The 72,089-nt window shown below is 37.8% G+C and overlaps 2 protein-coding genes and 1 long non-coding RNA gene across 3 annotated transcripts; 2 read left to right on the forward strand and 1 right to left on the reverse strand.

Annotated features, from left to right (window-relative positions):
- Positions 1-4,608: 4,608 nt before the first annotated feature.
- On the reverse strand, positions 4,609-27,187 carry LOC103486163 (uncharacterized). The gene is made up of 8 exons (XM_008444032.3): positions 26,556-27,187; positions 25,785-26,153; positions 25,439-25,698; positions 21,630-21,771; positions 21,082-21,453; positions 20,729-20,860; positions 7,431-7,559; positions 4,609-7,341 (listed from the first exon to the last, which is right to left on the reverse strand). Exons 1-8 carry the CDS (start codon positions 26,676-26,678, stop codon positions 5,029-5,031), a joined length of 3,840 nt encoding a protein of 1,279 aa, XP_008442254.1. The 5' UTR covers positions 26,679-27,187; the 3' UTR covers positions 4,609-5,028.
- An 8,357-nt stretch (positions 27,188-35,544) lies between these two features.
- LOC127150573 (uncharacterized) lies at positions 35,545-42,149 on the forward strand. The gene is made up of 3 exons (XR_007822975.1): positions 35,545-35,922; positions 39,675-39,755; positions 41,897-42,149. It is a non-coding gene; the product is annotated as an uncharacterized LOC127150573 (long non-coding RNA).
- A 1,032-nt stretch (positions 42,150-43,181) lies between these two features.
- LOC127150670 (uncharacterized) lies at positions 43,182-47,266 on the forward strand. Its single transcript, XM_051089173.1, has 3 exons — positions 43,182-43,274; positions 43,356-43,566; positions 46,815-47,266. Exons 1-3 carry the CDS (start codon positions 43,182-43,184, stop codon positions 47,264-47,266), a joined length of 756 nt encoding a protein of 251 aa, XP_050945130.1.
- The last annotated feature ends 24,823 nt before the right edge of the window (positions 47,267-72,089 follow it).

The raw sequence follows: 72,089 nt of genomic DNA on the forward strand, positions 1-72,089 counted from the left end.
CAAATGTCTGAATGGACCAGCTATCCGATCTGAATGGACCAAACTCTATAAAGCTCTATTGGAGCTAGCAAAAGGGACTAGCCTTTTCGCCCTATGTAAAAGTTCATCTTCCTCTCTGGTCAATCTTGTAAGTGAGATCTTCGAGAGAAAACTAGAGAAAGGTCCACCATTGCATTTCCCCTAACTTTTAATATCTTTCATTTCTTTACTTTCCATTTTTGTATTTTATTGTATGATGTTCATATTGTACATTGGCCTAAGGCATACATTCTTTAATATATTGCATATTTATCCCATTTCAATCCATCATTCCTTTATTGTTCATTTGTCAAAATGTTATAAGTAGCTTAGACTTGTGATAAGTTCTTGATAAGAAGCCTAGCTTATAAGGGTTATCGCATTAGCTAAGTTTTACTCCATCACTTGGCCAGCCTTTATTGTCAACTACTCGAGAGAGTAAGTAGCAAGGATATAGTCAGTGCGCACAAGGAGGAATATAAGTCTTATAAGTAACAACTTCTAGATAGATATCGCTTAACCAAGCTTTATCATTTGCATCCCAAAGGGTGAGCAAGTGTGGCTTTAAGGCATCGAGAGGTGCTTGCCTTAATTAGAAGCTAATTAATTGATTTTTATCGCATCATGGTTTCCACATGCTTAATTTGTCTAACAATGCGGAGACATTCCTTTACTTCCCCCTTCATACATGTTAGTTCACTCCTCATCTTGTCACCATTTTTACCACCTTTTATAGAAGCTCTACTTTAAATATTAGGATCAGTACTTAGACACACATTTACTTTATACTGTATAGATATTTTATACCGCCTAGATGAAGAAGTCAGCTTTATAACTAAGATTTGATATCAATTCTCTGTATTCGACCCTGGCTTACCCAAGAAACCTATCATTTTGCTTAGACTTGGGCAAGCGGTAGGAAAACTTGTACTCAACAAAGATTTAGTAACTACGTGAGGACAAGAGCTTGTACCTTTTATTGCATAGCTCTGACCTAGAGACATAGTGAGCATCTCGCATACAATAACCATGACTCGTTGCGTATAAAGGTTTGCGATATGAACTTAACTTACACAGCTCAATTGTGCAAACCCATATAATAAGATTATAAAGGAAACACAACACTAAATCCCTGAATCCAACCTTAGATCCCCTCCAACCAACAAGCATCTACGTAGAATTAACGTCTAGTACCACAAAATTGGTTGATCATTCATAAATTATGCTTAACCAAATTGATTAGGACCCTAACCAACAATCTTAAATATCGAATTAACTAATCATGCTAAGTTGAACCCGCACTCAACATATTCAATTCAATATAGTTTTCAAACAAGATTGATTAAAACACTATTTTGTGTGATGAAGATCACATTTAAGCAAGTTAATCTAATCTAGCACCTCTATAAGTTCATAGCCTTCACCAAGTTAGACATGAGCAAAAAATCACATAAACATGTATTAATCATCAGTTAACACAAGATTTATTCAAGTCACAATCAATTGTTCAAGATTGAAAACTCACAACACGTGTTAAGCTCAAATTCTCAGAAACAATCAAACGAAAAGGAGAAATCTACATTAATCCAAGCTAGAATAGTACCTTAGCCCATAATAAGTTCATAATCCATAGAAGAGCCCTCCTAAGCATAGTTGCAACCCAAAATGGGAAACAAGGAAAAGAGATGGTTCAGAAGATAAACGGTCATCGGATCCTCTAACCTAATATAGCAATCCATTATTTATAAAAATTATGGATGCACTGCGGCGCTTGGCAATCCTTGTAAAAGCATAGCGCTATGCATCGAGATTGTACGCTTGCTACAGGACATGGACTTCAAAGCACCATTGCACTTCAGCTTATACAACCTCTAGGAAAAAAGCACCTACCAAGCCTACTACACTTATCTGTTGCACTTCCTCGGGGTATTCTAGTTATTTTAAATTTCTGATGCAATTATGCTTCATAATGACCCATTTTAGCTTCATTTTGGCTCAAATTCTCTATTCTACCTCTTAGGCATTGAATACATATAAATAATACATTTGAGCGCATTAAACATGGGAACAACCAAGAATTAAGAGAATGATATCATATTTTAGGTGCTATCAATGACTTAATGAAATAATTAAGGAATTCAATACTATGGATCACCTCCTCTCTTGAGTTTTGAATATATCTTTATCTGCTTAGTCCAACCTTTACATAAAACCAACACAATTCTTAAATAGCAAAGTTTAATCAAATCTTTTAATCCACATAGGACAATACTTATTGTTTTACTATAACTTGACTCATGCACTTGCGATAACACCACCATTTTTAATCAATATTCGCTTGATTGGTTATTTACGGCTCGTTCACCATTATTCACGTTATGATTCTTGTGCACTCCATGCATTTCATTTCCACGCTGTACATTTAATTTTTGAGTACAAATTGCAACTTGAACTCTTAGAAATACTTTATTTAGAATAAATAGGAAAATTGAAAGCAAGTTATTATATCCATTTATTTAAATAATTAGAAAACTTGGGCAAGAGAAAGCTTGAACCGGGAATAAGTTCATAGAGAAAAAAAATTATGCAGATTACATGCTTACAAAAACCGAAGTCCTATTTATTATAAATTTTCCATGTATTTGAACACAGGAAATGACAAGTAAAAATCAAGCAACGAAAACACAAAACGACAAGTGTGGTTGATAGCCATCAAATCAACAAGTTTGTAGCCAACTTCAACTAAAGTGTCAGAACAATGAATCTGTCGCACGATAAGCCAACACAACAAGGTACAAAAATTAATACAAAGTATCAAGCTAACGGAAGAGAGATACTCAAAATATTATTTTTTTACATATATAAATAACCCTGGAGAGCTCAACATAAGACTTCTTATCAAGAATTGGCTGAAGTTATGTTGCTCCACAACTTCAATAACCTTCCTTTCTAGTTTCATTTAAGTACTAGGTGAGATCTCAATTCTATGAAATGAGAGAGAGAATCCACATTCCATTCCCCTAGCAATCAATTTAGAAGTAGATAACAACGGAGCCAAAAGAGACAAGATTTTTCCATGCAACTCCGACGCATTTCTCTACCTCTCCATTTTTATTCTCTACTTCATTTGTATTTGTATTACGAATTTGAGGTCCGAGTGATTAAGATTTTTTATAAGAATATGGATACCTATCAATTTCATTTATCCATATCTATTATCTTCACCTTTTAAGCAATCAATGTGTTAAATGAATTGCAAAGATAAATTTACAGTTCTTTGAAAAGCATTTATGAGTAGGAAGTTCATCTTGTTTAATTCATGATTATTTCAACACCTAAAGCAATGAGCATTGTTGGTCAATTGTTCGACAGAGTAAATGACTTGGACAACATTAAACAATGAAAGAGTTAGCTTTAAAGACAAAGTTAAATCTTAAGTTAATCCTTATCTTGTATGTCTGAAAATACGAAGATATGTGACATTTAAGTGCCAAGAGATAATCTATGTTAATTAAAGGTTGAAACATTAATACCTATACAATGATTAGAGAAAAGTGAAATTCCTTGAATTTTGACATGTATGTCTAGAGATAGAAAATATGCGCCATTAACGCACCTAGAGGTAGCTTGTCTTGCTTAGTAGTTGGAAGCATGACATTTAAGAGTTTTAAAGGATTGTTAGCTTAGTTCTGCAATCATTAAGCGAAAGTTTTTCATTGATTCACTGTTGTCTATTATAAAACGATTCTCTAGTTCATTTTATCCACACTCACCCACCATCCATGTCATATTGCATACCACACAAACCTGTATATATTAGTTTGTATTTATTAGATTTATGCGGTAAAAGCATATTTCACATACATCCCTAATGAATAGATACACACTACAAATGAGAAAGCTAGGCATCCAAATTCGTAGTCCATTTAAGTCTCTATGTTCGATCTTGGTTTGCCTAAAAAACCTCTATTAATGCTTACACTTGAATATAAGAGGATAAAACTTCTATGCAACATAACATATCAAATTGTTTAACACAAGAATTTAAGCTATCAACACATCAAAAATTCAACACACATTATAGATAGCTCATCGCCTAATTGAATTGTGCATTTAGAGGTATAACAAAACACATTCATGAACTGCCACCTTGTCTTCTTAACATACTGTAAGTCCTTTCAATTGAGAAATCGGAGTGTCTTTCTTCGTTCAGTCCACTACTTAGTTGTATAAGCATGGTATTTAAAGGTACAAGACCCTCTCAACCGGGTATTCACCACATGCTGATAATACTTTGGTATAATAATCAGAAAGACAAAGAAAACATATTTTTTTAAAAAGTAGATCAAATGGTTTATCCGTACAAATAAGTTCCCTTGACCCTTATAAAAGAGGTCATCTGTAAACCCAAAATTTTCAGATTTTTTACATTGTAGATTTTAAGATAGGTGGCAGTGATAAAGAACAAAAGCGCTTTAACTATAAATGTATATTATACTGATATGCCATGAGATTCTTTCCCTAAACAGAATACATGGAACGCCAACAATAAGGGTCACAAAGATGTGTATACACACAAATTCCAAGTCAAACCACAAAAACAAATCAGATAATTGCTCAAAACTGAAAGAAAACGTTCAAGATGAATCACAGTTTCAAGCAAATAATAGGCAGCAAAATTTTCATATCAACAAATTTTCTGTTGATAGAAAAAACTCGAACTCGTTTTGGAAACCTTCAAACACATAGCACTCTTTTCTTTTCTTTTCTTTTCTTTTCTTTTCTTTTTTTCTTTTTTCTTTTCTCCTTTTGTTTTTGTGTTCTCTACATCTGGAAATATAGTGAGACAAATTTTGAGAGCAATGAACTACTGAGAAACTTATAAGTAAAATTGAGATTTCAAGAAAACTTATTATGTAGCAAGGTTCTGTAAAATTTCATTTAAAAAAAATATATGAAGATAGGGACTCGTAAATCGAAAACAGTCCCCTCATATCTTCTTGTTCTCATTCAGAAGAATGAGAACCTCATGCCATTGCTTGCTGCAAACAAGTTGTATTCTTCAATGGCAGTTTCCTTCATATTGAAAGCGTGACCATTGTCAACAACTTCCACCTCATTATTTCTTGAAAAATCCCCAACATCATCTTCCTTAGAAGGCGTGAGATTTAATTTACCTCCTGTTGAAAGTGCAACAGGCCCTCCGAAATGAAACAATGAAAAGCTTGAGCTATCCTGTTGCAATTTGGAAGTATCATTTTGCTTAAGATCTCCACTCGGTGGCGAACTGAGTGCATATTGATGTCCAGTGGTAACGGCGACGTCTGAATTCGCTACAGAGCTTTCTGATATTGCACCTGATTTGGAGACCTGAGTTCTATCTTCGGCATAGATACCATTGCTGGCTTTCGAAGCTGGATGATAAATAGGAACTGGGCTAGGGTTGAAAACCGGATTAGAAAGATGATGCAAATGGCCATATTGCATGCAGAAGCGTGGGTTACCATTTAAACCATACCCGAGAGGATTGGCATATAGACAGTGATTTGAATAGGAGAAAGGCATTATTCCATTTGCATGGGCAGCTGCTGGCCATGAAACTGAGTTTTGATGATAATAATTCATTGATGGAGGAACCTGAAACACTGGGAAGTGAATATTTTGGTTCTGAATCGAAGGAAGAGTCACTTGACATGGGGAATCCAGACTAACGGCAGAGAATCCTGCTTCGAAGTTATGAGGAACATTTTTGGGTGCATTCACTTGAACATTACATCCCTCATTATCTTGAGGAAGACCGGAATAGCTCCTGCTCCCCCTGGCTTCACCTCCAATTCCCTTATCTATCCTTATCTCATGATGCTCAGAGAAGCCATTCTGAATGGATGCTGAAGATTCTTTTCCTTCTGATTGATGGCTAGCATATTCTGAGTCGGATGTGGAGGAGGATTCTAAATTTCCATGGTTCGAGCCAATAGTATTACTGTCTCCTTCACTCAGGCACGATGAGCAGTTATCAGAATTTAATGAGCTAGTCCCTACTTGGTTACTGGTCCCACTAGATGTCAATGTTGTGTCTATGGCTGAATTTGCAGAACACTGTTTTACCTCACACACGTCTTCTTCTACGTTTTTATGATCCTTCGATTCTATAGAATTTTCATTTTGGGAGACATCATCTGATTCAATACCAGAAGTTGATTCAGTAGAATTACTCTCCTCTTGATCAACTGCACCAGAAGTTACACTAACTTCACCACTGCAAAATCCATCCCTTGACTTGACAACACCATCCCTCGACTTCACAACATCATAATCAGGTTCCGCGTCAAACTTGAAAGTTGAAGACTTCAATGCAACATTTGAATCTGAGTTACTTCTAGGATATTTCTTCTGTGATTCCATGGGCTCCCAAACTTTCTTTGAATATACAAAATCTTTACCAGGAGAATTGTTTAATAAAGCAGCTTTGGTTTTCAGTCTCCCGTTATCACGAGAATGATCTCCATAACTGTACTTGTTAGAACGATAACTTTGCTTGGACATATCAAATGAAGATTCTGACTTACTCACAGATTTGACATCTCGGTTAACTCTAACTGAAGAAACAAATGGCTCGGCCTTTTTGTTAAATTCATTAGTTTGGTTACAGATGCAGGAACGGTAGTCGTAAGACACCCGGTTGTTGGAAGAGTGCAACTTTTCATTAAACTTAGAGACATGTCGACCATAGGCCTTTAATGAATTTGTTCTTAACTTCCTGTTTGATCCATTCATACTCCTGGAAGGATTTTCCGAACTATCGGGATGATATCTTTGCTCAGATTTGTTAACCAGCATCCCATTTTCTGAAACAACCATAAATCGGCGCCTCTCAGACCACTTGAAAGGATGATCTTGAACTTCCTTAGGAAATTTTAATCTCCATCGAGAAACCTTAGATTGATCACTTATGAAAGACTCATTTCCATCATTTCCATCGGTAAATTTTCCATCTAAGCTATCATCAAACGAATTTTGCCCTTCTGAAATGATGGATTCATTTAAAAACAGCTCATCCAGAATGTCAGAAGATTCAGGCACGCTGGTATCACATACTTCACCGACTGCATTGGAAGTTGGCTCCAAAACACATGGAGACAAGTCCTCCAAGACATCAGAACGAGCACACACTTCAGCTGATTCAGAACTCAACTTATCTTTATCCTTTCCTTTTAATCTTTCTTTTCTCCGGAGCTTCTTCTCTCTTTCTTTAGTCCTTTTCCGCTCTTTGCGTTCTTGTTCTTCACGCTTTTCCTTCTCTTCTTCTTCAAGAAGTTTCATCTGCAGCAAATTCTCAAACATTAACAGTAAATCGAGATCTTATTTCTTGTAAATAAGCTTCTGAGTAATAATATAGATTGCAGTGAAACCTGCTTTTCCAGAGTAATGATTTCTTTGCATGCTATGTGAACTCGTTCTTCCAGTAATTTTAGTGCAAGACACACAAAGATGCTATGCGCATTTTGGCGTGCTGTTCCTTCTCTGAAGGCTTTTTCAACCTGGAAAAGACCATAAGGTATAAGAATAAAAGTGACCTATAATTCCTAGGCAAAAGTTAGATCAGTGCCATTTCCAGTCAAAGAAGCTAGAAGAAGAGATCACATTAGAAAATTTCCTAGATTAATTGGAAACTGGTGAGCAACAGAAAGTCACTATGACTTTGAAGTTTCAATTGGATTAAGCGGACAAGCAATTCCAACAAGTAAAACCTTCAAGAGGAATTTCCTTAAAACAAGTATCAATTAGACCATCATAATGATATGATGGGTATTAAGGGATTATTAGGGGTATATTAATAATTTGACAGGGAGTTTGTAAGGGAAGTTGGTTATAAGTAAAGGGTGAGTGAATTAAGGCTTGAGAGTAATCTCAAGAAGGGAGGGTCGAGGGTCCAAGTATCATGTATTTTTGTTTTCTTTTATATTCAATACATCCAGGCTCTATCACATTATGGAAACGAAAGGATAATCTTTTACTGACATCCATGCCAAGTCAAACAATTGGATGTAATTTTCCACTCAAGATAAAGAAATTGTAATCTGATATAAATAAATTTTAAGTCGAACATCTTTCAAACTTTCATTAAGAATCAAGGGTATACAGAAAATGGAAGATGAGATATCCCAACGAGCCAAGATGACCCATTAGATTTAGATGGATGACGCTAATGGTCATTAACAACCCAATAATCCATCTAGAACGAGAGAGAAACCAGTTCCTCCCAGATTGAGAACCTTTATGAATAATGTCCAACTACTAGCGTTGCCTTCTTTTAAATGGGAACAAGACCTTTTTATTTGATTAATGAAATGAGTCTAGTGCTCGAAGTACAAGAAAACAAAGGTAGGATAAAAGGAAAAAACAGTGAAAACTGTCCCACTCCCTATAGGGAAAGAAAGCCAAACTTGGCCCATCATAGCCCTATTATAGTCCTTTTTTCATGCCAAACAAACTCCAAAAACACCCCAAGAAGGCGACTAAATTGAAAGGACAAATAGGATTTCCAAATAACATTGTACAGGTCTTCCACCGCTCTTCAAGAAGGGAAACCACTAACACCCCCTCAAAGGGAAAATGTCTTTGCATGAGCATGCAATCTCAAGTATTAACGCTCTCATGTCAGACTGGCTAGGCAATAAACTTTAACAATTTAGGGATTTTGACTTTCCAAGCCAAGGGAAAAAAGGGGTGTCAAGGGAATCAATGGGTTACTACTCAAGAAGATGAAAAAGAGAACCAGAAGGAAAACTCTAAGAAGGATGGATCCAGAAACAAAGATCCCTCCCCAACCCAAGTCAAGGGAAGTCCTTGGCAACCAGCAACAAATCTAGGCTGGAAATAAGACGCTTCTGGCTAAATGGTTTTGGCGATTTCATCATGATTCTTACATCCTATGGTACAAAGTTATTGTTAGCAAGTGTTGGAAATAAGATGTTTTGTTGATTGTTCGTAGCCCGGAGAGTATTTTAGTATTTTACTTTACCCTAAGTTTATTTCCTTTTTTGTATTTCCTTTTTTGTACTAAGGCTTGCTAGAGCCTATAAAATCGTCTTCTTTGAAACTCACTATGTGAAAATAATAAAACTCTCTATTGTGCTTTTTCCTCCTTGTTCTAGGGTTTTCCACTTAAACCTTGTGTTATATTTTCTACCTTTGAAAATGGTAACACAGAGTGGTGACGAAACCCTAGCCGTCATTGGCGAATGCAAGATAACTTTAGTTCTATACCAGTCTTGCTTCAGCTATAGCCGCTGCCAACAACCGCCAGAAGCGCCACCAATTTTTCCACTGTCATCACTACCAGTAATATCCAAACCGCTGTTGATCGTTATCTTCAGTCCTTGCATATCTATCCATCCAATTCTAGCACTGCCACAATCCTTTACCGAAAACCTTAGCTGGAACATACACCAGGAAACCGAGATTAGTGAGTCGTTCGCCAACCACCGAGGCAAATTCCCTACAATGGCAACAAGTTTCTCACAGCAATCGAATCATCCTCATCATGCATCGCCTAGTTATGAACATCAAGGTTCAGTTGGTTTATCCCCGATAAGAGTACAACAACAATTGGCTAATCTTTTTTTCTTTTTTTAAACGAAGACAAACTTCTTTATCAATAAATAGGAACTCGTACTTTGAGAGTTATACAAAAAGAGCAATAAAGAAGTTGTAATCGAGGGAATCCTAGGGGGATCGGGAGGCACATCCAAACATCTCAAGTAGGTTGACACCCCCTTTACCGCCAAGCATCATATCCCTAAAACATAAAGGCAAAAAGCCGACGGAGGAACAATAAAAATAAACGTCCAAGCCTATTATAAAGGTCCAGAAAAACAGAAAAAAACGTGACCAGAAAAAACAGAAAAGGACCCAAAATAAACGATCTCAAAGTTAAAAACTCAAGAAAGGCTGATCCTTCAAAACTTCAAGGCTTCAAACTGAGAAATCTGCAATTCTATGGATCTGGTGCAACAACGGTTAGTCTTGATTAAGAAAAACATTCCAATTGAGGCAAATATCTTGAATGGAATAATTAACAAACTCCTTTCTTAAGGAACACCAAGCTGCAGCATTAAGATCTGCTGCATGCATAATTTCTGCCCTTTGCCTTGCTTTATCATGGAAGATACGTTGATTTCGCTCGATCCATATTTCTATGAGTAAAGCTTTAGACAAAATTTCCCATATGATACGAGGTGTTTTGGGTAAATTCGAACCCGACAGCAGTTGAATCACACTAGCGCTTAGTGAACTATCAAAGTTCCAAACTAAATTGAATAAGGAGAAAATCCTTTCCCAGCCAAAGGAAGAGACGGGACAGTACAAGAAAATGTGAGGAAGGTTTTTGCTAGCCTTCAAGCAAAGAGGACAAATCGAAGGAGAGACATTTATTGGGGATTTCTTTTGCAAAATTTCTGAACTAATGACGAACCTGAAGACCATAATCCAAATCAAAATGTTAATTCTCCGAGGGCTGCCTGATTGCAATATTGCTGAAAAAAGACGCTTATCCATCGGGGAGGCAGTTTTTAGGTGAGTCGAAAGAGACTTATCGGAAAACCGTCCATGGGACTCAATGGACCATGATCTAAAGTCATCAGAGTTAACCACTTTTTCAGTTGAGAGGAGGAATAGAAGTGATTGAAATTCCGTAATTTCTTCATCTTCCAAACTTCTTCTAAAGGCCAATGGCCAAGAAAAAAACAGAAAAGAGCATCTGGGCCAAAGAGCAATTCTAAAGAGCCTAGAAAATTGCTCCTTGATAGGGGTGTTACCAACCCAAGGATCTATTCGAAAACCGATTCTAAGACCGTTACCAAGATTAAATGAGGCTAATGAGTCAACCAACCTCCAAAATCTAGCAATGTTAACCCAAGGGCTTCTTAGGCTGTTACCGGACTTCCCCTTAGTGAACCAATCAAAAGCCTCCTTACCGTGAATGCTTCTAATTACTTGCCTCCAAAGAGCTGACTCTTCTTTCGAGTATCTCCAACCCCATTTAGCAAGCAAAGCAGTGTTATGAATTTTAATTCCTCCTAGGCCAAGACCCCCATCTTTTGGAGGAGATGAAACCTTGTTCCAATTAACAAGCTGGTTAATTTTACTATCGGCATGACCTTCCCGAAAGAAGTTTCGCATGATTCTCTCTAAAGAGGCAGCCACACTTTCAGGTATGGAAAATAAGAATAGGTAACATGTGGGAAGACTAGCCAGAACTGAGTTGCACAAAGTATGTCTTCCACCTCTAGAGATGTTATATCTTTTGCACCTATCTAGTTTCTTGTGAATTTGATCAATGACTAATTACCAAAACACATTTTGTCAAGGGTAGCCTCCCAAAGGGAGACCTAAATTTAAGATCTATAACTTTTCTGCCTTGCTCCTTAGCAGATTTGCTGTTTGAATCAAATCATTCTCTCCCACATTAACACCTAAGGGCAGATTTCTCCCAGTTTACTTTCTACCCCGAACACCATTCAAATAATTTGATGGCTTCCTTAAGCTTAAAAAGCAACAAGGAAACCTTCAAATTGGCCACTGCTAGGAAGCTTGCTTATGATTTCTCCTAGAACTTCACTCACTAAGAGAAATAAGAAGGGGGAGAGGGGGTCCCCTTGGCGGATACCTCGAGATGCTGAGATTCGGCCTCTTGGCTTACCATTAATAAATACTGAAAATTTTGTACTTCTTAGGCAACCCATTATCCGTGGATTGTGGAGCTGAATCTTTTAAGAGATAATATCTTTTCCAAACAAGTTTTCAGTAACAAATCGCTGCTCTTGAGGCAGCCTTAGGTGCTTCAACAAACCTAAATTCTAATATAGTGAATTACGATCCATTCTCATTTACCAATGTATCCAAAGAATCTAGTAACCTCTTTCTGTACTTTAACTACTATAAACTATTTGTTTGACTCTGTGGAAAATTCCACAGGGTTAATTGCAGGAGAAAATTTGAATGGTCAAAATTGTTTCTCTTGGTCTTAGTCTAGTAAAATGGTCCTTGAAGGGCATCACAAGTTTAGATATCTTACTGGTGAAATAGCAAGACCTAGACCAAGGGATCCTCAAGAGTGCATTTGGAAAGGAGAAGACTCCCTACTTCAATCACAACTGATTAGTAGTAAGGAACCTCAAATAGAGAAATCATTGTTGTATACTACGACTGCTCGAGGTATCTAGGATGCAATTCAAAAATTATATTCTAAAAGACAATTCGCCTCGTCTTTACACTTTGTGTAAACAGGCTCACGGGTGCAAATAAAGGCAATGGATGTCACTTCATACTTAAACAAATTGTTCCCGATCTATCTGGATTATCCGTGTGGAGGTGTCCAATATTCCAAGATTGAGGAAGTTGATCGTGTTATGATTTCCCACCTGCTTTGAACTCCAAGTTCAATGTAGTGCAAGGTCATATATTGGAACAAAGACCTATAGCTCATCTTATGGAAGTGTGTTCTGAGGTACATCTAGAGGAAGACAGAGTCAGTGCTATGAACATCAAGACTGTATTTGCTATTGATTCTACTGCTTTTAGTACGAAATTATCTGGTTCTGATAACGACAAGCACAATTGGAAACACACCTTGGTGTGTGAACATTGCAAGAAACCTTGGCATACAAAAGTACGGTGTTGGAAGTCACATGGTAGACCACCAAATAGCAGAGAAGACATCCTCCAAATGACAAGTCCAACCCTAGTCAAGTTCTTATGAGAGAATCGAAGAGTGCCCCTAGCCACAACCTCAGGTGAATTGTCAAAGTGACTCTGGTGTCTCTTACCTAGGGGTCATTGTTCAATCAGGTACCTCTCAATCCTTAAGTCTCCTCATCATAAATGGTACAAAATAATGGATACTTGATTCAGAAGCTACAAATCATTTGAAATGGAGTCTTCTCAGCATAAATGGTATAGAATCGTGGATACTTGATTTAGAAGCTACAAATCATTTGAATGGATCCTATCATAATTTTCTATTGTATCTTCCAGGTGCTGGTAATGAAAAGATTTGGATTGCATATGAGTCCTTTCTCCTATTGCGAGCAAGGTCATATTACTTATTGCTTGCAACCCCGTTACTCTCTGGAGATCTGAATAACTTTACAAAATGTGTTGCATGTACCGAAAATATCTTACAATTTACTATCTATTAGTGAGATAACGAAAGATCTAAATTGTCAAGTTGCCTTTTCCCTGGCATTGCCCAGCATGATAGGGGACTCTATCTCCTTAACGATGATGCTCCCTATAGGAATTGATATAGGACTATTTGTTGTCTTCATATTTTTCAACTTCAGAAAAGATTGTATGTTGTGACATTTTCTCCCTGGTCACCCAAATTTCCGGTATATGAAATATTTATTTCCTCCTTTATTTAATAAAGTTGATGTCTCTTCTCTGTCTTGTGACGTATGCATTCAAAACAGCAGAGACCTTTCCGTCTCAACCTTAAACTTTTTCAACCATTCACCCTATTCATAGTGATGTTTGTGCTTCAATCTTCAATATAAAATTAATTACTCCATAACTTCTTATTGGTTTAATTAAGGATAACCCTTTGCAGGCAGCAAATGTTTCAAGATGGTTCGATTTTTAACCTAATGCATGAAGAGAAAAATTCTATTCTCCTCATTTTAAATAAGTTCTCCTTGTTCAAAGGTGTAGTAATTTCTTTGAGGAGCAAAGCATTAATTCCAAAGTGTTCAAGGTGTTTCTCATCCATAGAAGAATTTTGGTTTTCTTCTTTCAAGTGTAATTGTTTCTTCACTTAGTTCTTGAATGGCACAATTAAATTTGAAGCTGACTTTCATTCTCAAAGTAGCCCTAAGTTCAAGATTCGATCAACTTTCAACATTGTGCATGAAGTTGAGGCTTCTCTTCTTTTTTTAAAGGAAATAAGAATTTTTTTAAAAAAAAAGGAGACAGCCTCTTTATCAATGTATTAATGAGACAAAAGCTCATAGTACAAGAGAATTACACAATGAGCATGTAAACCATGGAACAAGAGGTGCACCTGGACATCTCAACTAGATTGACACACCCATAGCACCATCATCATATCCAACCAAGCTAAAAACCAAAACAAATGAGTAATGTCCAAAAGCAAAACAAAACCAAAAGAACTACAAAAAAATACAAATCAAAGGACTAAAAAGACTAAAACAAACTAAACATCCATCTAAAGAAGAGGCGACCGATTAGGCTTATATCTCGCACTGAGTTAAACTCGAGATCCTTGGAGAAGGAACACCACGAGGAGGCTAAAATTTTGCTGACTCCATCGAGGTCTTACACTGAGAAGCTAGCTCTGAAAAAATCTCTAGAATCTTCCCAAACACAATTCTGACAACAATGCAAACAAGTTGTGAATGAGCAATCAAAAACAGGTACAAGGGAAGGTATGAATAGGCTTTCAATCCCACTCCACGGCAGCATTGAGACCAAAAAGGCTAGACCAAAGGAAGAGAGTCATCTATCTAAGTCCTCGAAGTCTTGGTCTCAAAGCTTGGAAGTGGTCATGTACCCGAGTCAGAAACTAGGTATAGCAGTTCTCTGAAGAAAGAAGGAGATTGGAACTATCTCTTAAGAAGAAAGCATTATTATGAAGGATAATACCACAATTCACTCAATCAAATATATCAAATCACTCAATTCGAATAGAATATAGATTCGATGTTCTTCTATAATTGATTGTAGTTGGTCCAAACTTCCTAGCGGCCGACCCTTGAGTCACTAGCAGCAGAGCATGAAGTGTAGATTGAAGGAGACAAGCTGTGATTAAACATCTTCCTTTTTAACAACCCTAAATTCCAAAAGCCATTTTCCAAATTAGGTTATTGATTTGACGTGGACTATTGGATTCCCATTGTGATTTTTCCAGCTTCTTATTCAAAGCAATGAATTAACTCAAAAATTTTCCAATAGGAGCCAACAGCCACTATCTTTGGTCGAATATAACCCGTACTTTCTTGTGTGACTAAAACCCATAAGAATCTGAAAATCACTCACTTCTTCAACCTTCAAGTTATCTTGAAACAATAGTTCCCAGCAAACTACTTTCTGCTGTATAACTAAACATCTTCTTCTTCCTCGTGTCAAACTGCCTGCTGGAATTCATCTTGTCATACTAAATTACCTCCAAAAGATCAAGGCTCCAGAATCAACTCTGCTAAAGAAATAAGTTCCAACCAAATACATAATCTCTCTATGATCATACAGTCCATATTCATTTGTGATCCAAAAATCTTTTTACAAACAATTCATAAGCATCAAAAGTACAAGGGAGCTCCAGAAGGATTTGAAAAATCTGGATCAAAACTTAACTTTTTGTCACTTGTAGCAAAACCAAAACCGGGGCTATCTTCTTTATCTGCTTCCTAACTACCAATCTTTTTTAGTAACTCCTAGCTCCCTTGAGTTCCCAAAAATACTTTCAATGCACTAGCACATCCAAGACTACTTTCAATGCTGGAAATAAAGTTTATAGAACTCAAAGGAAAGATATACCACAAGCTTCAATGATGTCATGCCAGTGTTATGGGATTTCTTCTCTGAATTTCTGGAGAGAAGGTTATTCTTCTTCTATACCTTCCTCCACAAACAACTTGCGGACATCGCTGATTAGTATAATGAAAAGAGACTAATGCTAAAAAATACAAAAGACAAGTAATACAAATAATGATAAACAACACTTCAACAGAGAAAAAAAGCATGCCAATTCAAGCAAATGTCCTAAATGGAAAAAATAGAAAAAAAAAATCAAACTCCAAAGATTGAACTGTGATCTTAATGTATCCTCTGTAATGCAGCATAAACTTCCTAACAGCTCATTTGCCCTTTATGTCATCGGAATGGAGAAGATCCTTTACATCTCTTCTTCGTCTGTCCGTACACAGCACTATGTTGGGAGAAGTTGTTCTCTTTCTTTAATCTTTCTTGGGTGTTTGGTGCTGACCTCCAAGGAAATACCAGCAACTTTTAGTTGGGGTGCACTTCAAAAAAATCCATCAAACATTTTAGATACATGCGGTAAAGTCGGTTTTGGCAGAATTATGGTCTGAGAGAAATCAAAGGGTTTTCCACGATAAGTCCTTTGTTTGGTTGGATCACTTTGAAGCTGCATGTAAGAATGCTTCCTCGTGGTGTTCCTTCTCCAAGCCTTTTATCTTTCCATCTTAATCTTTGTCTTGAGAATAAATCTCTTATTGAACTTTTGGCTTTTGTTGAATCCCTAGTCAGGCTAGTGATCAATAGTCTTTTTGTCCTATCTGTAATGCCTGAATTTATAAGCCTTGACCGATTTTTTATGTTATGTTTTAAGGATATGATGAGAGAGCTAAGGGGGTGTCAATCTAGTTGAGATGTTTGGGTGTGCCTGCTTCATACGCCAAAAACTATGAAGAAAAGAGGTTTATTTGAGACCTGGTTCAGTGTTTTAAATCAAACCGGTTTGGTTCAGTCTTCACTGGTCTGGTCCAGTTTTGGTTGGTTTAGTCATTAAGTCTGGTTCAGTTAGCCCAATTGCTATTTCTATTTTCTGTTTCGTTTTCAAATCAGTCATTCATGGGTTTTGTTATAGATCTCTCGATGAGAATCTTTATTTTGGCCCAAAAGTTCTTTGGTTTGTTCTTCGTAGGTTTTGTTATCCATCTCTTTATGATGATCTATGTTTCTAGCCCAAAAGGTTTTGGTTTCGTTCTTCGCGAGTTTCGATTTTCAGCCTAGAAGTACTTTGTGTGTTTGGTTCTTCTTGGATTTCTGATTCTATCAAATATCTGCTGATTTGGTTCGGATGTTTTCTTCACAAACTCAAGTTGTTCGCAATTCTACCACCTTGAGTTTGAGAGTGTTAAAGGAAATTAGGGTTAATTGGGTTTATTTTTATTTAATGCTTTCCATATCTGTATTTTTCCTTCATTAATACTTTGGTCTCTATTTATTCACCAAAGTAATAGGTCATTATGTACTTTGGTTTATTCAATATATTATAGAAAATTATCACTTAGGAATCTTAATCCTCCAAAGCACATCAAAGACTGACTCGCTAACCGGAGAAGGATCCAATAACATCCCAAAAACAACAGATTCACAAGAAAAAACCCTCAACAGGATTAGGACACCAAACTTGTACATCCCTTCTCCCCAACCTAAAATTAAAATCACAAGTAAGGACAACAAAGAGAAAACCTTTGCCACTTCCCTATCTAATTTATACCAAATGAGAGAATTTTATTAATGTTTAAAAGTTGTGAATATAAAAAGATAAATACTCTATTTATAATTGAAAAAAAAACTAATCATAATCCTAATTAATAAAAGAAACTAATCCTAATCCTAATTAATAAAAGAAACTAATCCTAATTCTAACTAACCAAATAAACTAATCCTAAACTTTTGTCACTTCCCTATCCGATTTTTGTTCATCGTTTTCTCCTCGTAGTGAATTTATTGAATTACATTGTTTTTAGGTTATTGCAAATGTTCTAAAAATTGCTCCATGTTTTGAGTTATCTCTCTCAACAAATATTGGATTTTCTTGACATCCTTCTCCAGTTTTTCAAAAACTTCATATTCGGTGTACAAATTGGGTATTCTTGAATAACCTTCTACATCATATTTTTTGAAAAGGAGCTGAGCTTCTTTATTCATATAATAAGCTTCTTCATCATAATTGTTGTAAGGCTGATTCTTGAATTCTCTTGCATATTTTCTCCGTCTTTCTTGGTTGTTCTCTATAATAATTTGTCCCAAATTGTAGTACTATAAAATTCCATTCTTGCAAAATCTTGATAAATCTTTGGTTTTTTCTTTTTGGAATTTTAAGGGTTCCCCTTTTATTATATGTGTTGTTCAGCAATGAGCACAACTCACAAAGCTTCCTCTTGTGATCAACGTCACGAAGAGTTTCTCAGTTTTCCACATATGGCAGACAACGATGGTCCAAACGGCTTCTCTGATACCAAATTGATGTATACCAAATGAGAGAATTTTATTAATGTTTAAAAGTTGTGAATATAACAAGACAAGTACTCTATTTATAATTGAAAAGCAAACTAATCCTAATCCTAATTAATAAAAGAAACTAATTTAAATTTTAATAGATTAAAGTTTTGACCATAATACCCTATTCCTACTACATCACTATCAGCAAAGTACAAAGGAAACCAAAGAAAAAAGACACCAAGTTCCCTAACCAAACCAAGAAGTCTAACTTAGTTGTCCACTAAGCCAACAAGCCACGAAATCAAAAACATGATTTTTATAGGAAAAAGGTTGATATAAATAAGAAAATGAAAAGCAGAGTGATCAATCCCCACTCACTGATCTTACAAGAATAAGTACCCTTACCTTCCCCATGACACATAGAACATGAAGGGAGAATGAAGGGAGCTGACGAGAAATATCTTTCCACAAATTATGAAATGTACCTTTAACCCCATTGGACAACCACTTGAAGGGATGGGGTCATGCTTACTAACAATAATCCTACACTCACATTTCGGCATAACATTTTCCAAGTTCTGGTTGGCCTATCGCTGAAAATTTGGCCCTAAATTACTTATGGAACAATACAAAGCATTATTAGCGGATTTAGGGTTTGAAAGAAACCAAAGAGACTTCCATGATAAATCAAATCCTTGGTTGGATCGTTTTGAGACGAGAAGACTTAATTTTTCCCCTTGGTGCGCCCTATCCAAATTCTTTGCAAACTCTAGGTACATGATATAAGCCTAAATTGGAGAGTAATCACACAGCCAGCCTTTTATTTTATGTTCTTTTCAGTGATTCAATTTGTATTAGTTGGAAATTGTTTTTTCTTTTCTTTTTTCTTTTTCTTTTTTTTTCTTTTTTTTTTTTTTTTTTTTTTTTTTTTTTTTTTTTTTTTTGCTTTTTGCCCCTTTGGTTGTTGTTTTATGATGTATCATTCACTAGTACCATGTTGTACTTGGATGCTTTGCTTTTTTTTTGTTGGGTTGTTCTCTATTTTTAGTCTACTTGGATAGTTTATATGGATATGATGACGGTGCTAAGGGGGCATCAACCTAGTTGAGGTGCCTGAGTATACCTCCTAATCCCTAGGCCTTGTTTCTCTTGGTATTTTTCTATTTTACTTTGATTAATGGTCTCACAACGAAGAGGCTTGTTTCCATTTAAAAGAAAAATAACAATAAGAATGTACCACAAAGATTCAGACTCAAAGAAAAAGCCGTTTGGCCAACAGAGCTCTGTTGCAATAGAAACCTCTTTGCATTCCATTATGGATAATGTCACAAGGGATATATATAGGAGCAAACGTTTCTATCTTTTCTCTTATTATAGTGATGAGACTTTTGGCCAAGTGGAAATCTTTTTTGTAAATCCATTTAATTGACCTATTAGTAAACTGCAGTAACTAAACTTCAACGTTGAAACGTTTAAATGTTTTGAGAAGTTTTCCTATATTTCTTCTCCCTAGTCATCACCAATTTTCCTTTATTATCTTGTATTGTCTCATTTCTAGCATAGTAGCATCTACTTTATCCTCAGTCACTCGCCTAAATGGGTAAACTAGAATTATGTCCACTGGCATAACCTTTCACTATTGAGTTTTTTTGAAACAGAAACAGATCTCTTGAGTCTTGGGAGAAATTAAAGGGAAGATGTAGCCGACTTGGCTGGATATTAGACCTTCTTTCTACATCTCATTAAATGATACTTAAAGATAAAGGAAGCATAAATATACATATCTGAACCAACAATCGCAACTGAGAATATGCTGCATTTTCAACCGACTCCATAAATGTGTAATTTAACTTTTAATTTAAAGTTCAAAATTGTAATTCTCTTGTGTCTGTTTTCTTTTTCTTTTTTTTCCTTTTTTTTTTCTTTTGTCATTTTTTTTTTCTTTTTGTGTGGTGTGGTTACGAAGTCTTTTTCCTTATTATTAATAAAGAGGTTGTTTCCTTTTCAAAAAGAATTAAGATTTAACCGGGGATTTGGGATACAATTTTAAGTTGTTATGTTAATCTTCTTCAGTTTTTTGTCATCAAAAGTTCTTTCAGTTGAAGCTTACTTTGAAGCCTTTTTGTGAGTCTTTCAGTGGGTACAATATTTTTGGGTGTTGGTTTACTTTCTTCAATTTTAGCAGATTTTGGACAGCTCGCCTAAAGACCTAAGGTCAATGTTTTCCAATTTGGTTGGGTATTTTAGAAGACATTTGTTAGTTCTTTTGTTCACTTTCGGGGTTATAGTTTTCCTTGAGAAGTTTCACTTTGAAAGAATTCTTCGAGCCTTTCAAGATTAATTGCTTTCTTGGTTTTGTAGTTTGAGTTTGCCTAAAGTTCTGCCTTCTCCTGACTTGTTTGGTTTGCTTCAGTTCTAGGTGTAGACCTTACGCTTGGTTGTAAAAGGATTTATCATCTTGTTTATATATTTTTGTATCTTGAGCATTTGTCTCTTTTTCATCATCTCAATGAAAAACCCTGTTTTCTTCTCAAAAAAATAAAAATAAAATAAATGTTTTTCTTCGTAAGCATGTGCCTAACTGCTAATTATATCCCTGGTGCTTAAAAAATGTCTCAAAACAAGAGACTTTAACATTTGATTTGTCTTCGAGAGAGAATAATGCCATAAATGCCAATTGGCAAGAAAGCACAAGCCAAGAAGATTGCAGATAACATGCCTGTTCTTTAAAGATGACAGTTGCAGCATCCAAAAGAAACTCCCGAGCAAGTTCAGGACTCTTCGCATGCTTTTGTGGACGAGAACAATCTCCATCCAAATCGTTTGAATCTTTATCAATGGAATCGTCCTCCTAAAAGACACAATTCAGCAAAGCAATTAGAGTTGCCATGATTTAGAAGAAAAACCATTTGTCACCCACGAGAATTTCACGTTCATGAAACATGTCATGTTTCAGATAGTTCTTTCATAGCAAAAACAAGAAACCCAGTCATTATTGAAACTATGAATGATATCAAAAAGTTTTCAGCAGGTAAAATCCTAGAGAGACAAAATTACAAGAAAGTGAACAACCTCCTCTTCCTCGGCCTCTTCAGCATGCTCAAAAAACCTCCTGATATTTTCCCCTCTCGTGATTGTAACAAATCCATCTCCAACTGTAAGTCTGCGATGAACACATTGTTGACCTTTCAATGCATGAGCTTTTACTGAGAGCTCAGTGCAACGTCCATCCAATTTCCAAGCTCTGAGGGTGATAAAACATGAATTCAAACCACCAAGATCTAGGCCATTTATTTTAACACTTCCATTCATGCCAACATTTTCAAATTCCAGAATGTCAGATTTTCCTTCTCCTGTTCCAACGGACCATTCAAAATAATGATATGTCTCCACAGAGTCAGCAAAAGTTTGATGCCAATCGGCCTGGATTGTGTCATCCGAGACCTGAGACAATAGAAATTATAAATTCTTTCATGCTGATTGCAGAACGAACACAATCTAGAGAAATCTTACATGATTATGTAGTCATTATAATTATCATTCATATTAATTGTAAAGTTTACTTTATAATTATGATGGTAGAAGAACACTTAAAGTTGAAGCAAAGTGCAAGGATCCACCTCATAATTAAAGGCCATATCTGCAACGCAAAACCAACTAGTGCAGCAAGGCTCTCTCCTTATGCGTTTCAGCTCCTTTAATTCCTTGAACTCACGGATAACATTTCTTCTGCAATCTCTACAAAACCTCTTGCTGTCAAACCTGTGAGATAATCAACATTTTGTAAGGCGCACAAAAGAACGAGGCAAGAAAAATGCAGACAAGTAAACATACACATTATCAGAATAAACAAGGCTTGCTTTCTATCTTCCTCACTAACTATAACAATCTTAAATACTATTTGAATTTGTGCAGATAAGTCTCAGCAGACTATGCAAACACATAGCACACAGAACGAATTAGATAGAATAAGTTGGTTTTCCTTTTTTTTTTTTTTCCTTTTTTTTAAGGATAGAAACTGAGCTTTCATTGGAAGAGAGAGACAGAGAGAGAGAAATCACAAAAAGAAATAACAAGGTTTAAAATAAATGCTCCAATTCGAAATAACAAGACAGAGGTTAGTTAGAAAAGTCTCTTAAAGCAGACACCCAAAGAGAGGTATTAAACTTGGCAAGGATCCACGCCTGTTTCCATGACCTCTCAACCCCTCTAAACATTCTATCATCCATCCCTCTCTAGCTAAATGGTCTATAAATAATAATATTAATAACAACAAAAAAAATAAATAAGAAAGGAAAACTACTTCATTGATATGGTGAAATTGTACAAAATAACCTATCAAGAGATAACTACATGAAACTAGTCCAATAATCTTTTCTTTTTTTGAAACAAAAACAAGTCTCTATCATTGATATAATGAAGTGAGACTAATGTAAAAAAATAGAGAACAAAATCAAAAGAAACAAAAAGGATCAGAAGTTGCACCTTGGAGTCTCAACTAGTAGGTTGAGATCCCCTTAGCAACCTCTCATATCCATAAGCAAATATTCTAAAATTATTCAAGGAACAATCGGTAATACAACAATACATGAAACGAACTCAAGATCAAGACAAGTCCTTTTACAAAAGTAGGAAGGAAAATAAAATCACGTCAATTTAAACAAAAATCTTGGATGAAAAAGTATTCAAACAGCTTGGATAATGTGCATCAAGATGAGGCAATCAACAAGCCACTTCATGCCGTTCCAACCACCCAACCTGGTCCAATACTGAGGAGAGTAGATAAACTATAATTTCAGAAGGGTTAATTTAACCTCCACCAAGACAAAGGTAGGAAAGAAATAGATTCAATAATATCTTTTTCTCCTTTTCAAAAGGAAAAGTTATAATCCCACGTTCCTTATCATTAAAGATGCGGCAATTACGTTCCATCTTAGCGCTCCAAAAAAGGGCTCTCATGAAGCTTAACCAAAGGGTCTTTTTCTTATTTGTAAGGGGATGACCCATTAATAGACATTATAGATGGGAGAAAAGCTCTCTTGAGCAAGTCTATATTCCAGTTCAATCCAAATTTTAGAGAGAATAAAGATCCAAAATTTATTTGCAAACCAGCAATTGCAGTAAATATTGATTTGTCATTTGTGATTCCAGATTCTTCATACAGGACAGCAGTTTGGAGACTAGTATATCCATGGGAATTTCTTCAGTAAGAAACATAGGGAATCTTGAGTGTTTATGCTATAATTGAGCTCCTGAGGAAAAACTTTTCAGCAATTTCTAGATAGGTACCCCTCGAAACGTGTGTATAAAAACCGTCAAAAATCCTCTAATCAGCTGAAGCCAATTTTCTTGTGAGGGACTTGCAGAGAAAACCCATCATTTTCTGAAAGCCAGCACCATTTTCATCACAACCATACGGTGTAAAAGCCTCAATAGGATTTGATAAAGACGTTCACTCCACAATAACATCATCCATAAGATGACACATGAGGTTCCAAGATTGAGAAGTTAAAGTTCAGCGATGGATGCATTTTTCTTGAGAGATAATGCCACAAGGTAAGACCCTCATCTCAAAATAGGGATGGAACAAGATATTTTTAATCATGAAACTATAATCGTGGATACAATCCACATGCACACCAAAAATTTCCAGTAAAACAATGAGCAAACTTGCATCTCTCGAGAATATGACCAAGATCTTGAACCTCTTCCTCTACAAGAAGTGCCTCACACGTAATCAGAAAAAAAGAGTTCCCTGAATGCAGTCCAGGGTGTCGAATCTTCAATATAAAACTGTTCACGCAGTGAGCTTAACCTTCTTGGAAACCTTTTATCTTCCTCAACGAGGAAAATAAACTTTTCTATAAGAATGTTGTGGGCACTCAAACGAAGGAAAGCTGAGTGACAAGAAAACCCTTTGGAGAGATAGAAGACCACCAAGATATAACTCTATTACGTAGATGAAGATGGACCTCTCCCAAAAGAGCAAAGAGAGTCAACACATCCAACGCTTCCGAGACAGAGCACGTTAGACACCGAAGTTAAACACATGCCAATTACTTGAATAAGAAATGACTAGAAGCAAGAGAGGAGGCTAGTACAACTAAGAAATGTGTTACAAATGGGAGTATCATGCAACTATCAGCCTTTCTGGATATAAATGTTTCGACCATCTCAAATAGAATTGTAAACGAAATTAGAGAATAAAGAACCACTAGAAATGACAAAACTTCCAAGAGTTTCTTAATGTGTCTTTCAAGATCATAGCCACAATCCATTCGAAAAAGTGAGGCTCATACTTGCTCACGTCACAATAATGTTGTGCCACAAAGTCTTTTTTGGAAATACGTGTTTCAACCATCTCAAATAGAGTTGTAAACAAAATCAGAGAATAAAGAACCATTAAGAGCAATATACTTCCAAGAGTTCCTAAATGTGCCTTTCAAGACCAAGCCACAATCCATTCAAAAGGTGAGGATCATACTTGCTCACTATAATCTCGTGCCACAGAGTTCTTGGCTTATTTAGAACAAACGGCACCAGAATCCCCTCCAAACAACACAATGTCTGCCAACAGAAACCAGAAAATCCTACAATTTAATCCAAAAAATCCTCTTTAATATTAGGCCAGAGAGCATGATCTCCCCACGAATATTTCATAATACTTACCATAGATCAACTCACAATAATTGAAAGATCAAAACCAACTTCCAATTCTTCCAGTTTATTTATATCAACTCATCTCACTTTTTGCCAAAGAGTATGAGCCCTTCAAAAACATTTCATAATACTTCCTATAAGTCAACTTCGCAATTATTGAAAGAGAAAAAGGCACCTTGCGATGCATTTATTATCTACTCGTCTCATAGGATTAGAAGCTGTACCATTTGTTCTTTTAATCTGATTGAATATTGCACAAATTTTTAGACCTAGAAAGGGCATACATACCATCTTAAATATATACCATCCAAAGAACGTAATGACAGAAGAATGGCTTGTAAACTACAACCAACTTAAGTTACAAGTTCATTAACTAAATACTATATCTATACAATCAATCAAGACAGCTGTAATTCTAGATTTCTTTGTTTTCTTTATAAGAAATCACGCTTCCAAGCAGAAAAGTGAATACACAAACACACACACACACTAGGGCAACATTCTACACTAGCTTAAATCTTCAAAATCCATAAAAAGAAATCAGTATCGGTTAAAAAAACCTATGATAAAAATAAGCAGATTTATTCTTTAATAAGAAGTCAAGCTTCTATTTGTTCATGTTAGTATTACTCAAAATGTGGTCATGACACTTTGTATCCCTAAAGGTTATATTATCTAATCATATCTCCACCAAGCATCAACTATCCCATTTTCCTTTCATTAGTTTAAATGCAATATATGAAAAAGAGGATGGGCATCGGCTAGACACCTGTACATTAGCCTCTCAATAAAATCTTCTTCTTTCATCCTTAGAAGAGATTGTCGAGTCTCTTCTCCTAATGCTGACCAGAAATCAACCAATGTATCACAAGAAAGCCTAGCAGTATGCAAGGCACATGTTTCTCTTGTTCCATGTCCCCTGCCATAACTTGCTGTTCCCTGACTTATCCAACCTCGACCTCCCCCACCACAAGCATCTGGATAAAGCAACTCTCGTTCTCGCTCCCTAGCACGTGCGCTATCAAAGACCTGCTTCAAGGAAAACCTTCGCCATTAAAAAGGATAAGCTAACATGGAGTGCCCAATAGCAAAGAAAACCAAAAACAAGTACTTACATTTTGGAGACCCAGGAAAGACTTGGAATGCAAATAACAATCCAAAAGTGTCAGCACCCCGTCACGTGTTGTGGTCAAACCACCCCAAGGATGTACAGAAGGATCTTGAATTTCATCTTGAAACCCATTAACCGATAATGAACCATCACATGCTTGATTTTTTGAAACCCCTAATCTGTTGCAGGAATGATTCACACATGTTTTTCCTTGTTGTAAAGACTTCCCATATATGACAATTTGCAAAAATCCTTCAAGCAGCAAACCATTACATCTAGAGCAGTACATGTTCTTACGAGCTTGCTCAAAGAGGGTTTGCTTGTCAATTCTCAGGAGTTTCTGCCTGGCTTGGGGCAGCAGGTCACTCCAAAACTATATATAGAATAAACAAAACTTAATTAATTAATGGCCAGTTCACCACATTAGTTCCAAGTAATTTTGGAATTAGATCACGCATATCCCAACTAATGGTTTAAGGTAATTAATTAAACAATTATATACTTTAGTTTCCCAAAGAAGATTTGTTGTTCATAGAGCAACATGTTGAAGAAATAGGAAAAACCAGTAACTATATTCTAGGTAAAGAGAAAAACGAGAGGTCTACAGTGTCAAGCTCACACATCTAAAATGCTAGACACTCCTTCCGTAGATTACATTGGCGGCAGTATTAAATCCAGACTTTTATTCAGTATAAGTCAGGCATAAATGCAGAGCAGAAAAGTGATCTATAATAGTGGAAACTATTCCAAAATAAGCAACGAAAGATATGAATACCTTCTGGAGCTGATTGTAGCTAACGTCGTCGCGATGCTGGGACCAAAATCCATGGGCGGAGAGCGAGTATATAGCCGATGACCCACCATTTAAATGGTCATTTTTTTGTGTTAACCCAGGCATCTTTCAAGTTCTCATAGTTGCATTTCTCAATCCCTCCATTACCTCACAACCCAAATCTACCCAATCTGATCGACAACCAAAAAGAAAAAAAGAAAGAAAAAATACAAGCCAAAATGGATAGTAGCTTAAGAATTACAATCGCAATACGTAATTAGAACAAAATATCAGATCGTCGGCGGATCAAAATAACTCCGTCCAGAAGCAAATCTGATCGAGACTATGTGACAATGGATTATATGGAATTTGATTGGATGCGATTGGAGTAGATTGGAATAATAGCATAATATAAATGAAATTGAAGGGGCATCAAATTGAAGATTCAAAAAGAGAGAAAACGGATGTAGGGGTTTCGGATTGATGACGATGACGATGACGGTGAGATTCGGCTGCTACGTTTATTGCTCGCTAGAGAGAGAAAGAGAGAGAGGAGGAGGAGGAGAAGAAAGAAATGAGGCTGGGTGAAGAGAGAGGAGACAGGAACTGTTATATCACTAATTAACCGAATCATCAATTTCCTTCTTCTTAACTTATATTTTGGTTAAATTACAAAGTTTATCCCTCAACTTTTCAAAATTGTATATTTAGTTTATTCACTTTAGTAATTTTTTTTTTTTAATGTAATTAGAATTACTCTTATATTAGAATGCATAAAGAATCGAAGCTAGAATGGAAACAAGATCGTGTTGCATGAAAACGATGGAAAAGTTGGTTGGATTTGTGAGTAAACAGATTGAGTTTGATATTTATAAATCGTAAGAATGTAAAAACTCAAACTAAACTGGTGGACTGAATCGGTAACAATTTTGTCATAAAATGAGATAGAATCGAACTAAACCCGATGGTCAATCCGATTTTTTATGTACTTGAACCAAATTAAAAAATTCGGACTTCCTTTCTTTTCTTTTACCTAGTCGCCCACTACCATCTCTCTCGTCTCCCTGCCTTTCACTGACTCTCTCTCTTAAACACTTCATCTCTCACTCACAAAATATTTCTTCTTTCCCTTCCTCTCTCTCTTTAATATCCATCTCCTAAACCCTCCTATCTCTTGCTCAATGAAGATTTCTCTTCTAAAGAAGAAGAAAAGGAAGGAGGAGAAGAATAAGGGTTGTACATAACGAAAATTTGAGAATTTTTTTTTCCATCAATACATAATTTTCTTTCAAAATATGATGTATTTAGAGAACAATCTGATCTGACCCGACCCGAAGGAAACTGAGTTGAGTTAGATCAGGTATTGTTTGTACACAACCAAGTCGGGTTGAGTGGAAAACCGACCCAATTGAACTTGTATACAGTCCTAATAAATCGTTTCCAAAACATTCAATTTAACATAGGTTTTTTATTACATTACATTATACTATCATTCCATTATGGATCCCAAAACAAACCATCAGACATGTTTAGCTAGGGTTATTATTAGGGCTTTTAACTACTATAGCCAAAATAGGGGTGTTTTATTACAAGTTGGACCTAATGTTAGTCAAAATTTTCATAAATGTACTAATGTGCTCTAATTTTACACAAATGTAGTGTCCAAAACACTAAACTACTCATCTTTATTATTAAAAAAATTTAAAAAACGAAATAAGAAAAGTGGATTATTTGTATGTGATTAAGATTTGCATTTATTAGATATCCTATGCAAATAGGGTATGTGATTAATTCTATTATGGTAATATTATAATCAAAATTACCCTTTAATTATTTTTCTTTTGGTGATTGTATTTAAAAGTTCTCCCATCCGTCCGATCTCTCACTTTTTGATCTCTCTCTCAGTCCATTTTTTCTTATTTCGTTCATCTCCTTCAAATTTTTCCCATGAGTGCATATTCATTTCATATTATTAATTGTGTATGAAATTGTGAAATATAGTATGCAGGTGAAATTTTTCGATAAATTTTTTCGATAAAGAAAATTTAACGTGAATAGAGTATATATGTCACGTAATTTACAGTATATACCCTTATTTACATTCAATCAAGTATATATATCACGTCATTTTCTTTTGTTTTACATTGTTTTCCATATATTTCATGTACTTTATTATGGATAGCATACAATCGCAGCGGAAACAGGATCAAAAAAATTACTCTATATGCAGCTAAACACTTTAGAGATTAACATGCTTAAAACTACCATAATTACATTAATTAAGGTTAAAAGAAAATCTTTACCTTCGAAGCTCCCGATGCTCCAAATCTTTTCACAATCACGAACCCGGGACTACCACAAGAGTTGATCCACTATACTCTGGACTAAGAACCGGGTTGTAGGACTCGTTAATTGAAGGAATTGGAGAAAGAGATGGAAATAGGAGGTGAAAAATAAAGTCAAATTGAGATTTGAGAGCATAAGTTTATTTATAATTCAAAATTACAAAATTGTAAAAATCTTTTCTCAAGTTGAAAAAATACCCTTTAAATAGACTAGTTACATGCAATTTAGTTTTTTAAAACTCAATGACTAACATTCCACTAATAATTAGTGGATTTAATCACCATTCCATTATCTTTTAGTGGGCTTGGTCACCATATGTTTCCACATAGCCCACTAAGAGTTAGTGGGATTATCCAACAAACTTTGGTCAATGGGCAAAATGGTCATTTGACCATTAAAGTCAAAGTCAAACTTTGACTTTTTCAAGTCAAAAGTCAACTTTTTGACTTTTTTACCATTTTGTCCGTCTTAACTAAATTCGACCTCCCGAGCATGAATCCGCATTCATGTTCTAAAATTCAAATTACATTTGAATATAAAGTCGGTCAAAATTTAACTTAAGTCAAAAGTCAACACTTTGACTTTTTACAACTTTAACATTTTCCATCAATTCCGAGCTTCCAAATATGAATTCATATTTATATTTTTTAATATTTAAATCACATTTAAACTATAAAGCTCTATAATCGACGGCTATATCATATATATTCGTCGTTTTCTCTCTTTCTACTTAATTCTAATAATGCGAATTATTCCAACAAGTTGTTCTAAGTTAATTCAATATGAGCTAGCAGGGGAACCTAATGGACCTATAGATCATAGGCTCCAACGATCCGAGATTAACTGGCTAAACCCTTTTAGACCAAGTTAATCAACATTCGTTAACTAATAAGTCATTCCATTAAAGTCTCGTAGCTGCACTCCCCTCACCATAGATATATTTTTGTCCATTTGATATAACCATGATCAATAAGTTAATCCTTCACAGGTTCTTTGTAACCTCGGCTGGGTCAAAATACTGTTTTACCCCCGAGACTACTTCTTGTTCCTTAAGTCCCACTGATCCACTATTGAACATTTAGTTGAAGGTCCAACCTATAAACCGAATCCCTCTCAGGCCAATGAGAGGGCGGGATCCCTTGTTCAAGACTTGGATTCAATCCTTAAGGGAACAACCTATCTACTAACTATAAAGCGGGTAGGTGTGACTTTCATCTTGCACCCTATGTTCCTGGCCATCTACTTGGTCTTACCCTTGAAATGAGAGGCTTATTGGGTCAGCACCATTGAGTTGCCCTCACCTATGCAGATCTAAGGATAATACCGGTTGAACAGAAGTTCATAGTTAGCTCATGATTAAGATTAATTTACCTAGGTCATCATAATCGAAATAGTCAGTTTACATAGTTAATGGTGTTACAACTGAAAAGTGACTATTTCATAGTTCCAGTCTTATGCAAACTCATAACATAGGATGCCCCCACTCCCATGTCTCTACATGAACGATTCAGGATCACTTCGTATGTACTAACTACAGAGCGAGCCGCATCCATAGTGTTCCTGAAAATAAGGTGTCCAACCTTTTCATACACTGTAGACCGTTTGGGCTATAAACTCGAACTTGATCCACATTTATGTCTATACATAAAATTCAAGTCTACACTAGATAGCATCGAGACATTAGTTATTTGATTCAAGATTATAGTATTCTATTTTCACTAATAAGTTCTCAATAACTACTTTATTGAATAGAATATAATTTTAACTACAAACTACGAGTTTTAGGACATAAATTCCAACACTTTAATAATTTCTGGTATATACATTTTATATTTCATCAAATTTGCATTAATTTTCATATATTGGAAGTTAATTTGTAAAATCTTAGCATGATTGAAACTGTTTTCGATTTAAATGGATTGTTATATACCCTTGTATATTTAACATAATATTATATAACAATGTATGTCTGCATACCTAACAAGAAATAATACAAATATATTAGTCATTGTTTTTTTTTTTAAAGGAAACAGAGAGGTATAGTGAGCATGCACTATACCACAATTCATTAATAAAAGGCAAAGTTACAGATGTTTATATTGGTGAGGGACCATATTACAAACATTACTTTAACAAAGCCTTATAGTTTAGAGATATGGTTGTTTGGTTGTAGTCTTTGAACATTGAGTTTTTGCTAGACCACATACCAATTAGAGAACCTATATCTTCCCACATTTTTTTCACATCTCTGAAAACCCTCCCATTTCTTTCCAGCCATATTGTCCACAAAAGAGCCACCCCCGCATTTAGACAGATAACATTTTTTCTGCTTGTTTGCTTCATTTCTCCCAGCGCAAGACAAAGGGTTTTTATGTTTCTTGTGTCAAATTAAACATCAATATGCCGACTTAGCTTGCCCAAAGGTTTTTTGTTAAAATGGCAAGATGTGAAGATATGGTTTATACCTTCGACATCCGATTTGCAGAGGACGCATCTACTGGGTTGAAGGTATGTGTTCGGAAGCCTTTTCTGAAGCACATCCGCCGTATTTATGCTTTCATGGAACAGAGACCACATAAAAAATTTTCCTTTTTTCGGCAATTTTGGTTTCCATAGAGTTTCAAAAAAATTCCCCTCATTTAGATTTGAAGTTGGTCTTTCTGAGAGTAGTTGTCTCTTTGCTGATGTGGTTGTGTAGGTCCCTTTATCGTTTGAGGACCAGATCATGTTGTTTTTGCCACCATTCGTAGTAGGAATTTTTAGATTTCCCTTTAAATTTGTCCATTTCTCTGTCTCCCTATCGTTTAGAGGGCATCTGAGGTGTAAATTCCAGTCGTTTATGGTGGGATCCCACAACTCTTCAATTGTTGCGTTTTAAGCCTTGGATAAGTCGTATAGCCTCGGATAATTGCTTGAGAGAGAGCCAGAAGCAGTCCAATTTCTGTGCCAAAATGATAGATTTTTCCCATCGTTAATTTCCCATCTGCTGTGATTTTCAAACCATCTAATCTCTTTAATGATTTGTCTCTAAGGGGCTTTCATACTGCTGAATTTTCCTTTTGTTGGAATATCCCCTATGTGATGTCCTTTATATTTTGCAGAGATGATTTTCACCCAGAGGGAATCTTTCTCCTCTTGGAAGCGCCAAAGCCACTTGCAAAGGAGGGCTATATTGGTGTCTTTAACATTTGTAATGCCCAGACCTCCGTTGCATTTTGGAGTGGTAATCGTGGACCATCGAACCAGGTTGTGCAATTGGACTCATTTTTGTTTTTCCAAAGGAAATTTCTCCAGCATTTTTCAATTGTTTTGCCTACTCCATTCGAAGCTTTGAAGATTGATAGATGGTATGTAGGAAGACTGGATAGGGATGCCTGGATTAATGTTAATTTTCCCCCTTTAGAAATTTGCGAGTACTTCCACCCGTTTAACTTCTTTTGTATTTTGTCGATAATGTTTGTCCAAAAGCCTTTGGAGTTTGGTTTTCCCCCCAAAGGAACTCCAAGGTATTCTATAGGAAGAGGCCTAGTAGGGAAGTTCCAGAGATTTGCTACTTCAGCTGATCTGTTAGTTGGGATATTGACATGAGTAATCGAAGATTTGCTTCTGTTGATTGTTAAACAAGATGTGGCTTCAAAGAGGAAAATAACTTTCTGTAAGCTTTTGATAGCTCTATTGTCATCATCTATGAAAACTAGGATATCATCTGCAAACAAAAGGTGATTTAGCTCACAATTTTTGTCGAAAACCACTCCTTTGATGACTCCATTTTTCTGCAGTTTTGTTAGGAGTCGACTTAGGTAATCCATGGCTATGACGAATATGAAAGGTGATATCGAGTCTCCTTGTCTTAGGCCCCTGTTCGGGGGAATTCTGCCTTTTGGTCTTCCATTTATCAAAATGGAATATTGGACGCTACTGATACATGTTTTAATCCAGCTTCTCCATTTTAAAGGGTAGTTTTTTACCCTTAGCATGTAGTCAATGAAATCTCATCTAACTTTGTCGAAAGCTTTTTCAATGTCGAGTTTTAGGACGTACCCTTTTGTTTTACTTGTAAGCCAGTAATCCGCAACTTCATTTGCCATAAGGATAGTGTCCGTTATTTGCCTCCCTTTGACAAAGGCAAGTTGGTTGGGGGAGATAGTTGTTGGGAGCATGGATTTCAATCTATTTGCAATTGCCTTCGCCATGATTTTGTATAGTGACGTTGTAAGGCTAATGGGTCTGTAGTCCTTTGGATTCGCACAATTTGACTTTTTAGCAATGAGAGCAATGAAAGTATTGTTAACACTCTTGTTAATAATACTTTTTCCGTGAAAATCTTTAAAAACTTCCATTACGTCCCCTTTGAGGTATGTCCAATACTTTTTAAAGAACTCCATTGTATATCCATCGGGCCTGGGTGCTTTGTTGCCAGTGAAAGAGAATAAAGCATCTTTTAACTCAATTTCTTTGAATTCAGTACATAAGGCAACATGTAGGGATGAGTCAATTGGACTCGGGTCCAGATTTTCTATAAGAATCGGCTCCTTTTTTCCCCGACGTAAATAGTCTTGAAATGTTTGATTATTGACTCTGTTATTTTTTCCTCTGTATCATGGACCACTCCTTTGTCATCTTCAATTTAAGTGATGAGACTTTTTTCTGTTTTGCTGTGCAAACTTTGTGAAAATAGGAAGTGTTTTCGTCCACTTCATTGATCCATTTGCTTTTTGCTCTTTGAGCCCAAAGTTGGGCCTCTTTGAATTCAATATTACAGAGGTCGGTCTTTATTGCTGTTCTTCTTTCACTGTCTTCAGGGCTCAACTGGTTTTGAAGTTCCTTTTTGTCAATGGTATCAATTTCCGTTGTGAGGTCCTTTTTTTGGGAGGCAAACTTGTTTAGTTTGTTTTTTTGCCATATGAGTCATTGTTTACGTGTTATTGCAATATATGAGTCATTGTTTACGTGTTATTGCAAATATGCATGACAATATTTGAAAGATGCACTAGTATATAATAAATATGTTTTGCTGCTTATGTATTCTTATAAAAATGAAAGTGTACAGGGATAAGAAGTTCATTATATATTGTATCTATATTTAAAAAAGAAGTTCATTAACCGCACACTAGTATTTAAATAAGAAAGAGAAAAAATGTTCATTACTATATTTCACAATTCAAGAAAGAAAATTAATAACATAAAACTAATAATTGAAGGAGATGATCAAAAAGTTCACGATGGAATTTTTTTATTGGAAATTTAAACAAATAAACTAATATGATATATGCACTCATCGAATAAGTTGACAATGGTGAAAGACGTACAAATAAGAGATGAACGAAAAAATAAATATTGATCAGAATTTGAATCAAATCAGATGGAATTGGGTAAAAGACAATATAAAGTGGACGAAAAAATGGTGAAAGACGTCGGAATTAGTAAATTGTAGATAGAAAACATTTGTTCAATGTGCAATTAAGACAAAAACATTATTTTTGTGAAAAATATTCAATATATTATTACCAAATTTGACTAAAATATATACCTCAATTAATTGTGGTCTTTTAAAAAATATAACAAAGCGGCAAAATATTTAAACGAATAATTACGAAAATGGAAAAAGCCCACAGGCCCACAATGAAAAATAAAAAAATGTCTTGTCAACAACGTACGTAATATATTTGATACACAATCGTTTAGATTTGGCTATTGTTTGAAATCCAACCAAATCTAAACTATTTATTTTTTCAATTTTTTGTATATGATTGTTTAATTTAGTTACACGATCGTTTAAATTTAGTTACACAATTGTTTATATTTGATCGTTTAGATTTGGGTAGTTAAATCTAAATGATTTTTTTTTTTCAAGATTTGGTACAATATTGTTTAGATTTGGTTAAACAATTTTTTTCATGATTTTTTTTATACCCATTTAGATTCTTTTGGATCATTTAGATTTGTATCGTTTATTTTTTTACACGATCTAAACGATATTTTTAGGATTTTTTGTACATAATTGTTTAGATTTGACTATTTTTTTTTGTATATGATCGTTTATATTTGGCTTTCAAAATCTAAACGCCGTTATTTTAAGTCTTTTATATTTAGTACACGACCTTTAACAACCAAATAAAAGTTTTAAAAAAATAGATATTTTATATTTGATACATAATTTTGAACCAAATAACAGTTTGAAAAAAAAGAGGAAAATAAGAAATACAACATAAAGAAAAAAAATCCTAGAGGAAGAGGAGAAGAAAGACAGAGAAGAAAGAAAGGGAAGGAAAACCTGTAATATTTAAAAAATGGCCAATTTTATGAGCTTTATTAGACGGATCTAAATATTTTATCAATTTGTTATATTTATAAAAAAATTTCTAATTAATTTAGTATAATATAATACAAGTTAAATTAAATTATTATATATTTAATTTAGTAAGTTTTAAGATTCATAATAAATATAATAATAAATATAATATAAGTTATTTAGGGTACATATTATTATATTATTTCGAAAATATATATTATTTATAATTAATGTAAGTGATAAAAGGTTAATTAGGAATCCTAAATTTAAAAATTTAATAAAATTTTAAATGTAAAATTATCATCGTCTTTTCCTAATCTTTTTTATAATCTAAAACACTTTTCACTCCTCTCAACTCTACGCCCTACTCTCAAAACACTATTCCATTGCTCCTCAACTCCATGTACTCCACCTATCTCCTTCGTACTCCACCTAGGTGTGCATCAAACCAAGTCCACCTCTCTCCTTCAGACTCCACCTCTTTGTGCCGTACTCCACCTCTCGCCTTCGTACTCCACGTCGTCCTCCGCGGCACCCGATCCCGGTAAGTTCGGAACTCCCGACCTGCGCAACCGTCTCCTTGTCGAGCATTAAACCAAGTCGTTCAGCGGTAGAATGGAAAAACCCTACCGATTTGAATTCAACAGTCTTGGCCACTGCTAGGACCGTCAAGGACGTCTCTCCTCAGGAGTTTGTTAAAGCTATGCCGCTCATCTCAAGTGATTCGGAAAGGTATCCTTTTTCTTTCTCTCAATTCGCCTCTATCTCTTTTGTTGGATGAGACAGTTGAGTTTTGGTTCACAGGAGAGTGTTCTAGGATATTGGTTTCGAAAACAGAGTGAGCGAGTGCTAAATTTGAAGTTGCAATGTTTTCGGCTTTGTTTGAGAGTGTGCTCTATTCTTCGTTGTTTCACATCTTTATTTCTTTACCTTGGCTTGTGTTTTAGCTAGTCTTTTTTACTTAAACAAGAAGTTTCAAGTTTTAAGATGTATATTTTTCTATTGATATGCTACTAATTATTGTTATTTTTTTAGCCTTAATGGTTTATAAAATTATTTGCTCGTGCTTTGAGTATGCCTCGTCTGTTGATTAAGTTTGTGGATTCGGTGCAATTTATCAGTTTGTTCTGCTCGTCGCACTTCATCTGAGAAATTGTGATTGTTTACTGAGTCTATACTTGCCATTGAATGTTACTGGGTTCTTGTACATTTTGTGGATGTGTTTATCGATCGTAATTTTTTTTAACAATCCACAGATCCCTTATGTTTCTGGAATTTAAATGGTCTTAAAGGGTTTTTTTGGCCAAATGTAAGAATTTCATGTACTTCTCCATTGGTCGGGATTTGGCCTTTCCCCACTGCTGTAATATTTCATACATCAATGGACATTTCTTCCAAAGGAAAGGAACACTTTAGAAGGCTTTTGCCTATCTCTCTGGTTTGGATTATCTGATTTTTAGTATTGTTTTTAGTAGACATGTTATTGGATTTTGATTGGTTAGAACTCCCTACATTATCACCAGTACAAATTTGTGTTTTGAAAAATAAAAAAAGGATGGGATGGAAATAAAATGTGTTAAAATAACAAATGCACAATTATTCTAGCAATTTTTTTATCTAATGGAACGGTAATCTTCTAAGAGGTAGGAGGACAATGGATATTCAATTTGTTTGAGAGTTTATTCCTTTATTTTTACTTTTTGTTTGTGAATTAAATTTGCATCTAAAAAACATCTTTTGATTCTTGTTACAAATTATCTTAATATTCACTACATATTCTTTTATGTTTTATTTTTTCTACTAACCACTTCCCATTCAAAATTCATCAATCAAACTCCAATTTTACTAAAATACTCTCTAAATTTCATTTTGGCAAAACTCCTCTCTCCATTCTGCCATTTTTCTCCTAAAAAACTCTAGCAATCTTCTTTTCTCTTCCCTATCCATTTTGCCATTTTTCTTCCAAAAACTCCAGCAATCTTTTTTGATCTAATTGAGAGGCAATAGATATAACATTTTATACTTTATTATTTATTTATTTATTTATTTATTTATTTATTTTATTTATCTACTTTATTTTACTTTATCTTTTATTTTATTTTGAACCATTTGCTTTTTTTTAAAAAAATGAAAATCACATCTCATTCTTACTTATTTTTTCCAACTCGCCTAATTTTCTCTCCTAAGATTTTTTCCCTCTCCCTTTTCAGACTCTTCCACCTTCTCCACTCTTAAACACGATCTTGGTTTCTCTGTTATATAAAAACATATAAAAACAAAGGAGAATTAAAAACATATAAAAACAAAGGAGAATTTCTTTTCGAGAGGGTATGTTAGATTGAGATCAATTGTAAGGGGTGAAAAAAAAGTTGAAAACTATTATGTCAAATTAGTCTTCGAAGGTAACTCTTTTTTTTCCTCTCTTTCTTTTCCTTTTTAAGACTGTGATCAATTATAAATTTATTTTTGTTGGAATTTCGTTAATTAATTTTACTGTGACTTCAATTTTTTTAGGATTAGGTATGTTAGGTTTAGGCCAATTGAGTTTAATGTGATTTTATTATTGCTTCAAATTTAGCACCAATTGATTTCAATATAATTAAATTTGTTAGATTTAGGTCATTTGAGTTTACTCCGCTTTACTAGGCCAATTAAATTAATTGTTGCATCAAATTTAGCATTTAGGCCAATTGATTTCAATGAATTTGTTATATTTAGGTCATTTGAGTTTACTGGCTGCTTTACTTATTTTAATTTTATTAGGTTTTGGCTAATTAAATTTATTGTTGCATCAAATTCAAATTTAGTAGATTTAGGCCAATTGATTTCAATGAATTTGTTATATTTAGGTCATTTGAGTTTATTGTCTTAGAAGATTTATGCAGTGCTTCTAAATTAGTTAAATTTAGGTCATTTGAGTTTATTATATTATTCTTTAATTTTTTTTAAGCTAATTGATTTAAAGTGGTTAGGTTTAGGGTTTAATTTGATTGTTATTAATTTTTTTGTTTACTGTTTATTAAATATATTGCATGTTTGAAATTAATTGATTAGAGCTGTGAAAGACATAATAGTTTGCTTGGTCTGATATTTATTTTACAACCTACATATTACACCTTGTATTTATTTCCCAAACTTGTATTATTTCTCAACCGGTATATTATTCTCAATATATTATTTTCCAACTTGTACATTGTCTCCAATTTGTATTATTTGTCAAATGTATTTATTACTTCTTTAGATACATGAAATGTCTCACTAAACTTCTATGATGGAGATCAAAATATCAAAATTTGACATTTTAGTATTCTTGAGGTGAATAAAAAAAATCATGTTTTGAAATAAAAAAATAAATTCTATTTTTCTAATGGCTCTCATGTCACCCACTAACTATCAATTCATGTTCATCTTTTTTCTAAGATGTGAATCGATAACCATAAGACATTTAAAAAAATCAAATAAAAACCTTTGTCTTGTGAAGTTCTCTAATTTAGTTTAAAAGATAAATTTTGGTAACCATTTTTAAGGGTGTGGTAGGGTGCTAACACCTTCTTTACACATAACTGACTTCTGAATTGTAAATCTGAATTTACGTAGATCTAATAGCTTGTTTGTTTATACTTTTTGTTTAGGATTAAATTTGCATATAAAAAACAACTTGTTTTGATTTTGTTACAAATTTTCTTGATATTCCCTACTTATTATTTTATGTTTTCCTTTTTCTACTAACCACTTTCCTTTCAAAAATCATCAATCCAACTCCAATTTTCACCAAAATTCTCTCTAAATTTCATTTTGGTAGAACTCTTCCTTCTCCATTTTGCTATTTTTCTCCCAAAAACTCTAGCAATCTTCTTTACTCTTCTCTCTCCATTCTACCATTTTTCTCCCAAAAACTACAGCAATATTTTTTTGATCCAATGGAAAGGTAATCTTCTAAGAGGTAAGAGGGCAATGAGTATTCAATTTGTTTGAAAGTTTCTTCCCTTTTTTTCTACTTTTTGTTTGTGAATTAAATTTGCATCTAAAAAACAACTTGTTTTTCTCTTGATATTCCCTACATATTCTTTTATGTTTTCCTTTTTCTACTAACCACTTTCCTTTCAAGCTTTGGTTTCAAAATTTTTTATTAGCAATCATTCCCTTGGGTCCGACATCCCAATTTGCCACCAAGCTACGGTAAAAAGTAGGAGCAAATCCTCATGGTAAGAAAGTTTTGAAACTTACTTATTTTGCAATTGTAGTTTAAATGCTATTTGGATTTTTGGAGTCACCTTCTGATGTAAATTTTTAGAGTGTTTGTTATTTGTTACATTGTTTGTTGTTTTCTCATAACATTGGTTGCAACTTTTGTTCTTTGAATAACTTTGATAATGATGTTAACTTAATTTATCATGAACTCTGTTTGGGATAAAATAATGAGTTAATATGTTGCATATGAAACAATAATTGTATAACTTACGTAGTTTGCTATTCATTATTAGGACTTCCGAACTTGAAAAAATGTAGAAGCCTCTGTGGAGGGTAATCAAGATATGGGGGTGGGGATTTAGTAAAAGAAAGAGGTAAGCGCGCTTTATGTTTTATAACCGCAACTTAAGTATTCTGTTTTTTTTTTTTCCTGATGGATAATGTCTGAAGCAAGGCGATATTGTGGGCAAAACATATGAGGGGTGGGGATTTAGTAGAAGAAAAAGGTAAGTGTGCTTTATGTTTTGCAACCGTAACTTAACTATTTTGTTTTAGGAATCATGCTGACATGTACTTAGGAATGTTGCTTTGATTATCCTACAGTGGTAGCCATTGAAGATAAGTTATTTTGTGCAATCCACTTAGACATATGTTTTAGGAATCGTGTTGACATGTACTTAGGAACTTGATACTTTGTTGCGTTGACTATCCTTAATTGATTTTTTAAAGTTAAAATAACTATATTATGTGGATAATATATTTAGGTAAGGATATTTATTTTTGTAAGATAAAGGTGATTGGATTGGAGAGAGAGAAATTTGAATTTAAAGAAAAGATTTGGTGGGATTTAATGAAGAGAGAAAGTGTGAAGATTTTTTTTGGAAAAGAAAAAAAGGAAAAATAAAAATAAAAGGGGTTATTTTTATTAAATAGAGCTTTGTGATGTGTGAAAACCCTATCCATCTTCATCTTCCTCAAGAAAACCCTAAAGAGAGAAAAACCCTAGCAAGTCACCGCCGCTGTGGTTTCCGTCCGCCCTGACCCGAGCCGCTCTTCTCCTCTGTCCTTGCCGTTCACGTTCGCTAGTTGTTCGAAGCCGTCAGCATCTTCGTCTGCGTTTCATGCGTCATCGCCGAGCCACTACACCGTTTGTCATTCTGTCAAGTCGTCGGCGTTTCGTGCGTTGCTCGTGAGGCCCAACCGCGTTAGCTGTTCGTTGCAACTCTTTCATCGTAGCCGTGTGCAAGTGTGTGCGAGCCGCCATCCCCAGCCGTGCTTCGTCTTTCAGTCAAGAAGATCGAGCCGTGCGTATCTGTGTGAGCCGTCGAGCCATCCGCGTGAACCCGAGCCAGCCGAGCTGCCTTCCACTAATGAGATGCACGCCAGTCGAGCCGTCCTCCACTCTCGAGCCACGCACAAATCTTAGCCGAGTCGATCAACCAGTTTTTCCCCTCTAGTCGAGCCGTTTGAGCTGCTAAGCTTGTTTTTTACCCTATTTGACTCATTTTGGGCTTTTTTACCTATTTGTTTCGGTAAGTTTGAGTTGGGTGTTTGTTAGTTCCCAGCAAATATTGATTTTTGACTCTAATTAATGAAATTTTGAATGTTGGATTAAATTGGTTAGATTTAACTGGAAACCGAACTGAGAATTTGTCTAACTAAGTGTAAATCGAATTTGACCTCGATTTTTGGGTAAGTTAAACCAACTAGATTTTTGGATCCTTAATCAGCTACGAGTTAAATTATTAAACTTAGTATTTTACCCTTATTGTTTAGAATTATTCTTTGGAAGCTTGACCTTGCTGTTAGGATTACCTTCGGTTTTAACTAATCTCCAGGTAAGAGATTCTCCTACTAGACCCTCGAAATGAATTTAAAAGACCGCATGTATTTTATGGTTATGCGTTAATGTTAGTTAAGATGCATGATTTAATGCTATTGATAATGACTGTCATGACGTTGGGTGATTGATGACGATGGTTGTTAATATGTTTATCATGAATAGTATATTGGTGATGACGATTGTGTTTTGTTTTTTATGACAATGTTTGATTAAAATGACATGATCGATACTTATGCCATGCTTATGATAATGTATATTATATTATTTGTTATGGTTAGGTTGTTAGCTTTAACTATTAGAGTCGTACCCACATGGTTGTCCTTCGCGATCACCACCTTTTATGACTGTGTAGTCCGACGGGATCACCAGTCCAGTATGACATAGACATAGACATGATTATTAGTGATTCGATGGAGTCACTCACAGTCCGATCGTCTTAGTGTTTTCTTCCGGTACACTAAAGACTAGTTGTCCTAGGTGTTCCTTTGGGTTCAATGAATACCAGATTTGTTCCTACGGGATCACAGATTGCACGTGTTCGAGAACGTGCCAGTGTAGGGGTACCACATTACATGACTCTAATAGGAAGTTAACAGGCACCTAGCGGGACTAGTAATAGGTCCCTTACTGAGTATATTTTTATACTCACTATTTCTTGTTTAATTTTTACAGGCAGAGGTAGAGGTAAGGGTAGAAGGAAGCTGGCGAATGATAAGAGGTGATTGTGGCGAGCCATAAGGATCATTTTTTCTTCCGCTTTATGTCATTTAATTTGATGCACTTTCTATTTTATTTTATTTATTTTTCTTTAAAAACTAGATAGGCCCGAGTTAAGATTTTATTTAATTTTATTTTTACATACATTTGTTATGATTTTAATGAGTATTGGAGGTTTTGTTTTATATTTTATTTCTCTTTTAATAAATTTTATTTATCTTTTAATTAGTAATGACCTCGACTTAGTATAAGAAGTTGGATCGTTACAGTTTGTATCAGAGCCTAAGTTTTAGGTTATGTAGACTGACTTACGATGTAAGTCTTTGTTTTTGTTTTTACCCCTATGGCTAATACGGTCCTTCGTTACTCGCCAGGTATGTTTTATGATTATGATGCTATTTATAACCTTGCCTGAATTAAACTAGTTAAAGTATGAATGTTATGACTATATTGTGAAAACTTCTACTGGTGGAATTTAGGAAAAATGCCGCCATGTAGAGGTGGTAGGGGAGGTAGAGGGGCTAGACGTACCCAGCCTGAAGAGCAGCCTGCTGTGTAGACGACCAACCCTACCGCAACGATCACTCAAACAGATCTCACTGCCATGGAGCAGAGATATTAGGATATGCTGAGAGATGCATTGGCACCATTTAATGCGGCCCAATAGACCCTGACCGCCCCTCCTCCAGTTCTAGTGGAGTCTTAGGTCGTGTCAGATCAACTGTCAGTAGAGGCCAAGCATCTGAGAGACTTTACGATGTACAATCCTAAGACGTTCGACGGGTCTATGGATAACCCCACCAAGGCCCAGATGTGGTTGACTTTTATAGAGACCATCTTTCGGTACATGAAAAGCCCTAATGACCAGAAGGTTCAGTGCCCAGTTTTCTTCTTGGAAGATAGAGGTACCGCCTGGTGGGAGACTGTTGAGAGGATGCTAGGTGGAGTTGTTAGCAAGATAACTTGGGAGTAGTTCAAGGAGAGCTTCTATGCTAAATTCTTCTCTGCCAACGTGAGGTACGCTAAGCAGCAGAAGTTCCTAAACTTGGAGCAAGGCGACATGATTATGGAGCAGTATGATACAAAGTTTGATATGCTATCTCGTTTTGCTCTCGATGTAGTAAAGGATGAGGCCACCAAGACTGAAAAATTCGTTTGAGGTCTCAGACTAGACCTCTAGGGTTTTGTTCGAGCCCTCAGACCAACCACCTATACTGATGCACTACGCCTGACACTAGACATGAGTCTCCATGAGAGAGTTAATCTGTCCAAGACTACAGAAAGTGGGCAACCCCCGATCAGAATGGCTCCAGTAGAGCTGAAGGAGCTGAAGGTCCAATTGCAGGAGTTACTAGACAAGGGTTTCATACGACCTAGTGTGTCACCTTGGGGAGCACCAGTACTGTTTGTGAAGAAGAAGGATGGATTGATGCGTCTTTGCACTGATTACAGAGAGCTGAATAAGGTGACAGTCAAGAACCGCTATCCATTACCAATGATTGACGACTTGTTTGATCAGCTGCAAGGAGCCATTATTTTCACTAAGATCGATTTACGTTCAGGCTATCACCAGTTGAGGATTAGAGACAGTGACATCCCTAAGGCTGCTTTTCGTTCTAGATATGGTATTACGACCTTATTGTAATGTCCTTTGGCTTGACGAATGCTCCTGCTGTATTTATGGATCTGATGAACAAGGTGTTTAAGGATTTCTTAGACACTTTTTTATAGTTTTTATTGATGACATCTTAGTTTACTCCAAGACAGAGGCTGAGCATGAGGAGCATTTGCATAAGGTTTTGGAGATTTTTCGAGCCAATAAGCTATATGCTAAGTTTTCTAAGTGTGAGTTTTGGTAGACCCAGCGAAGATTGAAGCTGTTACTAGTTGGCCTCGACCATCTACAGTCAGCAAAGTTTGTAGTTTTCTGGGTTTGGCAGATTTTTACAGAAGGTTCATGGAAGATTTCTCTTGTATAGCCAGTCCTTTGACTCAGTTGACCAGGAAAGGGACTTTTTTTTGTTTGGAGCCCAACATTTGAGAGGAGTTTCCAGGGGCTTAAGCAACGCCAGTCCTTACAGTGCCAGATGGATCTGGAAGTTTCGTGATCTACAGTGATGCCTCTAAGAAAGGACTGGGTTGTGTTTTGATGCAGCAAGGTAAGTTAGTTGCTTATGCCTCTCGTCAGTTGCAGAGTCATGAGCAAAATTACCCTACCCATGATTCAGAGTTGGCAGCAGTTGTAAACTCGATATTTTCTTGGTCTATTTTTTATGTGAAATGAATAAAAGAAAAATAGAAATTAAGTATATATATATACACGTACATATTATATATATATATATTTAATGTTTTTATTAAGTAAAATAAAGAGAAAAAAAAAGAAAGGATAAAAGGAAGGAAAAAGAAGAAGAAAATTTTCATTTTACTTTTCTTCTTCTCTTCCCTCCACCACCAAGGTTTTCTCCATCCATTTCCACCACTTTCTTCACCATTTCTGCACCAACTTTCTGAGGAATTTCAAAGGGAGGAAGGCTGAGAAAGGAAGAAGAAGAATTTCAAGAAGTTTTGTTGAAGAAAGACAAGGGAATTGCAATCAAAGCTTCATCCTTGGCAGAAATTGATTCACACAGCACACCTCTAATGTTATGTGATTCTGAGCTACACAAAAAGAATTAAGAGGTGAGGTTTACATTTACTGAAATCTAATTTATTTTCAAACAAATTTTAAGAAGAAAGTTTGAGCAAATTCGGATGTTCAATCGGTGATTTCTGCTGAAGAAAACAGGGCAACTGGTTTTCACACGATTTTAGTAGGTCTCTAGTTTTTCTTGTTTTACTGAGAGTACCGGTAGATTTAGGATCTCTATTTGATATGGTTGGAAAGTGTATTCAATTTACTATAACTTTCATGAAGAAATCGTGAACCAACAATGACTAAAAATAAGTTAAATTGTAGGGTGAAGTTAAAGGGGTCGTGTGCGCGTGATTATTGAAGTTGTTCTGTTTTGAGGGCTATCTGAGTTTATTCACAGGGAATCAGATTTACATGTCTTGAGTTAAGTTTTAGAGGACCTCAAAATGAAGATTTTGATATAAAGAAATATTATTTTGGTTAAGTATTATAAGAGTTATGATCATTTGAAATTTGTGCTGCAAATGTGGAAAATTCCGAGAAGTGTGTTGAGTATGGTTTATTGTTTTTAAGATGGACTTCTTTAACATTATCCTTGGTGATCCACGTTAAATATAAAATTTGAAGATCGTAATATTTAGGTTTTTAATACTCGATTCTGGTTGTTTAACAAGCCAAGAGGAAATAGGTCGAATTTACACATCTGGAAACTAGTCCAAGACTGTGAGTGACCAAAACCAATTTTTAAAAAATATTTTATTTCTTCTAAATATTAATTATGATTAACTAATCTACACGTTTATTTACAAAGCATTGAAAATCATTTGAAGTCCATGATTATTTTCAAGTATGAGTTTCGAGACTAGAATTCTTACTGAATGTTTACGCTAGCACGTGATTATTGAATATCTAAAAATTATTTGAACCACTGTGTTTTAAACAAAGTATGAGTTACCAAGTTTTGTTTTAAGAATTACAGTTTTTCACGAATAATCTAAGTAAGTTTAAGCGTTACGAAAGAAAAGGATAGCAGGCATGTTTTAACGTTTTCATACGATTTTTCTGATATTTCTATTAACTACATGACTGAGGTGTTGAGCCCGACGCTATATGGTACCGTGTACACACAAGTTAGATTCCGTTGTTGACGTTGAGTATACTCCGTAACAACGATGCTGTTGTGAGTGCTGGACGGGTCCCACTACGACAAAGACGATGGGAGTGCTGGGCAAGCCCCACTACATCGTAGAGCTTGTAAACGTTGTTGTACTAGGTGTACCCTAGACAACGTAGATTTGTCATGTTAGTTAAAATATTTCGATATACTTGATAGGCCTTGCTAGATTTCAATGACGTATATACTGAGTATTTAAGGAAGCTATTCTTATGATTATACGTCTATGTTTACAACTTGTATAAACAAATTTATAAGTGTAAGCTTTCATGTGCTCTTACTTTTAAATTTCTAGTTTTAAACTGAGTCACTCACTGAGCTTTATGGCTTACTCTTCCAAAATGTTTTACACACTTTCCAGGTAGAGATCGAGTTCCCGGTGCCTGATAGACTGCCTTAGTCTGCTAAAGTTTTGATATCGATTGCCAATACGTGGTTAGAGTTGTGCATAAAGTCTATTGTATTATAATGTATATGTATTTGTATGGTATAGATACTGCACAGTTTATGTAAGCTTTAAAAGCTACGGTTGTATAAACCTTTGTTGGTTATATTTTGGTTAAGGTGTCTTTAGGTTTACTTGTGAAATTAGTTATTTCCGAGATATATTTCATGCATGTATATGATTAGTCTAGGATCGCTGCGTCGTTTGCATGTATAATAGTTTGTATACAAGGTGGAAAGTTCATCATATTAAAGTTTTAAGCAGAGTCGATAAATACAGGTAAAGAAAAGCGTTGTCCATCGGCTTCACGCCATCTTTCGGTCTAAGCTAGCAAGTAGTCTGGGAGGGGGTGTGACAACAGTAGTTTTTGCACTGAAGATATGGATACACTACCTGTTTGGTGAAAAGATACAGATTTTTACTAACCATAAGAGCTTGAAGTACTTCTTCAGTCAGAAGAAGTTGAATATGAGACATAGAAGATGGCTTGAGTTAGAAAAAGATTATGACTGCAAAATTCTGTATCACCCAGATAAGGCGAATGTGGTAGCAGATGCGCTTAGTAGGAAGGTGTCACATTCAACAACGCTTATCACCAAGCAAGCTCCTTTGCTTATAGACTTTGATAGAGCTGAGATTGTAGTTTCAGTAGGAGAAGTTACTTCACAGTTGGCTCCGTTGTCAATACAACCGACCTTGAGGCAGAGGATTATTGTTGCTCAGCTAAATGATCCATATTTGGTTGAAAAGCGTTTCCTGGCAAAAGCAGGGCAAGCCAAGGAGTTCTCCATATCCTTTGATGGTGGACTTGTGTATGAGAGGCGTTTATGCATCGCAGCGGATAGTACAGTTAAGATAGAGCTTTTGACTGAGGCCCATAACTTCCCATTCTCTATGCATCTTGACAGTACGAAGATGTACCAGGACTTGAAGCAAGTCTACTGGTGGCGAAATATGAAAAGAGAAGTGGCAGACTTCATTAGTAGGTGCTTAGTATACCAGAAGGTGAAGAAACCAAGACAGAGGCCAACAGGTTTGTTGCAAACCTTGAGTGTGCCAGGGTGGAAATAGGAGAGCGTATAGATGGACTTCATTACAGGACTGTCTAGGACCCTGAAGGGCTATACGGTCATTTGGGTTGTTGTTGACAGGCTCACGAAGTTAGCTCACTTTATTCTAGGGACATCCACTTACACTGCCAGTAAGTGAGGACAGTTATATATGATCGAGATATTGAGACTATATGGAGTGCCTATATCTATCGTTTTTGACAGAGATGCTCGTTTCACATCAAAGTTCTAGAAAGGACTTCAGCTTGCATTGGGCACGAGGTTAGATTTAAGTACAACCTTTCATTTTCAGACTAATGGTCAAACAGAGAGGTTGAACCAGATTTTGAAAGATATGTTGCGAGCTTGTGTGCTAGAGTTTTCAGGGAGTTGGGACTCTCATTTGCATCTGATGGAGTTTGCCTACAATAACAGTTACAAGGCTACCATTGGCATGACACCCTTTGAGGCTCTGTATGGTAGGTGCTGTAGAGCTCCTGTATGTTGAGGTGAAGTTGGTGAGCAAAGAATGTTAGGCCCTGAGTTAGTTCAGACCACCAATATAGCCATACAGAAGATTAAAGCTCGTACGTTGACAACACAGAGCAGGCAGAAGAGTTATGCTGATGAAGGGCGTAAGGATCTTGAGTTTAATGTGGGAGACATGGTTTTTCTGAAGGTAGCACCTATAAAGGGTGTTCTGAGGTTCGAGAAGACGGGGAAGCTAAGCCACGTTTTGTAGGGCCATTTAAGATTCTTGAGCAGATTGGCCCTGTAGCTTACCGTTTGGCGATGCCTCCCGCATTTTCTGCAGTTCATGATGTATTCCACGTCTCTATGCTGAGGAAGTATGTCGCATACCTGACGCATGTAGTTGACTTCGAGCCATTGCAAATTAATTTGAACTTGAGCTATGAGGAGCAACCCGTTGAGATTTTTGCAATAAAGGTCAAGATGCTCCATAATAGAGGGATTGCATTGGTCAAAGTTCTTTGACGAAACCACGAAGTGGAAGAGGCTACATGGGAGAGAGAAGACGACATAAGAGCTTAGTACCACGAGCTGTTCGAGAATTAGAACTTTCGAGGACGAAAGTTTCTCAAAGGAGGGAAGATTGTAACTCCCCAAATTTAAGGTAAATTTATTTTTAATTATTTTAAGTTTAATTTTTTGATTCTTGGGTGTTATTTAATGGTTGATTTTTTTTGGAACTTATTAGATATTTTGGGAAAATATCTAATAGTTTGTATTTGAGAAAAGTTGATTAATTATATTTGATTGTATAATTAATTGATTTTTTAAAGTTAAAATAACTATATTACGTGGATAATATATTTAGGTAAGGATATTTATTTTTGGAAGATAAAGGTGATTGAATTGGAGAGAGGGAAATTTGAATTTAAAGAAAAGATTTGGTGGGATTTAATGAAGAGAGAGAGTGTGAAGATCTTTTTTAGGAAAGAGAAAAAGGAATAATAATAATAAAACAGGTTATTTTTATTAAATAGGGCTTTGGGATGTGTGAAAACCCTATCCATCTTCATCTTCCTCAAGAAAACCCTAAAAAGAGACAACCCTAGCAAGCCGCCGCTACCGCCACCTTATTCGTCGGTCGCTGTAGTTTCCATTTGCCCCGACCCGAGTAGCTCTTCTCCTCCTTCCTTACCGTTCGTGTTCGCCAGCTGTCTAAAGTTGTCAGTGTCTTCGTCTGCATTTGCTGCGTCGTCGTCAAGTCGAACCACTTTACAGTCTGTCGTTCCGTCAAGTCGTTTGCATTTTGTGCATCGTCGGTGAGGCCCAGCCACGTCAGCCATCCGTCGCAGCCGTGTGTGAGCGTTTACGAGCCGCCATCCCCAGATGCGCTTCGTCTTTCAGTCGAGAAGATCGAGCCGTGCACATCTGCGTGAGCTGCCGAGCCATCCGCGTGAACCCGAGCCAGCCTAGCTGCCCTCCACTCCTGAGCCGTGCACACATCTTAGCAAAGTTGACCAATCGGTTTTTCCCCTCTAGCTGAGTCGTTTGAGATGCCAAGCTTATTTTTTTACTCTATTTTGACCCATTTTTGGCTTTTTTACCTATTTTTTTGGTAAGTTTGAGTTGAGTTTTGGTTAGTGCCCAACAAATATTGATTTTGGACTCTAATTAGTGAAATTTGGAATGTTGGATTAAATTGAGTTCATGATGTGTTTCATGTTTCTATGTTGAGGAAGTACGTGCCAGATCCATCCCATGTAGTGGATTACGAGCCACTGGAGATTGATGAAAACTTGAGCTATGCTGAACAACCCGTTGAGGTGTTGGCTAGAGAGGTGAAAACGTTGAGGAATAAAGAGATTCCTTTGGTTAAAGTCTTATGGCGGAATCACCGGGTGGAAGAGGCTACATGGGAGCGAGAAGATGACATGAGGTCCCGTTATCTCGAACTGTTCGAGGAATAAAACTTTCGAGGATGAAAGTTCCCTAAGGAGGGAAGAATGTAACGTCCCGAATTTTCGAGGTAAACTTTTATCGTTTTGCGTAAATTTTTCGGAAATTTTTAAATTTTTGAGTAATTTCTGAAATTCCTAAATTAATATTTGTAAATTTATATAATAATAATATAATATTAATTATATTATTATTATTATTATTATTATTATTATTATTATTATTTATTTTAATCTTTATATATATAATTTAATATTAATATTAGTTTTATTATTATTATTTATAATTATTATAAGTTAATATATATATATATATATATATATATATATAATAATTTTTTTCAAAAAAGAACCCTAAGGCGCGCGCGGCTACCCCCCCTCAATCCATTTTCGTTTTCTCTTCCTTGCGCCGCCGTCCCCCCCCCCCCCCCCCCCCCCCCCCCCGTTTTTCTTCTTCCTTTTCCCCGACGGTCTTCTCCTTCTTCTTCATTCTCTTCTCCATCCGACAGCGACACCACCTTTCTCTTCAATCTCTCCTTCTTTTCCGACAGCGCCAGCTTCGCTTCCTTCGTCTCCGTCGTCGGAATCTCACCGCTCCAGCCTTCGTCTGCCGCGGCCATCCATTTCCGAACGCCCTCTTGACCACACGCACCCGGACGCCGGCGTGCATCCTTCATTCCACCGCGTCTGCCGACGCCCTGTCACTCTCCGCCGCGTTGAAACGGAGTCGGTCGTCGGACTCCTCCAAGCCGCGAAGCATTCCGTCGTCGAACGCCGAAGACCGATGTTCGTGGTCGCCCCGGTTCCAAGCTGACCCGACCCGAGACCCATTTCCAGTCGAGCCGCGAGCCACAAGCAGATCCAGCCGAGCCGTGAGCCACAAGCAGATCCAGCCGAGCCGCGAGCCACGAGCCGAGCCGAGCCGTAAGCTGACTTGAGCCGAGCCGCGAGCAGAGCCGCGAGCTGAGTCAAGCCGAAGATCGAGCCGAGCCGCGAGCCACAAGTCGAGCCGAGCCGAGCCGTAAGCTGACTTGAGCCAGCTGCGAGCCGAGCCGCAAGCCGAGTTGAGCCGAGCCGAGCCGTGAGCCGAGCCGTGAGCCAAGGCCGAGCCGAGCCGAGGGTGAGCCAAGCCGAGCCGAGCCACCTAAGCCATATTTTCCTCCCTCCACTTCGGGTCACAGTGAGTCTTCGGTAAGGATTATTTTGATGAACTTCCTAATGTTGCTACGTCCGATTCGAATTTGAATATTGGAATGAGATTTGGTCCCACCTTTTCTCCCTTGAAGGTATTAAGGAGTTGACGTTTAAGTTCTCGAGTTCCGCGGCAGGCTTGTTTGGAGATAGCTGTCCTTTCCTTGGGTAAGTCAACGGATGTTGCTTAGGACCATTTAAAATGACTTCTACTAGTATCATCGATTAAAACCTTCGTGTTTTCGTTTAGGTGGATCCGTTGAGCGTGGACTCGATCGAGGGGCATAACCAAGTTTCAGGTAAGGGTTTTCCTACTACTGGACCTCGGATCGAGGCTGGAAACGTAGTAATCCATAGGGGATTACACGTTAGTAACTGTACCGAATAAAAGTATGTGTGTTTGACTTTTAAGTATTGTTGCTATACTCTTGTCTGATGTAAAGGTAACGCGACCGCTAGTTGTAGCTTGTGTGCTATCGGGTGTAAGGAGTTGCTTGCGGATAGACCCCGATGCTGGATGTTCGGTATAGGGTGGTTATGTTAATGGGCTACGTTGTAGATTGGAATTTTATGTCGATGGACCCTGAAGTTTACGATTAGGTACGTGGTAGTCATTGGTCTGGACATTGATCATGGAGTTGGTCGGGGAAGGACAGTGAGTCCGGTTTTGATTGATTAGTTGATTGGGTCTAGGGGTTACCATAATGGTGTGCGAATTGGAAACGCGTATAGCAACTGAGGGTGTAGTTGTTTAAACCTATACTATCTGACCGGCAAAGCCTATGGCGAAATTGTAATATGAGTGTTGATGAGGTATGACTGTTGTAGACGGTTTAGTATGGACTGAGGGGTAACGCTTAGCTTCATCTATGGGGTAGTGTGCCTTACTGATATGTGCATCCTTCGGGAGCACTAGACTGATGTGTGCATCCTTCGGGAGCACTAGACTGATGTGTGCATCCTTCGGGAGCACTAGACTGATGTGTGCATCCTTCGGGAGCACTAGACTGATGTGTGCATCCTTCGGGAGCACTAGACTGATGTGTGCATCCTTCGGGAGCACTAGACTGATGTGTGCATCCTTCGGGAGCACTAGACTGATGTGTGCATCCTTCGGGAGCACTAGACTGATGTGTGCATCCTTCGGGAGCACTAGACTGATGTGTGCATCCTTCGGGAGCACTAGACTGATGTGTGCATCCTTCGGGAGCACTAGACTGATGTGTGCATCCTTCGGGAGCACTAGACTGATATGTGCGTTCTACGGAACCACTAGACTGTTATGTAGGGTACCCCTAAATAGGAAGTTAACTGTTGTTCCCTAACGGGCCCAGTAGTGGGTCCCTTACTGGGTATGTTTATACTCACCCTTTTCTCTTCTTAAACTTTTCAGGTAAGGGCACAGCGAGGGGCAGACCGACGAGAGGCAGGAAGGACGCGTGAAGGCCATATGGACGCGTCTGGTTTTCCTATTGCTTCCGCTATGTATTTTTGTCAGAATATTTGGTTTGTGATTTTGAACTGATGACTTGAGTTTTTATTTGAGACTTTTGTGACTGATTTAAAATAGGGCCCGAAACTGTTTTTTTGTAATGTTTCTAACGTTTTTAATGAATCGTAACCGGTCCGTTTTAAATTTTGTGTTTTGGGGTCGAGTCTTAGCACTGAGTAGTGACCTTAGCTTAGTCCGGAAGGTTGGGTCGTTACAAAAATGATATTTAAACGATCTTGATATTCTTAAATATAAGGAAGATGAAGAAGAATATTGAAACAATCGTGAAATATCTTCAGAGAATCTTGCCGAAAATGATGAAGTAGAAATAGGAGATTTAAACAGAATAATAAACCGTTTTAAAAATAAAAGAAAGAAAATCTGAAAGAGGAGATAAAAAAAATCTAGAAAAGAAGAAATCACAAAGAAGGAATAAGAAGAAAAAGAAATGATGAATCGTTCGCAATACTCAAGGACGGAAAATCTGAAAATTATGAAAATATTTTACCGACTTCATGAACTTTTGTTTTTTGTTACATGGAATAAAAATATTTTTGGGTTCTATTACATTTATGTAAATTATCCTTTTAAAAACATGTTTAAATTAATATTATTTCTTTAATCGATGAATTTTCGATACTCATCCAACTTGGATTTATTTATTTTTAATTCTTTAATACTTGTCCAAGTTACTCAAGTTTTTATTTTTCTTTTTTCTTTTCAAATTTTCTAATCTTGATTCCATTTATGTTTGAAACCAGCAACCACTCATCGAAATTTCATTACGAAAATGTACATTTGTAATCCATCAGGTTTATATTAGTATCATTTCTTGTTAAAGTTTATGGTTGTAATCCATTCAGTTTCTATTAATTTAATTCTTATAAAAATTTACGGTTATATTTCTGTAGTAATTGTTTATATTTGAAAAATAAATAAATGTAAATTAGAATGTTTATATCAAATATAATATTTTAATAATTTTTATTCATTTAAAAATTAACAAAAAAAAAAAAAAAAAATCAATGTGTTCCACAACGTGAACATCGTCGACTTCAAGCTGGTTATCGTCATCGACGTTGAACTCTATATTGCTCTAGTCCCTCCCAATTTCTTGATAGTTGTTGGTCCTCCAGTTGCTAGAGTACCTCTATAGGTGCTTCATAGTATTATTCGTTATGCTTTCTATGACCGCGCTTCTGTCAATGCATATATGAAGATGGTGGATTAGTTCCTAACTCATAATATCTTGTTTCAAAGTCTGACAATGATAGACTGACTCCTGAATTATAATATTATGTTAAAAAACCTAACAATTGACCAACTAATCTGAACCATAATATTTTGTACCAAAATCTGACATCATCATCATTTGACTAACATAACTAGCCTGCTTTGTGTATGTGTCATAAGAAGCACTTCTTCCAAATGATGGTCATTTTCATCGAACTCAAGCTTTTGTATGCGTACATCTCTTTTGAACTGGTGTAAGTACAATAGGTACATGGTACTTGTCAAAAACTTGCTTGTTTGTTTTTGTTATTATATTTTATTTGTGGATGTGTTATGTCAGGTTCTAATTATGCGACTAAAGATGGGCATCTAGGTTAGCATTATACGGTAAAAGATACATCCTACCTATATGCATTGCTGAATGCATAATGATTAACGTTTAGTACAAATTTTCCTCATGCTTGTCAAGTGTAAGCGAAGCAAGAGATTTATTGGGTAAGCCAGGGTTGAACACAGGAAATTTCTATCAAAACTTAGTTATAGCGCTTACTTCTCAACTAGGCGGTATAAATTCTATACAGTATAAGTATAAAACTATACTAATATACTTATTGATATAAAGGATCTATAGAGGGGGATGAAATGGGATGATTGCGTAGTGTGAACTAACTTGTGTTAAGAAAGATGAAGGAAAGCTTCTGCATTCTAGGTGATCTAAGCCATGCAGTATGTCCTTGATGAGATATAGATCACTTGACTATCTTATATTTAAGGCAAGCAACCTCTCGATGCCTAAACACCACACTTGTTCTTCTTTTGGGACACAAATGATTGGAGGCAAAACGCCATAATGAAGTTTATTTTCGAACTCCCTTCTGCGCATGTTTACCTATGTCCTTGCTACTTACCCTTTCAAGTAGTTGGCAACGAACGTTAGTGAAGCGATTGAGTTAAGCTCAGCTAAATCGATGAGACTTATAACTAAAGGATCCTTATCGATTACAAAAAATACACTTAAACTACTTAAAACACATCAACAAGATGAATAGTAAAGAAATGGAAGATAGACAGTGGATAAAGATGTATTGTATTAATAATGTAGGCCTTTCGGCCATAAAATGAAGAACATTCATACAATACATCATAAACTATAGAAATGGAGAGAAAAAGAGATGTGTTGAGGCGCATAATGCATTGGTTTACAATCCTTGGCTCTTTTACAAGCTAGGGGAAATGGTGGAGAACTTCTCTCTCTCTCTAATCTCTCTTTAAGCTCTCACTCAGACATTGATCGAAGAAGAGGTGGAGAAAAAAATACTACTTCAAATGGTGAATGACTCTAGAACTCGTCTTTCCATCGGCCTCCTTAAGGGATTGCCTCCTCTGTCCTTTTGTTCATGGTGGAGTTGGCTTCTTTTACAGGCATACTTTAGGCAAAAATTAATTGCTCTATGCTACTCACTCGTCCTTGCTAAGCTGTACATTTGTCCTTTCCTACAAATGTCAGTGTAGAAAGTAGTCGTTCCTTGTCACATCATCTCCAACTACCACTTTTGTCTTCTAGTGAATCATCTTGCATAATAATGTATTGGCATCCTCACCAGACAGCTTTTTATCGTTGAGTTAATGCATATCATCCTCGCTTCATTTCTTCTTTTCGCCAACCTGCATGGAAAAACACTTGAAAGCATAGTTAATCAGTCGTAATATGTGAAACCCGTACCTAAGAAGACAAAAAATTGACTAAGTGTTTAAAAGAAGACATTTTGAATATAACAAGGCGATGAGAAGTAGGTGCTTGGAGTTCTTTGTGTGATAAAGAGAAGGCGAGAAAGCTTAGAATGTGGGTTGAGGGTCCTTTCAAATAGAAGACTAGGCGATAAAGAGTAAGGAAACTTATGGAAAATTTTATTAAGCATACTTAATGACCACGTGCATAAGTTTATGCGTGCACGTGCACCACTAAGAGTAAGAGCTGGAGAGTTATTAAGAGTTTATGAGTGACTAACCCATTTTGGAACTAGTATAAATAGTGGAAGAAATCAGAATATTAGGGAGTGTTACTTTAGAAGACTGAAGAGAAAACTAAGTATTAGAGTTGCTGTTGAAGGACTACGCGAGAAGAAGAAGTGTAGAAGCAATCAGGGTTAAGGCAGCTAAGTTTAGTTAGTTATTTCCTTCTTTAAAATGTTTTATACATTGAAAGCTTTTTAAAGTTTTATTGATTTGAAATGATTGTTCATATATAAGGGTTTTCAAAAAGATTTCAAATGAATAGCTTATGTTATGTTTAAAGTATGTTTTATGTGGTTTAAGTGAATGTGAAATTGATTTCAAACCATTAGTCTTCTTTTTATTAATGACCTAACTGCTATGTGCACATAAAGACTAAAGGCAACCATGTAGAAAAGGACTATATGGTATAATGAACGCGGACAATGCATAAAAGATGTATATTGTGTTAGGCGACCTGAGCAACAAGAAATGAATTAGAAAATTCTCGGATGTTGATGATGAAAAGGACATCACAGTAGTCTAAATGCTGGGTGGTGAATCTTAGCGTAAAGAATGATTCAGGTTCTTGGCGAAAGGAATGTTTTATGACTAAAGTATGTTTATGTGGAATAATGTGTTTATTGAATTTGAGATAGAAGATAAATTTATGAAATGGTTTCCAAAAAGGTTTCTTAAAACTTCCTCACTGAGTCTTTGACTTATGTTTTAATTTTTCACTCCCAAGGTGATCAGGCATTAAGGCCAAAGTAAGGAAATGTTAACAAGCTACTAGGCGAGAAGAGAAGACTAGACATTTACTTCAAATTTTAGCATTATTTTCCTGTACTTTGTAAAGTGTTGTAAAATACATGGCTAAAGGTTAATAAAGAAATTTTTTATTCTTTTATGTTATGTAAAGTTGCTTTATATCGCCTTAAGTATAAAGTAATCAGGCGACTAAGAAAAGTTTAAGGACTTCAAGCTGAGCATTTTAGCATTAAAAGTATTAAAAATGCTCAAAGTCATAATGCGTCTTGCATGTAGTGCGGGGCGGGGTGTGACATAATGACTTATGTAAAGTGCATTCTTTAAACATTATAAATTTTCACTAAAAGCTACGCGTTTTGATCATTTATCTTGCGTTTTAACTCTATTGTTTTATCTAAAAGGCCGCAATAACGTGTATTTCTATAAGTTATCAGTACGTCATACATATAATGTATATTCTCCATTTATCTCTCATTATCACTACATATTTGAAGGACTTATTGTGGATCATTTGCAACATCACGAAATCTATTGTTGCTTGATATATGTGAAATTGAAATATTAAAAAAAATAGAAAATATTTGAAATAAATTTATATAAAAAAAATAGATTATATTTAAATATGTACCAGATGACCTACAACTACTCTAGGTCGAGTGATGTAGAGCATTGTAATATTGTTATACCAATGGATGTATTGCTAAGTTACATCCCTTTCAAATTGCTCAATTGAAGCCCCCGTTGCAATAAATCTTCTACGATGTTGTTGTTGTATTAGCAAATGTGCATCTTTATCGGACCAATTTAGAGTTCTTAGGTCAATGTAATGTAGAAGTGGTATAGTACTACAATTTGATGGAACATCTTGTTTGAGATCAAATTTCCTGATCACCCTATTAGGATGATGTCACTCACAAATATGGAAACATATGAGAGGACCAATCATTTGTCAATTATCTTGACTGTTTTTATATAAATTGGGAAAACTATCAACGATAGTTTTGTATGTTTTCCAAATTCTCTAAAATATAACATATTATATTAAAACAAATAATATGAAACATAACATTCAAGGTTCGACATTTACTCTTCTAAACAGCCCGAAAAATGTCAAACATGTACCTACACTGAGACATTACATGTGCAACTAATCTGATCACACAAAATTGATCTCTTCATCTGTATTGTTAAATTAATATTTTAGATTTTAAATTAGTGATAGCAATCGTAAAAAAATATTGGTTAATCTAACTTATATTATATAATTCTCCGAGTTTATGAGGGAGACATGAATGAATCGATATCACATCTGAATGAGAGGGATCCTGAGGACGTGAAAGTAAGGTTAAGAAAGACTTAAAATAATTAAAAGTTACTACCTATACCAACAAGGTGACCTTCCCTTTTGGTGGCTCGATCATGGGAACTCCAAAGTTAAGCGTGCTTAGCTTTGAGCAATTTTATGTTGAGTAACCTCCTGGAAATTTTCTTAGAATGTATGTGAGTGAGAACAAAACATGCTAAAAGGGATCGTGTTTGTGTAAGACAAGTAAGGATGATGTTGTTAGGTCGCAAGAGATGCAGGGGAATATTGGGGATTCAAATTCCAAATTCAGAACCTGGGGTGTTACATATTAAAATTAGGTAATAGATGATTAATGACATGCTGGAGTTGTGGAGTCATTATTGAGAATCGTTTCCAAGCCCATATTTGTAGAAGTATCAATAGTCCAATGATGACACGAACACCTTGTTTTGATTCTTTACATAACTATCTATATATCCATACCAAATATGCTCCATCTCGATAATATTGTTCCTTTTCATCCAAATCAACTAATAATGGTAGAAAACTTAGGTACACAAACGAGTTTATTTATCAAAAAACATACTTCCACCCATCATTTGTAATATATATACTCATACATATCTCATGACAATTTCCTTGTACGAGTCGTCATCAAGTCCTAAAATTATGTCCCTAGCCAAGTTGAACTTAATCTCAATCCCTTGATTTGTTTAGTAGGAAGGTTCACACCAAATAACATCTAACAAACATCCAACCAATCATATTGTGCATTTGACCAATAACAGGTTCGCCATCAACAAGTAATTCTAACAATATTTCTATGTCTTACAATGTAACTGTGCACTCTCCAGTCGACACATCAAATGTATGTGTCTTCGACCTTCATCTCACAACAAATGTAATGATGAGATGTCAATCTAACTGGATGAATCCCAATATAGCAATCATTAAAAATCGAGAGCATGAAGTAGTGGAAGTATGTTACGGTGGACTATGATGTATAATACACCATTACCTCACGACATCTATAGTTCATCTTGTCTGTAGTCCGATCTTTTTATACAATTGTTGACCAATGAATGTTTTAATCATACAAAACATCAGAATCAATGAGTTATGGGTTTAAGGTCATGGTCTACCGAAAATAATTTATTTATTTCTCGAGTAAAACATTAATTACAGAAGTCTAAATATTAAGTAAAAAAAAATATATGTATGTATGTATATATGTATGTAGGTATGTATGTATATATGTATATATATCTATGTATGTATGTATATATATATATATATATATATATATATATATATATATATATATATAGATGTATATATATATAGATGTATGTATGTATGTGTATATAACATTAAGTACACCATGAAAACATTCAGTACAAAACACAAGTAAAATAAATTATAATAAGAGATTGAATACAAAAAAAAAGGGTAATTATAAAAGGTAGCAATTTTTAAAATAATTATTAAGTATGTAGCAATATTTTTAAAAAATTACAAATATAGCAAAGTCTATCAGTGATAGACTTCTATCGTTGATAGACCCTTATGGTTTATCAGTGATAGACCAATATTTGTTATATGGTCTATCAGCGATAGACTCCTATCATTGATAGATTTTGACAGATTTTTTTATATTTGCAATTTTTAAAAAATGTTGTTATATACTTAATTATTTTAAACACAATTGCTACATTTGACGGTGCAGTGTCAGTGGGGGCAGTCACTATGCAGTTAGCCCAGTTGACGGTACAGCCGACTTTGAGGCAAAGGATCATTGGTGCTAAGAGTAACGATCCTTATTTGGTTGAGAAACGTGGCCTAGCAGAGGCAGGGCAAGCGGAGGGGTTCTCCATATCCTCTGATGGTGGACTTGTGTTTGAGAGACGCCTCTGTGTGCCGTCAGATAGTGCGGTTAAGACAGAATTATTATCTGAGGCTCACAGTTCCCCATTTTCCATGCACCCGGGTAGTACGAAGATGTATCAGGACCTGAAGCGGGTTTATTGGTGGCGTAACATGAAGCGGGTTTGCAGACTGCTATGGGCACGAGGTTAGACTTTAGTACAGCTTTCCATCCACAGACTGACGGTCAGACTGAGCGTCTGAACCAAGTTTTAGAGGATATGTTGCGGGCGTGTGCATTGGAATTTCCAGGTAGCTGGGACTCCCACTTGCATTTGATGGAATTTGCTTATAGTAACAGTCATCAGGCTACTATTGGCATGGCACCATTTGAGGCCTTGTACGACAAATGTTGTAGATCCCCGGTTTGCTGGGGTGAGGTGGGTGAGCAGAGATTGATGGGTCCTGAGTTAGTTCAGTCTACTAACGAAGCGATGCAGAAGATTAGATCACGCATGCATACTGCTCAGAGTAGGCAGAAGAGTTATGCAGATGTGAGGCGGAAGGATCTCGAATTTGAGGTAGGGGACAAGGTGTTCTTAAAGGTAGCACCTATGAGAGGTGTCTTACGTTTTGAAATGAGGGGAAAGCTGAGTCCCCGTTTTGTTGGGCCATTTGAGATTCTGGAACGGATTGGCCCTGTAGCTTACCGCTTGGTGTTGCCACCATCACTCTCGAAAGTTCATGATGTGTTTCATGTTTCTATGTTGAGGAAGTACGTGCCAGATCCATCCCATGTAGTGGATTACGAGCCACTAGAGATTGATGAAAACTTGAGCTATACTGAACAACCCGTTGAGGTGCTGGCTAGAGAGGTGAAAACGTTGAGGAATAAAGAAATCCCTTTGGTTAAAGTCTTATGGCGGAATCACCGGGTAGAAGAGGCTACATGGGAGCGAGAAGATGACATGAGGTCCCATTATCCCGAACTGTTCGAGGAATAAAACTTTCGAGGACGAAAGTTCCCTAAGGAGGGAAGAATGTAACGCCCCGAATTTCGAGGTAAAATTTTAGCATTTTATGTGAATTTTTCGGAAATTTAAGATTTTGTAAAAATGATAAAATAATAATATAATATTAGGTATTATTATCACTATAATTTCATTAATACTCTCATTATTATTTAGTATTAGTATTAATATTATTATTTAATATTATTATAATTATTTAATATAAATATTTTATTATAATAATAATTATTGTTATTTAAAATATACATATATATATATATATACACACACACACACACACACACACACACACACACATATATATATATATAAAATTTTATAAATTTTTTTTAAAAAACCCTAGACACGCGCGCCGCCCCCCTAGTTTTTCTTCTTCCTTTCCCCGACGGTCTTCTCCTTCTTCTTCATTCTCTTCTCCATCCGACAGCGACACCACCATTCTCTTCAATCTTCTTCTTCTTTTCCGACAGCGCCAGCATCGCCTCCTTCGTCTCCGTCGTCGGAATCTCACCGCTCTAGCCTTCGTCTCCGTCGTCGGAATCTCATGCACCCGGACGCCGCCGTGCGTCCTTCATTCCACCGTGTCCGTCGACGCCCTGTCAATCTCCGCCGCGTTGAAACGGAGCCAGTCGTCGGACTCCTTCAAGCTGCGAAGCATTCCGTCGTCGAACGCCGAAGACCGATGTTCGTGGTCGCCCCGGTTCCAAGCTGACCCGACCCGAGACCCGCTTCCAGCCGAGCCGCAAGCCACAAGCAGATCCGAGCCGAGCCGCGATCCACAAGCCGAGCCGAGCCGAGCCGTAAGCTGACTTGAGCCGAGCCGCGAGCCGAGTCAAGCCGAAGACCGAGCCGAGCCGCGAGCCACAAGTCGAGTCGAGCCGAGCCGTAAGCTGACTTGAGCCGAGCAGCGAGCCGAGCCGCAAGCCAAGTTGAGCCGAGCCGAGTCGTGAGCCGAGTCGTGAGCCGAGCCGTGAGTCGAGTCGTGAGCCAAGGCCGAGCGGAGCCGAGCCGAGGGTGAGCCAAGCCGAGCCGAGCCACCTAAGCCATATTTTCCTCCCTCCACTTCGGGTCACGGTGAGTCTTCGGTAAGGATTGTTTTCGATGAATTCCTTAATGTTGCTACATCCGATTCGAGTTTGAATATTGGAATAAGATATGGTCCTACCTTTCATCCCTTGAAGGTATTAAGGAGTTGACGTATAAGTTCTCGGGTTCCGCGGCAGGCTTGTTTGAAGATAGCTTTCCTTTCCTTGGGTAAGTCAACGGATGTTCCTTAGGACCATTTAATATGACTTCTACTAGTATCATCGATTAAAACCTTCGTGTTTTTGTTTAGGTGGATCCGTTGAGCGTGGACTCGATCGAGAGGCATAACCGAGTTTCAGGTAAGGGTTTTCCTACTACTGGACCTCGAATCGAGGCTGGAAACGTAATAATCCACAGGGGATTACACGTTAGTAACTGTACCGAATAAATGTATGTGTGTTTGACTTTTAAGTATTGTTGCTATACTCTTGTCTGATGTAAAGGTAACGCGACCGCTAGATGTAGCTTGTGTGCTATTTGGGTGTAGGGAGTTGCTTGCGGATAGACCCCGATGCTGGATGTTCGGTATAGTGTAGTTATGTTAATGGGCTACGTTGTAGATTGGAATTTTATGTCGATGGACCCTGAAGTTTACGATTAGGTACGTGGTAGTCATTGGTCTGGACTTTGATCACGGAGTTTGGTCGGGGAAGGACGGTGAGTCCGATTTTGATTGATTAGTTGACTGGGTCTAGGGGTTATTAATGGTGTGCGAATTGGAAATGCGTATAGCAACTGCGGGTGTAGTTGTTTAAACCTATACTGTAACGCCCCGAAAATTTAAGGTAAAATTTTCTCGTTTTATGTAAATTGCAAGTCGATATAATAATAATATAATATTATTATATTATTATTATTAATATTTATTTTTATTTGTTATAATATTAATATTATAATAATTATTATTATTAATTAAAATTATAGAAATATTGTTTTTATAAAACAATAAAATAAATTATTATTTATTAATATTAATATTATTAATATATTATTATTATTACTTTATTATTATTATTTTATTTATATTTTAATATATATATTATTATTATTAAATTTAATTAAAACTATTAATATTTTTTTTATAATTATTAACGTATATATATATATATATATATATATTTTAAAAAAAAAAAAGAAAGGGAAGAAAACCCTAGGAGACGCGCGCGCCGCGCAGCCCCCCCCCCCCCCCCTCGATATTTCTTTTCTCTCCCGCAGCCGCCCGACGCCCGAACTCCTCCGTCTTCCTCTTCGTTCGTCTGCCGCGCGCCGCCATCCATTTCTCTTCTTCCTCCGTTCTTCGCCTGGCAGTCCGTCGGCCCTCACGAAACCAACGCCGCCACCATCTCCCTTCCGTTCCCTCCGTTTTCATTTTCTCTCCGCCGCGCCACCGCCACCCGAACTATCCATTTTCCTTTTCTTTCTCCAGCCTTCTCTCATCGTCCTACCACCGCCGGCGTACTCTCCGTCGTCAGCTCGTGTCTCCAACGCCAACCGAGCACGGAGGAAGCGCCGTCGTTCGCCGGAAAGAAAAGAAGCCGCGGAATCGTGATAGCCGTTCGACCCGACCCGGTTCCAGCCGACCCGAGCCCGTTTCCGATCCGAGCATCCCGACCCGAAACCGCTTCAAGCCGAGCCGAGATCGCTGCCCAGCCGAGCCGCAATCCTTGTTCGAGCCGAGCCGCCATCCTTGTCCAAGCCGAGCCGAGTGAGCCGCGAGCCGAGCCGCGAGCCGAGTGAGCCGAGCCGCGAGCCGAGCCGCGAGCCGAGTGAGCCGAGCCGCGAGCCGAGCCGCGAGCCGAACCAAGCCGAGCCGCGAGCCGAGTGAGCCGAACCGCGAGCCGAGTGAGCCGAGCCGCGAGCCGAACCAAGCCGAGCCGAGCCGAGCCGAGCCGAGCCGAGCCACCTAAGCCTTCCTCCCTTCATTTCGGTTCACGGTGAGTCTTCGGTAAGGATTGTTCTGATGTTTTCCCTAATGTTACCTCGTCCGATTTGAGTTTGAATGTTGATTTAAGTTATGGCCCTACTTTTCTCCCTTGAAGGTAGTGCAGAGTTGACGCTTAAGTTCTCGGGTTCCGCGGCAGACCTGATTGGAGATAGCTTCCTTTCCTTGGGTAAGTCAACGGATGACCTTGTGAATCAACTGCTACTAAGGCCATCCACTAAAACCTTCGTGTTTCGTTTAGGTGGATCTGTGGAGCGTAGTTTTCAATCGAGGGGCATAACCGAATTTCAGGTAAGGGTTTTCCTACTACTGGACCCCGAGTCCAGGTTAAAACCGTAGTAATCCACAGGGGATTACACGTTAGTGACTGTACTGAATATCTGTATGCGTGTTGACTGTTAAGTACTGATATTATATTCTGTCTGATGAAATTATACTGTGACTGCTGTTTGTGGATTGAAATTATATGTTGATGGACCTTAACGTTACGGTCTAGTATGTATTAAACACTGATCTGGAGGTGGTTCATGAAGTGTGGACGGGGAAGGACAGTGAGTCCGGCTTTGGTTGGTTAGTCGATTGGACCTAGGGTTTCCCTATTTGGCGTGCGAATCGGTAACGCATAAAGCAACTGAGGGTGTAGGTGTTTAAACCTATACTATCTGACTGACAAAGCCTATGGCGGGACTGTAATATGAATGTCGTTGAGATGTGACTGATGTAGACAGTTGGGTAAGGGCCGAGGGGTAACGGTTAGCTTCATCTATGGGGTAGTGTGCCTTACGGATATGTGCATCCTTCGGGAGCACTAGACTGATATGTGTATCCTCCGGGAACACTAGACTGATATGTGCATCCTTCGGGAGCACTAGACTGATATGTGTATCCTCCGGGAACACTAGACTGATATGTGCATCCTTAGGGAGCACTAGACTGATATGTGCATCCTTCGGGAGCACTAGACTGATATGTGTATCCTCCGGGAACACTAGACTGATTTGTGTATCCTTCGGGAGCACTAGACTGAGATGTGCGTTCTACGGAACCACTAGACTGTTATGTAGGGTACCCCCAAATAGGAAGTTAACTGTTGTTCCCTAACGGGCCCAGTAGTGGGTCCCTTACTGGGTATGTTTATACTCACCCTTTCCTTTCTTTAACTTTTCAGGTAGGGGTACAGCGAGGGGCAGACCGACGAGAGGCAGGAAGGAGGCGTGAAGGCCATATGGACGCGTCCGTTTTTCTTTCGCTTCCGCTATGTATTTTGTCAGAATATTTTGATTGTGATTTTTGGACTGGTGACTTGACATTTTATTTTGTGACTTTTTGAGGTATTAAAAATAGGGCCCGAAACTGTCTTTTGTAAGGTTTATAATGTTTTACTGAATCGTATCTGGTCTGTTTTAAATTTTATTTTGAATGGTCGAGTTTTGGTATTTGGTAGTGACCTCAGCTTAGTCCGGAAAAGTTGGGTCGTTACAGTTGGTATCAGAGCCTAAGTTTTAGGTTCTGTAGACTGACTTATAATGTGAGTCTGTGTTTTGTGTCCTTATGGCTGAAACGATCCTTGCCGCTCGTCAGGTACGCTCTCATGAAAGTATATGTATAACCCTACATGCATTACCTTACCTAAGTTAAACTGCAATTTCAATTACCAATTTATGACTTACGGAATTGTTGGTGGTTATTAGGAAAATGCCACCAAGGAGAGGTGCACGAAGGGGTGGCCGAGGAGGCCGAGGAAGGGGAGCAGGACGCGTTCAGCCTGAGGTGCAGCCTGTAGCCCCAGCCCCTGACCCGGCTGCGCCAGTTACTCATGCGGACCTAGTCGCCATGGAGCAGAGGTTTAGAGATATGATTATGCAAATGCGGGAGCAGCAGAAGCCTGCCTCGCCAGCTCCGGCGCCAGTTCCAGCGCCAGCTCCAGCACCAGTTCCTGCTCCAGCTCCGGCTCCGGTACCAGTTGCACCCCAGTTTGTGCCGGATCAGTTGTCGGCAGAGGCTAAGCACCTGAGGGATTTCAGGAAGTATAATCCCACGACGTTTGATGGGTCTTTGGAGGACCCCACCAGAGCTCAGATGTGGCTATCGTCCTTGGAGACCATATTCCGTTACATGAAATGCCCTGAGGATCAGAAAGTCCAGTGTGCTGTTTTATGTTGACTGACAGAGGTACTGCCTGGTGGGAGACTACAGAGAGGATGCTAGGTGGTGATGTGAGTCAGATCACGTGGCAGCAGTTCAAGGAGAGTTTCTATGCGAAATTCTTCTCTGCCAGTTTGAGAGATGCCAAGCGGCAGGAGTTTCTGAACTTAGAGCAGGGTGACATGACAGTGGAGCAGTATGATGCGGAGTTTGACATGTTATCCCGCTTCGCTCCCGAGATGATAGCGACTGAGGCGGCCAGAGCTGACAAGTTTGTTAGAGGCCTCAGACTGGACATTCAGGGTTTGGTCCGAGCTTTCAGACCCGCTACTCATGCCGATGCACTGCGCCTGGCAGTGGATCTCAGTTTACAGGAGAGGGCCAACTCGTCTAAGACCGCTGGTAGAGGTTCGACGTCGGGACAGAAGAGGAAGGCTGAGCAGCAGCCTGTTCCAGTACCACAGCGGAATTTCAGACCAAGTGGTGAGTTTCGCAACTTCCAGCAGAAACCTTTTGAGGCAGGGGAGGCTGCCAGAGGGAAGCCGTTGTGTACCACTTGTGGGAAGCACCATCTGGGCCGTTGCTTATTCGGGACCAGGACCTGCTTTAAGTGCAGGCAAGAGGGTCATACAGCTGACAGATGCCCGTTGAGAGTCACGGGGATCGCGCAGAATCAGGGAGTAGGTGCTCCACATCAGGGTAGAGTCTTCGCTACCAACAGGACTGAGGCAGAGAAGGCGGGCACAGTAGTGACAGGTACGCTCCCAGTGTTGGGGCATTACGCCTTAGTTTTGTTTGATTCGGGTTCGTCACATTCTTTTATCTCTTCCGCATTTGTGTCGCATGCCCGCTTAGAGGTTGAGCCCTTACACCATGTTCTGTCAGTATCTACTCCTTCCGGGGAATGTATGTTGTCGAAGGAAAAGGTGAAGGCATGTCAGATTGAGTTAGCAGGCCATGTGATTGAGGTAACGCTGATAGTTCTGGATATGCTGGACTTTGATGTAATCCTGGGTATGGATTGGTTGGCCGCCAACCACGCCAGCATAGATTGTTCACGTAAGGAGGTAACGTTTAACCCTCCCTCGATGGCCAGTTTTAAATTTAAGGGAGGAGGGTCAAAGTCGTTGCCTCAGGTAATCTCAGCCATCAGGGCCAGTAAACTGCTCAGTCAGGGTACTTGGGGTATCTTAGCGAGTGTGGTGGATACTAGAGAGGCGGATGTATCCCTGTCGTCAGAACCAGTAGTGGGGGACTATCCGGACGTTTTTCCTGAGGAACTTCCAGGATTACCTCCGCACAGGGAGGTTGAGTTTGCCATAGAGTTGGAGCCGGGCACGGTTCCTATATCCAGAGCCCCTTACAGAATGGCCCCCGCAGAACTGAAAGAATTGAAGGTACAGTTGCAGGAATTGCTTGATAAGGGATTTATTCGACCGAGCGTGTCACCTTGGGGTGCGCCAGTCTTATTCGTTAAGAAGAAGGACGGATCGATGCGTCTGTGCATTGACTATAGGGAGTTGAACAAAGTAACGGTAAAGAACAGATATCCCTTGCCCAGGATTGACGATCTATTTGACCAGTTACAGGGAGCCACAGTGTTCTCTAAGATTGATCTTCGGTCGGGATACCATCAGCTGAGGATTAAGGATGAAGATATACCGAAGACAGCATTTCGATCCAGATATGGACACTACGAGTTTATTGTGATGTCTTTTGGTTTGACGAATGCTCCGGCAGTGTTTATGGACTTGATGAATAGAGTGTTTAGGGAGTTCCTAGATACTTTCGTGATTGTGTTTATCGACGATATCTTGATATACTCTAAGACGGAGGCCGAACACGAGGAGCATTTACGTATGGTTTTGCAAACACTTCGGGATAATAATTTATACGCAAAGTTCTCGAAGTGCGAGTTTTGGCTGAAGCAGGTGTCCTTTCTGGGCCACGTGGTTTCTAAGGCTGGAGTCTCTGTAGATCCAGCTAAAATAGAGGCAGTCACTGGTTGGACCCGACCTTCCACAGTCAGTGAGGTTCGCAGTTTTCTGGGTTTAGCGGGCTATTACCGACGGTTTGTGGAGAACTTTTCTCGTATAGCTACTCCTCTTACTCAGTTGACCAGAAAGGGAGCTCCTTTTGTTTGGAGCAAGGCATGTGAGGACAGTTTTCAGACCCTTAAACAGAAGTTAGTTACCGCACCGGTTCTTACGGTACCTGATGGTTCTGGCAATTTCGTGATTTATAGTGATGCTTCCAAGAAGGGTCTGGGTTGTGTTTTGATGCAGCAGGGTAAGGTGGTCGCTTATGCGTCTCGTCAGTTGAAGAGTCATGAGCAGAACTACCCTACACATGATCTGGAGTTGGCAGCAGTGGTTTTTGCTTTGAAGATATGGAGGCATTATTTATATGGTGAAAAGATACAGATATTCACAGATCATAAGAGCTTGAAATACTTCTTTACTCAGAAAGAATTGAATATGAGACAGCGAAGGTGGCTTGAGTTAGTGAAGGATTACGATTGTGAGATACTGTATCATCCAGGCAAGGCAAATGTGGTAGCCGATGCTCTTAGTAGGAAAGTGTCACATTCAGCAGCACTTATTACCCGGCAGGCCCCATTGCATCGGGATCTCGAGCGGGCTGAGATTGCAGTGTCAGTGGGGGCAGTTACTGTGCAGCTAGCCCAGTTGACGGTACAGCCGACTTTGAGGCAGAGGATCATCGATGCTCAGAGTAACGATCCTTATCTGTTTGAGAAACGTGGCCTAGCAGAGGCAGGGCAAACGGCTGAGTTCTCGTTATCCTCTGATGGTGGACTGTTGTTTGAGGGACGCCTCTGTGTTCCGTCAGATTGTGCGGTTAAGACAGAATTATTATCTGAGGCGCACAGTTCCCCATTTTCCATGCACCCAGGTAGTACGAAGATGTATCAGGACCTGAAGCGAGTTTTTTGGTGGCGTAACATGAAGAGGGAAGTAGCAGAATTTGTTAGTAAATGCTTGGTGTGCCAACAGGTTAAGGCACCAAGGCAGAAACCAGCGGGTTTATTACAACCCTTGAGCATACCGGAATGGAAGTGGGAGAACGTGTCCATGGATTTCATTACAGGGCTACCGAGAACTCTGAGGGGTTTTACAGTGATTTGGGTTGTGGTGGACAGACTTACTAAGTCAGCGCACTTTGTTCCGGGTAAATCCACCTATACTGCTAGTAAGTGGGCACAGTTGTACATGTCTGAGATAGTGAGATTACATGGAGTGCCAGTGTCGATTGTTTCTGATAGAGATGCCCGTTTCACTTCCAAATTTTGGAAGGGTTTGCAGACTGCTATGGGCACGAGGTTGGACTTTAGTACGGCTTTCCATCCACAGACTGACGGTCAGACTGAGCGTCTGAACCAGGTTTTAGAGGATATGTTGCGGGCGTGTGCATTGGAATTTCCAGGTAGCTGGGACTCCCACTTGCATTTGATGGAGTTTGCTTATAATAACAGTTATCAGGCTACTATTGGCATGGCACCGTTTGAGGCCCTGTACGGCAGATGTTGTAGATCCCCGGTTTGCTGGGGTGAGGTGGGTGAGCAGAGATTGATGGGTCCTGAGTTAGTTCAGTCTACTAACGAAGCAATTCAGAAGATTAGATCACGCATGCATACCGCTCAGAGTAGACAGAAGAGTTATGCAGATGTGAGGCGGAAGGACCTTGAGTTTGAGATAGGGGATAAGGTGTTCTTAAAGGTAGCACCTATGAAAGGTGTCTTGCGTTTTGAAAGGAGGGGAAAGTTGAGTCCCCGTTTTGTTGGGCCATTTGAGATTCTGGAGCGGATTGGCCCTGTAGCTTATCGCTTGGCGTTACCTCCATCACTCTCGGCAGTCCATGATGTGTTTCACATTTCTATGTTGAGGAAGTACGTGCCAGATCCATCCCATGTAGTGGATTACGAGCCACTAGAGATTGACGAGAACTTGAGTTATGTTGAACAACCTGTTGAGGTGCTTGCTAGAGAGGTGAAGACGTTGAGAAATAAACAAATTCCCCTAGTTAAAGTCTTATGGCGGAATCACCGGGTAGAAGAGGCTACATGGGAGCGTGAAGACGACATGAGATCCCGTTATCCCGAACTGTTCGAGGAATAAAACTTTCGAGGACGAAAGTTCCCTAAGGAGGGAAGAATGTAACGCCCCGAAAATTTAAGGTAAAATTTTCTCGTTTTATGTAAATTGCAAGTCGATATAATAATAATATAATATTATTATATTATTATTATTAATATTTATTTTTATTTGTTATAATATTAATATTATAATAATTATTATTATTAATTAAAATTATAGAAATATTGTTTTTATAAAACAATAAAATAAATTATTATTTATTAATATTAATATTATTAATATATTATTATTATTACTTTATTATTATTATTTTATTTATATTTTAATATATATATTATTATTATTAAATTTAATTAAAACTATTAATATTTTTTTTATAATTATTAACGTATATATATATATATATATATATATATTTTAAAAAAAAAAAAGAAAGGGAAGAAAACCCTAGGAGACGCGCGCGCCGCGCAGCCCCCCCCCCCCCCCCCCCCTCGATATTTCTTTTCTCTCCCGCAGCCGCCCGACGCCCGAACTCCTCCGTCTTCCTCTTCGTTCGTCTGCCGCGCGCCGCCATCCATTTCTCTTCTTCCTCCGTTCTTCGCCTGGCAGTCCGTCGGCCCTCACGAAACCAACGCCGCCACCATCTCCCTTCCGTTCCCTCCGTTTTCATTTTCTCTCCGCCGCGCCACCGCCACCCGAACTATCCATTTTCCTTTTCTTTCTCCAGCCTTCTCTCATCGTCCTACCACCGCCGGCGTACTCTCCGTCGTCAGCTCGTGTCTCCAACGCCAACCGAGCACGGAGGAAGCGCCGTCGTTCGCCGGAAAGAAAAGAAGCCGCGGAATCGTGATAGCCGTTCGACCCGACCCGGTTCCAGCCGACCCGAGCCCGTTTCCGATCCGAGCATCCCGACCCGAAACCGCTTCAAGCCGAGCCGAGATCGCTGCCCAGCCGAGCCGCAATCCTTGTTCGAGCCGAGCCGCCATCCTTGTCCAAGCCGAGCCGAGTGAGCCGCGAGCCGAGCCGCGAGCCGAGTGAGCCGAGCCGCGAGCCGAGCCGCGAGCCGAGTGAGCCGAGCCGCGAGCCGAGCCGCGAGCCGAGTGAGCCGAACCGCGAGCCGAGTGAGCCGAGCCGCGAGCCGAACCAAGCCGAGCCGAGCCGAGCCGAGCCGAGCCGAGCCACCTAAGCCTTCCTCCCTTCATTTCGGTTCACGGTGAGTCTTCGGTAAGGATTGTTCTGATGTTTTCCCTAATGTTACCTCGTCCGATTTGAGTTTGAATGTTGATTTAAGTTATGGCCCTACTTTTCTCCCTTGAAGGTAGTGCAGAGTTGACGCTTAAGTTCTCGGGTTCCGCGGCAGACCTGATTGGAGATAGCTTCCTTTCCTTGGGTAAGTCAACGGATGACCTTGTGAATCAACTGCTACTAAGGCCATCCACTAAAACCTTCGTGTTTCGTTTAGGTGGATCTGTGGAGCGTAGTTTTCAATCGAGGGGCATAACCGAATTTCAGGTAAGGGTTTTCCTACTACTGGACCCCGAGTCCAGGTTAAAACCGTAGTAATCCACAGGGGATTACACGTTAGTGACTGTACTGAATATCTGTATGCGTGTTGACTGTTAAGTACTGATATTATATTCTGTCTGATGAAATTATACTGTGACTGCTGTTTGTGGATTGAAATTATATGTTGATGGACCTTAACGTTACGGTCTAGTATGTATTAAACACTGATCTGGAGGTGGTTCATGAAGTGTGGACGGGGAAGGACAGTGAGTCCGGCTTTGGTTGGTTAGTCGATTGGACCTAGGGTTTCCCTATTTGGCGTGCGAATCGGTAACGCATAAAGCAACTGAGGGTGTAGGTGTTTAAACCTATACTATCTGACTGACAAAGCCTATGGCGGGACTGTAATATGAATGTCGTTGAGATGTGACTGATGTAGACAGTTGGGTAAGGGCCGAGGGGTAACGGTTAGCTTCATCTATGGGGTAGTGTGCCTTACGGATATGTGCATCCTTCGGGAGCACTAGACTGATATGTGTATCCTCCGGGAACACTAGACTGATATGTGCATCCTTCGGGAGCACTAGACTGATATGTGTATCCTCCGGGAACACTAGACTGATATGTGCATCCTTAGGGAGCACTAGACTGATATGTGCATCCTTCGGGAGCACTAGACTGATATGTGTATCCTCCGGGAACACTAGACTGATTTGTGTATCCTTCGGGAGCACTAGACTGAGATG

Source organism: Cucumis melo, chromosome 8 (genome assembly GCF_025177605.1).
Source record: "Cucumis melo cultivar AY chromosome 8, USDA_Cmelo_AY_1.0, whole genome shotgun sequence".
In the NCBI taxonomy this organism is placed as follows: domain Eukaryota; kingdom Viridiplantae; phylum Streptophyta; class Magnoliopsida; order Cucurbitales; family Cucurbitaceae; genus Cucumis; species Cucumis melo.

Bases quoted from the DNA above. Each gene is read 5' to 3' on its own strand.
- LOC127150670 (XM_051089173.1), top strand. From the start codon at position 43,182: ATGAGTCTCCATGAGAGAGTTAATCTGTCCAAGACTACAGAAAGTGGG. The intron at 43,275-43,355 runs GTCCAATTGCAG...CTGTTTGTGAAG, and splicing joins TAGAGCTGAAGGAGCTGAAG to AAGAAGGATGGATTGATGCG. The intron at 43,567-46,814 runs GTATTACGACCT...CTTTGCTTATAG, and splicing joins TGCTTTTCGTTCTAGATATG to ACTTTGATAGAGCTGAGATT.
- LOC103486163 (XM_008444032.3), bottom strand. From the start codon at position 26,678: ATGCCTGGGTTAACACAAAAAAATGACCATTTAAATGGTGGGTCATCG. The intron at 25,699-25,784 runs GTAAGTACTTGT...TCCTTGAAGCAG, and splicing joins CTTTCCTGGGTCTCCAAAAT to GTCTTTGATAGCGCACGTGC. The intron at 20,861-21,081 runs GTTGTTCACTTT...TGTGTCTTTTAG, and splicing joins AAGAGGCCGAGGAAGAGGAG to GAGGACGATTCCATTGATAA.